We start from the raw sequence: 65011 nt of genomic DNA, 5'->3' as shown, positions 1-65011 counted from the left end.
GGCTATCAGAGTGAAATAATGAGAACCATACTCCATTTTTTCTTCAAGAGTCCATTTGGAGGCGAGTTTTATGAAGGTTGTTCAAGATATTAAGGAGGTATTTTACCAAGTTTTTGGACAAACAATAAACAGCAGTGTGCTTTTCCACTTATTGTCCTTCACCATTTATCCCTATCCATATCCTAAGTTAGTATCATCTTCCTAGACTTATCCACATCACTATATATGTCTACCATATCTATAAATCTCCATGTCTACCCTATTATCTCAAATTATAATGCATATATGAGTAATCTGTTAAGACTCCACAATAGCCCAACGATCTGACCAACCAAATAATAAACTCTCTCGATCGTAAAACAGATTGCTGAATAGAAGTCACCAAATTCGTAGAAAGAGAGACTGTGTAACAGTGATAATGTAGTTCGAACTCGAACAGAATGTAGATATAGCGATAGTGAGAAGGATAGATTTCATGAAGTACAATGGACAAACTCAGAAGAAATGATAACTCTGCTCAGGAGAACCCAGATCGACGTCTCCCCATTGTGAGGATCATTGAGAACTGAATCAGCCCCCTTCGTTGACGAGAGAATCTCCTTGTAACTGGGTCTACAAAAGGATGGCCCTCTGCTTCTACCTTCTCATTTCTCACCTTCATTCTGTTGGGCGTCCGCGGTCCAGGCTGGCACGTGACTCATCCCCTCCTCTTCTTCTTTTGATTTGATAAGTCCTTGGTAAGTCTTTTAACATAATCATCATTGTTAAGTCTGCAACGATTATAGTTGTCACTGTATTGATCCTCTCTTCTTCCCATTGAATATCTAGAAATATATATCTATAATATACTTATTATAGTATGCTCTCTCTCTCTCTCTCTCTCTCTCTCTCTCTCTCTCTCTCTCTCTCTCTCTCTCTCTCTCTCTCTCTCTCTCTCTCTCTCTCTCTCTCTCTCTCTCTCTCTCTCTCTCTCTCTCTCTCTCTCTCTCTCTCTCTCTCTCTCTCTCTCTCTCTCTCTCTCTCTCTCACTCTCTCTCTCTCTCTCTCTCTCTCTCTCTCTCTCTCTCTCTCTCCCTCTCTCTCTCTCTCTCTCTCTCTCTCTCTCTCTCTCTCTCTCTCTCTCTCTCTCTCTCTCTCTCTCTCTCTCTCTCTCTTTTCCATTTAGTTTCTAGATATTTATGCTACTTGATATATGCGTGTGTGCGTGTATAACTAAATGATATATGGTAAATAAATTTAAATATCTATCTAAATACACATTATTGAACTACAATAATTATCCCCTCTCTATTTGTTCTAAACGAATATCATCTCTCATACCAATCTTAGAAAGGACTGATAGTTATTTTACCAAGTGATGATAAATTATAGAAAAACTGTCTGAACTTAATGAACCATAAAATAAATTATTAACCCTACATTCAGGTCATTGGGTAGAGCCTATATGCTTCTCTTCATTTCCTTCCTTCAGTTAACTGAAAATTAACCCCTAAAATGTGAAACATTGATGACATGATAAATAATCAATAATTACATACATATTTGCAAGTTTAAGCATCTAAATAATGAAGGTATCATATTGTTTACTAGATAATCTAAATACTTATGAATTTAATATGAATATCATTTATCCATATTTTGGGGATTTTTAACTAACATTGCTTGGTATCTATGTCAATAAATTTTATTAGCCATCAATATTTTCGAGCCCAATGTGTCTATAAATTTCTGGTAATTAAATGAAACTATTATCAATGAGCTACAGCATTCCATGTGATTTTAAAGCTATTTATTCTCGATATTGGGCTGGATTAGAGCATTTTGAGTTTTGGGCTTCATAGGAGCAGTTAGAGGGTCGTGAACCAAGTCCTAATCCCTCTTGTTTCCCTTCTGAGGAGGACACAATTCAAGTGATGGAGCTCTCAACCAATCACATGGAGAAAAATAGGGGAAAATGATAGGTGATAACATGCATTTTTAGTAGCTTAAAATGACCATATGTGCATGTTTATTTGCATTTAATTAATTATATATGCATGTTATCAAGCATAAAATGATTAAATTCATTTTTAGAATGATTTTATGAATTTTCTGTATTTTATGTATTTTTGGAGATTTTTCTGACAACAGATTCTGAAATAATACATTTTTTGAGTCAGAATATGATTTTTCTGGAATTTTTGACATTAAATTTGGAAAGGTACGATTTTTCTAAGTCAAAATATGTTCTTATTTTTATTTCTTGGGCCTTTATTTTATTAAATATGAATTATAGACTATATATTTTCGGGTTTTCTTGACTTTTCCTAGCACAGGTGACATGGACCAATCATAAAAAGGAAGCTCTTTTTCACAATAAATGCACTGTGGATTGAGAAAGAGATGATTAAAATATTATTATTTATATTTTCCTTCTTTGGAGTGGACAACAATGGTGGCTGGCGACGTGGCAGAATCACATGGCGCTACATGCACACGTGGCCCGCACCTGTACGCATGGTGCACAAATGCCAATTTTCCATTGAATAAAAAGGGGCAAATGGCTGACATGGTGTGCGGTGACGCGCCACCACATCAGCTGCAAGATAAAATTTTATAAAATATTATTATTATTCATTTTTTTGTCTTTTTCCTAGGGTGATATGGCGCGACGCGAGCCGTCAATCGCGGATGATGAGAAAGAATCTCAGCCAATCATCGTATTTAATGCCCAAATGAGACATAATCCTAACCGAAAGATGTGACGGCGCAGATGAGGATGAGGAGAGAGAAGTATTTGAATTGAATTTATGGTTAGAAATCATCCAACTTCCACGTATGATATTTGATGATCCAAAACTCTGGTCGAGCTAAAATTTTAAGGGTAGATTGGTCTTTTGTCCTCTATCCATACATACAGTTGGATCTATAAATTGAATCCCCGACATTTGTAAAAATCATATTGAATCTCACTTCCTCTGAGTGAGGCTGATTGAAAGAAAGAGAAGTTTTGAAGGTCCATCAAGTGTTCTTTGGTGTCCCTAGTGCTTGGAGAGGTTCAACAGAGAAGTGGGGAGGTTTATCTGCAGCATGAAGATGCAGTGATCCTAGCAGAATATAGGGATCCAAGGTTACCATTTTGCCTTACATTGAATCATCTCCAACACACTTAGTGCATTCATCTTCATCAACCACCATCCTATCCTTCATCTATCATTCATCTACATTCATATGTACCCATCATCTTCCCTATCCATCCTCACCTTCATCTTCATTTAATGTGCACCAGACACCGTGACGATCTGGTCACACACCTCTTTCCTTCTTATTCAAACAAACACATATCACTACATCTTTCATTTCTACCATCATTCTACCTCATTCTCACTATCTCTATCACCGTATCCACTTGTGTGTATGCCAGCTACCACGCCATTGTTATGACTCCATCTCACTCTACATTCTCGTCCATCTAAACCCCTAATTAGTAAAACCATAATTAGCCATCTCTCATCTCATCATAAAGTCTCCTCTCTTTTCCCGCCATTCACTAGCTTGTGCACTATACATAATTATTCTCATCTTCGTGCTTCACCCAATTGAGATCGTGCTTTCCCTAATATATGTTCCCTGTGGAGAATACCCTTTCTTGTCACTAGCTAATTAAATTATTTACGATTATAGGTTTATAAATTTAATTGATGAAACTCATATTCTCAACGACGTAATATTTACCCTAATTTTGATTTTATCAGTAGGAGGGCATTCTAATAATCATTCCTCTCTCTCTCTTCACCTCATTCAGAAGGTTCTCCAGCATTTGCTAGCTATCATGATAAGGCTCTCTAGGATCCTGGCTGTTTGATTTGGTTGATGTAAGTTTTTATCCTTTTCTCATCCTTTTTTACAAATAAAAATACCTGATCTTGGTGAAATGTAGGAATCTAAGAACTGGAAGAGGCATTGTATGCTCAAGACATGAACATCAACACTTTATGAACCTAGATATATATTTTCACCTTCATCCTTATCAACTTACTCTAATTTTCCTTTATTTTTCATCACTTTCTATCTCTACTATCTTTTATACCAATTTATCTCTCTATAATCCATCCATTTTATCCCTTTAAATTATATTTTCTATCTCTATTTTTAAAATTAAATTTACATTAATAATTATCGGCACTTACCCTTGAAAAATACAACTTTTTCATCTCTCTTTTGTTCCTCGTGTGTGCTTAATGCTGGAGAGTATGTACCCTAGCACTCATAGTCATGTGCCCACAGTCATAATGTGTGCTCTCTATGCCCCTTAGGACTTATCCAAAGTCTCAGATTTTTTATCATTTTGGAATTAGTTAGAGCCATCCACAACACCTTGATCTGTGTGCCCATGAGCACACACCCATGTATAATTTTGCTGCTCTTTCATGAAAACTTCCAGTATCAACCCCCTATAATGTATTTTTTTATATTTTTAAGCATTTAAAAACTCATAAAATCACAAAATATCTAAAAATAGTATTAATCATGTTTCTAGAAACTAATTCTAGAAAAATCTGTACAAATCCATATATATATAAATATATTACAAATATTGCACAAATTATTTTACTTAATTTTTTCCACCTATTCTCAAATACAAATGCTAGAAAGTTATATAATGTAAATCCATAAATAGTTTTTAAGAATATATTTTTCACTTCTAAACTCATTTGTTTTATTTCAAGACCTACGAAAAATTCCAAAACTGAGTAATTTGTGCTCAAAAAATTTCTAAACCTCAAAAAAACAGAAATCAAAATTTTCCTTACCTTCGTGGAAACGGTGCCAGCTGATAAGTCCAAATTCAGGGGTTTTATGTCATTGATTTAGTTTTAAATTTGTGCTAAAAAAAAATATTTTTACACTTACATTCACCAAAAACAGTATAGGGATTGTAAGGAGACTATCCACAAGGAAATAATCTCAAAACAATGATTTATTTTGAGATTATTCAATAAAAATATAAACCTGTAGTCCTTTGTAATCTTAGCTAGTGATGAGTATGGATCATCTCAACAGGGATTGGTCCATACTCAACAACTTTTTAGATAACCATGAAAAGTAAGTACCAAATAGGTGATTTATTTCCTTATCTATCTCCAATATGTAAATATAAAAAATGTGCATATGAGGGGCTGATAATCTCAAAATTACGGTTTAAACTTGTGATTTGTATTTTTGATATTATTCAATAAAATTATAAACATGTAGTCCTTTGTAATCTTAGCTAGTGATGAGTATTGATCATCTCAACAGGGAATGGTGATTAAGTATTTAATATTCTTACTGTAGTGATTGAGTTAAGACATGTACTAAATACAAAATCAATTGACGAGAAAATGTGAGGCAAGATAGTGATGTTAAGTTGAGGAGAATGATTAGTGGATAGTGATAATTCGGGTTTGAGAGGGTCGATTGAATGCGCGAAGGAAATAACGATGATGTGGAGAGTGACGGGAATGGAGTAGAGAAAGAGTCAAATACGATAACTGAGGAGTAAGCTAAATATAAGACAATGACATGAAGGAGGTAAGACGTGATTTGGAAAACATATGGAGGTCATGTGATGGCGAGATGTAGCTGTGAAATTGATCTAACCTACCAGTGAAGTTGAGAAAAAAATAATGTAAGGTGAAGACGCTTACCGTGGATCCTTACGTTCCGTCAGAATCACAGTGATTTATGAGTGCAGATAATCTCCCCCTCTTCTTTGTTAGTTCTTCTCACGCACCAACCAGTCCACATGAGTAGGAAGCAAGTTTAAGGATGAATTTGACAGTGATCCACACTTCTATTTATAAATCAGAGTGTAAGGATGGAAAGAGGTAGTGAAGACAAAGCATCCCCAGAAATTTCAGCTGAATTGAACATGTGTATCATTAGATATCAAGCTTTGAAGTTGGAATATCCTAGTCATCCTTTTTTCTCTCTCCTCATCATCGGACTGGCGCTTCCTCTTTTCTTCTTTCGATCAAGTTTTCCAATCATCAGATATTAATCATTGGCCCAATCACCTCATCTTCTATGATCGTGTGCTCCAAGAATACCACATGTGCCTACGCATGGGAAAACACAAAAAACATTAGATTTATTATTTAATCGTTGTGTGGCGCGGCATAGTGTCACCGTGCACCACGTCATGAGGTTCCTCCTTTTCCCCTTTTCTACTGAGTGACACATTGATCCATGTCATTCACATCTGAAAGGGGGAATATTCCCTCATCATTACCTGATGTGGCATGCATTTCCGCATGCAGTGTCAGCTTCTTTTCTTCTTTTTAATCAATTATGGCGATAGACGTGTACAACAGCAATTGTTGACTTCTCTTTTTTCCTTTTATATTATTTACTCTATTGTCTATTGCATAGAATTTATTGTGATTTAAATCACGTCTTTTTTATATTGGTCCGCATCGCCCCTACGAATAAAAATAGAGTGTCAGATAATGATCGGCGCATTATGGCATCGTGATTTGCGATGCCATAATAGTGTCTTTTTGCAGGAGTTTACCACATCTAATTGACCAATGCAAAATCAGGGTTGTTTAAACATGAATTTGTGTGTCAGTAAAAATAAAACAAGACTCGGTCAAATTACCATTAAAAGGTAACATAGCGGCAAGCCGAGGTCGAATCCATGGAGAAATAGATATTTTAAGATAAAATCCGCACGTACGAGCGAAGTACTGTGGAAACACGAAGAGAGAAGTGATATCCATCCAACAGATCTGAAATTGTCCGAATTGGATCCGTATTGGATGAGAAATCATGAATATAGAAAATGAGGATTATAATTTTGAGGGTTTTGTTAAACTAAATTTCGAAACGAAAACTAAAATTAACCTAATTTAGTGACAATTTGACGAAACACATAGGAACTAACCTTGAATGTGTGATTCAGTCGATCCTAATGTGTCGGATCAAGTTTATCTTCACCACAAAGTCCCCAATTTACCTGCGGAGCGCGCAGCTCCGTTTGAGGCTGAGCTTCCGTCGTGGGCACTGCCTCTCTTGGCACCACCCGCAGTGGCTTTCCTCATGTGGTGCCATCTCAAACGAAGGCACACGAGTTGTAAAGTATGCACACGAGTTGTAAAGTATGCACAACTGCACCACACGGGAGCAGAATGTGTGCCCACATGAGCACAAAATTTCTGAAAGATATCATAACTAGTATGAAATGAAAGAATTCATCGGCCATATCCCCCTATTTGCTGCTCCAAATTAGTTGAAATCATCACCCAATTTTTCTTTTTCTCGAAGGGCTTTGAATTCATTCATCCTGCGTTTCAAATTTAAGAAATTCACACATTCATATGATGTACCAAACTTGGCACACTGGTCTCTCTGAATACATATTTCAACTTAGAAAATTCATATCTCTCTGAATAAGCTCAAACAGTTCATTAAAAATAATTATTCCAAATAATAAAATTAAGTTCTTTAAGAATATGATGTCAGAAAATCCCTAAAGATATGGTTAAATCCACGAAAATTAGAATATCACTCTAAAAATAGGATTAATCATTTAAAGGTTGATAATACACATTTATAATTACTATAATGTATAAAAGTGTAAATTTACATGTTATCAGGGGAATCATGCCTAATTATTATGGGAAAAATCAGTGGCACCATCCATACCATGAGGATCAGTTTTACCAAGATCATCACTCATCTTATTACATCAGTTCTCCTGATTATGACTTTCTACCTGAAACTAACATTCATGATCAGTCATCAATTCTAAATATGATTCCAATAATAATGGAAAAATATTTTTTGATTCATATTATTCAAATTTTCATAAAATTGAAAGCATTACTTAAAACATAAATTAAAAAATTAAAGGATTACTTTATGCAACCTAGATATTGTGCTTGTCATGATAATTTTATGCATAATGAGGACATCTTACACTTCTTAGATATCCTTGTGAACCTCATCATTTGGAGGAACAAAAAATTTAGTAAAGACAATATTCTATAGAAATTCAAACATATTTTACTTGCCCTTATTATGATCATCAAGATACTTATCCTTATTATGCTCCTTCTAACTTTGGTTTTGTATGGGGATTTAAGAGGACAAGAAGAGACTGAAAAATATGCACGAGGAAGGATATAAAAGAACTAAAAAGATAGCAATAAGTACAGGAGATCCAGACCAAGCCCAGAAGCAAGAGTACGAAAGGTCAAATCTCCTCTAAAATTTTACAAGATCCCCATAATTTATTTTCATGCTAATATTGAATCCTCTTCCATTAAACATGTGCATCAAAATTGTAAGGATATTCATGAAAATGAGTTTTATACCATTCCTGAGGATGAATTTAAAGTAGAAAATAAAGAAGTGTTTAAAGGTCTCATTGGAGAATACTATTAGAAGGATCTACATCCAAAATATTACATCACCCCTATTTGCTTTAAAAAAGATCTCCGTTCTATAATTAAAGTCGATCTAATGGATTCTATGAGTGAGGATGTTTGATTGTTAGAGATACGAATGCACATTCTCTTAAGATATTATAGCATGGAAAGATCATTTTGGATAATTATATTTTTCTATACAAAAATTGTATGACATAATTTTTGGCATACAAGCACTAAGTATGGTATGCAGGAGTTGTGGCATGCACATGACGTAGGAGTCGATTGAAAGCGGGTGAGCATGCAACATATCTCATGCTGGAGGGCAGATGATTGGTACGTGGAAAATGAGTGGCCATGCATCATATTTGTTCAAATGGGCATGGAGAGCATACAACATAGTGACATGATGGCGCACATAAAAAATGGATCTCCTGGGGGATGTACAACAGATGTGGTGGCAAAGGTAAAATTTCAATTTTTTTAATTAAAGGAAGAGAAGTAGGGAAATATTTTTAAAATATTATTAGATATTAAATCCTGGGAACAGATATGAATATGGGTATCTTGGGTTTTATATTTGGCCAAAGATTGAAATTTCGTTGCAAAAGAAAAAACTCTACGGATCAAGAAAATATTCATAAGAAAACACTTCAAAAAACTTAATCAATATGGAACCTTGGGAAAGCCTTGTCAAATGGCCAGTATATACTAGAGAAGTATCTAGAATGATGAACAAGAGAGAGAGGTAGCAGAAGAAAGCAATTGGACGTGATGATTACTTAATGAAGTGTCTTTTCTCTTAATTCCTTCCCATAGCATTTATTCATATTTTTACATTGGTTAAGAGATAAAATTTTTGAGGTTTAGTGTACTGAGTGCCCAAACCCATTTAATTGTCACATTCTAGAGGTTTATGGCCTAAAAGTTTATAATCATGGAATTCCAAACAGTCATTAGCCTCAAGCTAAGACTGGAGTACGGACAATAGCAGATCAATAACGGGGTTCATCAACACAAAGGAGGAGATTCAATATGTCAACGGTCACGTGGATATTTCTAGAGGTTGGGCACATGAACATCTCAACACATCTCACTTGAGGAAACAAGAAATTGTAGATCAAATTTGTGCCAAGGTGATCTGATCTTCAGGTTTTGAAAATTATTTTTGATTCCAATTTAAGTCTTGTGCTGATTGAATTGTTTAAGTTTCAATTTAATCACAGCTCTAGAACCAGCACTTTTTAGGACTATGATTCAGCTTAGTCCTAAATCCATTGAGATTATTTTTGAATTTATTTTTTGGGTCAAAATTATTTCAAAATCCACTTTGATTTATGTCACTTGATTCTATTTTATGAGCATTCACTTCTTGTAACATGATTAAGAGTCAAACTACTATAATAGGAGTAGGCGAAAAAACATTGAACTTAACGAATAGGTAAAGATTCAAAATTATCATAGAAACAGATATATAGATACAATCGTATCCTCCATTTAATTTTTTATATTCAAAAAATAATGAAAAGTTATTTCTGGTATAATCAGAAATAACATTATATTTTAGTAGTCCTTACAATATGGATACATGTATTTTAAAAAATTATTTTAATTTAAATTATCATAACTAAATGTTATTTAAGCTTGAAAAAATGTTATGACATTTTTAGATAGAAGTTCTGATTTCTCTCCATTTATGGTATTTTAAAAGAGTTTTATGATATTAAAATTATGAAGAAAATAATTTTATCATTGAGAATATCAATTATGGACTTAATTAAATATTTTATGGGATTTATTATATTTTTAGGATGATATAAAAATTTTCTGATTTTCTGGTATTTTATGGATTTTCATAATGTTAAATTCATAAACATATTTTTTTATAGGTATTAATATATATCTTATTAAGTTATTTTTAAGAAAAATTCCACTTTTTGATTGTCCAAAAATTTTGTGCCATGCTGAAAATCTGACACATGATCAAGTACAGAGAAAACCATATGCTGGAGAATGATTCAACTTCATGTAATATTTAATGATCATGTAATATTTAATGATCAGGAAGAATTATTGTGCTGAAATTTTGAGGGTAGCTTCGTCTCTCCCCCTCTATCCATCCATAACCTCTGATCCATAAATAGACCCCTTATTTGTAAAAAATCTATCATTGGATTGTGTTCCAAATTATTATTATTAGCAGATGGAGCCCATGGGGTCTTGAAAATTATCATTTAAAAATAAAGTAACAAATATTTCTATATTTATTAGGATAACAAACCTTCTGATTTGAGGATTGTAATCCCAGTCTAGATCCTTTTTTAACTTATTTTACTTTGTGGAAAAGATTAGATAAGATAACCAAATTAATTTCTGGTTCTAGATCCATTTAAAAACAATTAATTCTATACATATAATTTTATATGCTAGTGGTGACTAAATCTGCAGGTAAACATACCATCCTGTCCAGAGATTGAAGATGTATACTTTATTGTTATATATATAATCTAGTCCAAGTGTCTACACGATTTCATAATTTTTTAATTGCTATCATTTTTAGGTAGTCAATAAAAATCTGAGAAGACACCAAGGATATATCATAATTACCATGGCCAATATGAAAGTCTATGCACCTTCAATTAAATGTAACTATTATGTCATTACAATTAATATTACAGAATGTTATTTTCAATAATCAGGCTACATCCATTCATCTTAATTGAATTTATGAACTAATTCATAACAAGATGAAAATAAATTAAAATAAAATGCAAAGATATAGAAATAATTTTGGCTCTCATGTCTACTTACTAAGTTGTGAATATGTCCCCTAAAATTCTTTACAATTATTATCTAAAAGAGTTCAAACACACTAAATCACATCAAAATTTACATCCCATATTAATAAATGCAGTTTCTAGGGAAAATAAACTCTACATAGAAAATTACAAGACTTTTCATCAATATTAACCTAGGGGGTATGCTTGAATTTTACGAATATCAAGTGGATTAAGAGGTATTATCAAAAATATTCTAATATGATCCCTTGTCGCAAAAGGTGTTTTGTTTGGTGATTTACAATTGATAATGGATGTCCCTTTCTTGACACCCCTTTAAATTTAAACCTGGTATGCGATGTGTTTCTTTATCATGTGCCCTCTTCTGGGTTTCTTGGTATATAATTTGGCCCACTTATATGTCAGGTTCAGTGGCATTGAAGTGCGATAAGTTGACTTACCATGTATCTGATCAAGGAATAGACCAGGTATGACCTGTGTGGGGTGACGTAATGAGGTGATTTGAATGATATTTCATGTTTAATCAATTAATTTGTAACTTAATGATGGACGAATATGTGCCGGCAAGCCAATCACACATACCATATCTCGTTCTAGGTTCATTAATAGAACATATTCATTATAGTGCATGTGCGATACTTATAATGAAGTCCATGAATACATGATTATATTTGGTGGATTATGATGAGATCATAATACAAAGATCACTAGTCTTTAAGCATGTATTCTAAATATTCATATTCGAAGGATACTGAGTACCCAGATAAAATAACACTATCCAGCCTCACTCATATGATGAGTATGGCCGTTCCCGTTGCTATTAGTGTGGAGACACTAAGGATAGATAGAGGGTGCTCTTTAGTGGAAAGAGTTCAAAGAATTGATCCATACGGATCCCTGAATGTTATTATACCGAACTCTTACTCAGGTTGATTCACGTCATGGTTGTGTAAGTGGTCGTCAAACCTGAGACACCAAAGATGTCTTGTGAACGGACAGTGAAGAGAAGAGAGAGGTGAGAGAGAAATTGAGAAGAGAGAGGTGAGAGAGAAATTGAGAAGAGAGGGAAAGAAGAGAGAGAACGGAGAGTGAAGAGAAGAGAGAGGTGAGAGAGAAATTGAGAAGAGAGGGCGAGAAGAGAGAGAGAGAAGAGAGGAGATCCAGTAAGAACAGAGAGTGAAGAGGAGAGAGAGGTGAGAGATAAATTGAGAAGAGATGGCGAGAAGAGACATAACAGAAAGTGAAGTGAAGAGAGAGAGAGAAGAGAGGAGAGTGAGTAAGAACAAAGAGTGAAGATAAGAGAGAGGTGAGAGATAAATTGAGAAGAGAGGGCGGAAGAGACATAACAGAAAGTGAAGTGAAGAGAGAGAGAGAGAAGAGAGGAGAGCAAGTAAGAAGAGAGAGTGAAGAGAAGAGAGAGTTGAGAGACAAATTGAGAAGAGAGGACGAGAAGAGAGAGAACAGAGAGTGAAGAGAAGAGAGACATGAGATAGAGAGAGATTGAGAAGGTAGGGCAAGATGAGAGAGAAGAGAGAGAGAGAGAGGGTGAAGAGAGAGATGAGAGAGATTGAGAACAGAGGGTGAGAAGAGAAAGAGATAGTGAGATGAGAGAGAAGATAGAGAAGAGAGAAAGTGAGAAGAGAAAGAGATAATGAGAAAATTGAGAGATAGTGAGAAGAGAGAGAACAGAGAGTGAAGAGAAGAGAGACATGAGATAGAGAGAGATTGAGAAGGGAGGGCAAGATGAGAGAGAAGGGAGAGAGAGAAGAGAGGGTGAAGAGAGAGATGAGAGAGATTGAGAATAGAGGGTGAGAAGAGAAAGAGATAGTGAGATGAGAGAGAAGATAGAGAAGAGAGAAAGTGAGAAGAGAAAGAGATAATGCGAAGATTGAGAGATAGTGAGAAGAGAGAGAGAGAAAATAGAGTTAATGAGAAGACAGAGAGATAGTAAGAAGAGAGGGAGAGAAAGAAAAGAGAGTTAATGAGAAGATATGGACATAATGCGGGGAGAGAGAAAATAGAGATAATGAGAAGATAGAGAGAGAAAAGAGAGTTAATGAGAAGATATAGAGATAGTGAGAAAAGAGAGAGAAGAGGTATAGCGAAAAGACAGAGAGAATAGGTATAATGAGAGGAGAGGGAGAGAAGAGCGAGAGATAGTGAGAAAATAGAGATAATGAGAAGAGGTATAGTGAGAAGAGAGAGAGAAAATAGAGTTAATGAGAAGATATAGAGATAGTGAGAAGAGAGAGAGAAGAGGTATAGTGAGAGGAGAGGGAGAGAAGATATATATATATATATATATATATATATATATATATATATATTGAGAAGAGAGAGAAGAGGTATAGTGAAAAGAGAGAGTGAGAAGAGAGAGAAAATAGAGTTAATGAGAAGGTATAGAGATAGTGAGAAGAGAGAGAGAAGAGGTATAGTGAGAGGAGAGGGAGATAAGATATATATATATATATATATATATATTGAGAAGAGAGAGAAGAGTTTTAGTGATAAGAGAGATAGTGAGAAGAAAGAGAGAAGAGAGATAGTGACAAGAGGGGGAGAGAACAGCCAAAGAGAAGAGATATAATAAGAAGAGAGATAGTCAGAGGAGATGGAGAGAAGAGCGAGAGAAGAGAGATAGAAGAGAGATAGTGAGAAGAGAGGGAGAGAAGAGCGAGATAGAAGAGAGAGAGAGAGAAGAGAGGGAGAGAAGAGGGAGAGAGAAGAGTGATAGTGAGAAGAGAGGGAGAGAAGAGAGAGATCAGAGACATAGTAAGAAGAGAGAGCAAGAGAGAGAAAAGAGATAGTGATAAGAGAGAGAGAGAGAAGAGATAGCGATAAGAGAGAGATAAGAGAGAAAGTGAGAAGAGGGAGAGAGAGAGAGAAAAAAAGAGAGAAGGGAGAAAACGAGAGAAGAAGGATAGTCTGACGAGCACGAATTAGAATGCATTAAAATGCAATTTTTAGATGCTACTTCATACATGCACTTATGCATATCTCAACATAAAATACTGAATTTATGGGAATTAAGTGTTTAATCCCTACATGCGTCTTTTCATGCACAATTGTGTGCTTATTCTTATTAACTATCCCCATTTGACTTCTCTAAAGTCAAATGGTTCATTCTCACACTTTAATGAGTATTTGGATGCAAGAGAACAGTGAAAAGCATGTAATGTGAGCAGAACGAGAACGACAAAGATCAGATACGTCATTAACCCCCACACAAAACCATGTGACAAGGGAATCTCCAGTGGCGTGTGCAGTTGGAAGCGAAGGGACCGCTCGATGGCACTACATAATCAGATTCATATGATTTATTAAGTGGTCTCTCTCTCTCTCTTAAGGGAGAATTTAGTGCTTCTCTGGGCTCCCCAATCACGATCATCGTGATCAGGTGGCCTAGAGAGCTCCCGACTCAGTTGAAGCAAAACCTTTGTTAGCGGGAATAGGGCCCCCGTTGTTTTTTGCTTTTTTTTCTCCTCTTAGCAGAGAGCTAACAGGACCCAGAGAAGATCAAGGCCCGTTCCAGCATTGTTGGATGCTCAGGAGCATTGTGGAGGATTATTCAAGGACAGAATCAGCATTGTTGCTGGCATCACATCACCCGGTCCAGGATGGACATGACAAACGGGGTTTAAGTGTAGGATTGGACGTTCTTCTCTTCCTTGTAATCTCTTCCATTTGTACTCTAATTCCTTGCAATCCCTATGTGATTTTTAGTTTAGTTTGATTTCAACATTAGATCACAAACTCCTTAAGAATCATCTCATCTTATTTCTACCCGTCAGTTCTAGTTCTTTTCATCGATTTCCTTCCTAAAAACGTTAAATACTCCCCAACTTACACCTACTTATTTAGAAATTCGAGTTCCTCAATATCTGTTATCCTCTCGACATACGTAATTATCCACTTCTCATCTAAAATCACCTTCTTAGAATCCAAGATACCTCACTCTCATCACCATTGAAATCACCTAAACTCATTACCTAGGCTCCCTGTGGATAGACCCTTGCTCAACTGCTGTACTAAGTGAGGTTTATAAATTCATTGCTTGATACTCTAATCACAACGACAACTCAATTAAAATACATGAAATTCGGGTTCATCATAGTGAGAAGAGAGAGAGAAAAGAGAGAAGAGAGAAAGTACAAAGATAGAGAGAGAGAGAGAAGAGAGATGGTGCAACAGGAGTAAGAGAAGAGAGATGGTGCAAAGAGAGTAAGAGAAGAGAGATAGTGAGGGGAGAGAGAGAATAGAGAGATAGAGAGAGAGAGAGAATAGACAGAGAAGAGAACTAGTGAGAAGAGAGAGAAGATAGTAAGAGGAGAGAGAAGAGAGAGAAAAGAGAGAGAAGAGAGACCAAAATAGTGAGAAGAGAGATAGTGAGAAGAGAGAGAAGAGAGAGCAAAATAGTGAGAAGAGAGAGAAGAGAGAGCAAAATAGTGAGAAGAGAGAGAAGATAGTAAGAGGAGAGAGAAGAGAAAGAAAAGAGAGAGAAGAGAGAGCAAAATAGTGAGAAGAGAGAGAAGATAGTAAGAGGAGAGAGAAGAGAGAGAAAAGAGAGAGAAGAGAGAGCAAAATAGTGAGAAGAGAGAGAAGATAGTAAGAGGAGAGAGAAGAGAGAGCAAAATAGTGAGAAGAGAGAGAAGATAGTAAGAGGAGAGAGAAGAGAGAGCAAAATAGTGAGAAGAGAGAACAAAATAGTGAGAAGAGAGAACAAAATAGTGAGAAGAGAGAAAGAGTAGACAGAGAAGAAAGCTAGTGAGAAGAGAGAGAAGAGAAGTACTAAGAAGGGAGAGAACAGAAATAGTGAGAAGAGAGAAAGAAGAGAACAGAATAATGAGAAGAGAGAACAGAATAGTGAGAATAGAGAGAGAAGAAAGAACAGAATAGTGAGAATAGAGAGAGAAGAAAGAACAGAATAGTGAGAATAGAGAGAGAAGAAAGAACAGAATAGTGAGAAGAGAGAGAACAGAAATAGTGAGAGTGAAGAGAGAACAGAATAATGAGAAGATAGAAGAGAGAAGGGAAAAAAGAGAGTGAGAAAAGAGAGAGAAAGAGAGAAGACAAAAGGGACAGAGAGAGAAATGTTATAGAGAGAGGTGATGCAACACGGACGGACGAGATCGACGGCGCGCGTTGCAACACAGGGTGGGGAAAACGGAAAAAATGAGTATAATGCGATATCTAATGTAATGATGCAACGTTTATAGGAAATCAACGAGAAGTACAACGGAGCAGCCAGCCAAGATAAGACAAGCACCCTGGAAGAGTTCCAGTACATCCCACGTATGATCCGACTCCCAATGACCCATTAGATCAATCGACAGACGCCGGCGATGCGGGTATCCTCGATCCAACAAACTACTCCTGGTGACGTGGGTGAGTGGAATAATCAGGGCAAGTTCTCTACCCAAACCCCAGGATACAGATGACGTGCAGGTCGAGCCTTGGTGGTGGAGCACGCGAGGAGATATTGCAAGAAATAATAATACTCGATAGAGGATGGGTGTAGCGTCGTGACCTGCGGATGAGGTCCGGTAGTCGCGGTGGATCGCTGCCGAGACCTTACTGGCGTGGCGGCCTGAGGCAGCGAGGCAGAGGACGGGCCGACGAGCTGGGCAGGACGGGGGTGGAGTAGTCAGCGACGCCCGGACGACGAACAAACACGCCGGGCGACCGCCCCCGTGGTGGACTCGAGCGGGCCCGGGGGTGGCGGCGGTGGTGGCGAGCGACAGAGGTGGCGGCGGCGGCGGCGGGCGGCGTCGGCGGTGGCAATGCGCGACGGCGACGACGGCGGGTGGCGGCGAGCGGCGCGGGTGGTGGCGGCCAGCGGCGAGCGGCCGTGGCAGCAGTGGCGAGCGGCGGCTCCGTCGACGGCGGCGGATGGCAGCGAGTGGCGCAGGTGGCAGCGGCCAGCGGCGAGCGGCCGTGGTAGCAGAGGCGAGCGGCGGCCACGTCGATGGCAAGTGGAGGGCGACGAGGGATGAGGTGGGAGCGGCGAGCGGCGGCAACTGGCGGGGAGCAGCAAGCGATGACGGTTGCACTGGTGCTCGGCAGCGATCGGCGTCGGCGAGGGGCGTGCGGCGGCGGCAGCCGGGCGAACGACCGCGACAGCAACTGGCGGAGAGCGGCAGCGGCAATGGCGGCGGCGTCGGGGGTCGCGAGCAGCGGCGGCGGCAGAGGCAGCGGCGGCGGTTTGCGGGAGCCCTAAACTGTTCTCCTCTGCCTAGGACGAAAATACCCCTTCGGATCGTTCTTTTTACCTTCGGGTGCCCCTGCCCCTACTTAAATCCGAGTTACACTGAGTCGACTCAGTGATGACTCAGCGGTTATTTAAAACCGAGTCGAACTGAGTCGACTCAGTGCGGGATCAGTCTACCCTCCCACTGAGTCAACTCGGCTCGCGATCGGGACAGAAACCAAGCGGCCCGGCGGTGCCCTGGGCTCTACTGGACGTCCCGGAGGTACGGGCGGCCGAGCTCCTTCGCCGAGCAAGCCTGGGTCGGTCGGCGGCCCCTTGGCTGTCGAGCAGTTAGGCTGGGTGCCGGAGTCGGCTGGGCGGGCGTCGGTTTGCTGTCAGGCAACGGCGACGGCGGCGGAGGATAGGTGTCTCGGCGGCGGTGGGTGGCGGCTTCTTCTTCTTCTCGTTCAAGGGGATCCCATTCTAGTAGACTGCAAAACCAAAACAACTTCAAGAAAATTCTCCTCCTTCCTCTAGGGCTTCTCTTCTCCTTTTATATTGGGAGAGAGGGGACCCTAGGGGAGGCCCGTAATTAGGGACAACCCCCTAATCCGGCCGTAAACGACAGTTTGGCGTACGACGGAAGGGCCAAAACAGGGAGGCCCGCCCCAAACAAAACACAACGAAAAAGGTTCAGAAAAACGCAAGGAAAATAGGAATGGGGATGCCTTCTCGTCATGCCGTGTGCTTGAAATCGGGGTTCTTCTCGTCAGCTCGAGCTTCGCGATGTGGCTGCTGACGTGCTGGCACGGGTTGACTTGTCGCTTCCGGTTGCGGATGGTCCCCCATCAAGAGGTAGTGCGAAGAGAGAGAGATAAGTGATAGAGAGAGAGATAGGGCGAAGAGAGAGAAGACAGAAATAGAGAGAGAAGATAAAGCAGAGAGAAATAGACAAGAGAGAATTCGAGAGAGATGATAAGAGAAGAGAGAAAGAGAGAGAGAGAGAGAGAGAAGTGAGAGAAAGAAGAGTGAAAGAGAGAAGTGAGAGAAAGAAGAGTGAAAGAGAGAAGTGAGAGAAAGAGAAGAGAGAGAGAGAGAGAGAGAGAGAGAGAGAGAGAAGTGAGAACTAGTGAAAGAGAGAAAGAGAAAAGAGAGAGAGAGAGAGAGAGAGAGAGAGAGAGAGAAGTGAGAATTAGTGAAAGAGAGAAAGAGAAAAGAGAGAGAGAGAGAGAAGAGAGAGAAAGAGAAGAGAGAGAGAGAGAGAGAGAGAGAGAGAGAGTGAAAGTGAGGAGAGAGAGAGAGAAGTGAGAGAAAGAGAGAGAGAGAGTGAAAGAGAGAAGAGAGAGAGAGAAGGGAGAGGGAGAGGGAGAGAGAGGGAGAGAGGGGGAGAGAGAGAGAGAGAGAGAGGGGGAGAGAGGAGAGAGAGAGAAGAGAGCAAGAGAGCAAGAGAGACCGAGAGAGAGAGCGAGAAGGAGAGTGAGAGAGAGAGAGAGCGAGAGAGGGAGAGAGAGAGAGAGAGAGAGAGAGAAAAGAGAGAGAGAGAGAGAGAGAGAGAGAGAGAGAGAGAGAGAGAGAGAGAGAGAGTGAAAGAGAGAAGAGAGAGAGAAGTGAGAGAAAGAGAAGAGAGAGAGTGAAGAGAAAAGTGAGAGAAAGAGAAGAGAGAGAGAGTGAAAGAGCGAAGAGAGAGAGTGAAAGAGAGAAGAGAGAGAGAAGTGAGAGAAAGAGAAGAGAGAGAGTGAAAGAGAAAAGTGAGAGAAAGAGAAGAGAGAGAGAGTGAAAGAGAGAAGAGAGAGAGAAGTGAGAGAAAGAGAAGAGAGAAAGTGAAAGAGAAAAGTGAGAGAAAGAGAAGAGAGAGAGTGAAAGAGAGAAGAGAGAGAAGTGAGAGAAAGAGAAGAGAGAGAGTGAAAGAGAGAAGAGAGAGAAATAGAAGAGAGAGAGAGAGAGAGAGAGAGAGAGAGAGAGAGAGAGAGAAGAGAGAGAGAGGGAGAAAGAGAGAAGGGAGAGAGAGAGGAAAAGAGAGAAGGGAGAGAAATAGAAGAGAGAGAGAGAGAGTGAAAGAGAGAAGTGAGAGACAGTGAAAGAGAGAAGAGAGAGATAGTGAAAGAGAGAAGAGAGAGAGAGTGAAAGAGAGAAGATAGAGAAGTGAGAGAGAGAGAGAGAGAGAGAGAAGTGAGAGAAAGAGAAGAGAGAGAGAGAGTTAAAGAGAGAAGAGAGAGAAGTGAAAGAAAGAGAAGAAAGAGAAGAAAGAGAGAAAAGTGAGAGAAAGAGAAGTGAGTGAAAGAGAAGAGAGAGTGAAAAAGAGAAGAGAGAGAGAGAAGTGAGAGAAAGAGAAGAGAGAGTGAAAGAGAGAAGAGAGAGAGATAAGTGAGAGAAAGAGAAGAGAGAGAGAGAGTGAAAGAGAGAAGAGAGAGAAAGAGAAGAGAGAGTGGAAGAGATAAGAGAGAGAAAGAGAAGAGAGAGAAAGAGAAGAGAGAGAGTGGAAGAGAGAGAGAGAGAGAGAGAGAGAGAGAGAGAGAAGTGAGAGAAAGAGAGAGAGAGTGAAAGAGAGAAGAGAGAGAGAGAGAAGTGAGAGAAAGAGAAGAGAGAGTGAAAGAAAGAAGAGAGAGAAGAGAGAAAGAAGTGAGAGAAAGAGAAGAGAGAGAGTGAAAGAGAGAAGTGAGAGAAAGAGAAGAGAGAAGTGAGAGAAAGAGAAGAGAGAAGTGAGAGAAAGAGAAGAGAGAGATAGGGACAACCCCCTAATCCGGCCGTAAACGACAGTTTGGCGTACGACGGAAGGGCCAAAACAGGGAGGCCTGCCCCAAACAAAACACAACGAAAAAGGTTCAGAAAAACGGAAGGAAAATAGGAATGGGGATGCCTTCTCGTCATGCCGTGTGCTTGAAATCGGGGTTCTTCTCGTCAGCTCGAGCTTCGCGATGTGGCTGCTGACGTGCTGGCACGGGTTGACTTGTCGCTTCCGGTTGCGGATGGTCCCCCATCAAGAGGTAGTGCGAAGAGAGAGAGATAAGTGATAGAGAGAGAGATAGGGTGAAGAGAGAGAAGACAGAAATAGAGAGAGAAGATAGAGCAGAGAGAAATAGACAAGAGAGAATTCGAGAGAGATGATAAGAGAAGAGAGAAAGAGAGAGAGAGAGAAGTGAGAGAAAGAAGAGTGAAAGAGAGAAGTGAGAGAAAGAGTGAAAGAGAGAGAGAGAGAGAAGTGAGAATTAGTGAAAGAGAGAAAGAGAAAAGAGAGAGAGAGAGAGAGAAGTGAGAATTAGTGAAAGAGAGAAAGAGAAAAGAGAGAGAGAGAGAGAGAGAGAGAGAGAGAGAGAAGTGAGAGAAAGAGAGAGAGAGAGAGAGAGAGAGAGAGAGAGAAAGTGAGGAGAGAGAGAGAAGTGAGAGAAAGAGAGAGAGAGAGTGAAAGAGAGAAGTGAGAGAAAGAGAGAGAGAGAGAGAGAGAGAGAGAGAGAGAGAGAGTGAACGAGAGAGTGAGAGAGAGAGAGTGAGAGAAAGAGAAGAGAGAAGAGAGGGAAAGAGAGAAGAGAGAGAAAGATAAGAGAGAGAGTGGAAGAGATAAGAGAGAGAAAGAGAAGAGAGAGAGAGAGTGGAAAGAGAAGAGAGAGAGAGAACTGAGAGAAAGAGAGAGAGAGAGAGAGAGAGAGAGAGAGAGTGAAGAGAAAGAGAAGAGAGAGAGAGAGAGAGAGAGAGAGAGAGAGAGAGAGAGAGAGAGAAGAGAGAGAGAAGTGAGAGAGAGAGAAGAGAGAGAGAGAGAGAGATAAGTGAGAGAAAGAGAAGAGAGAGAGAGTGAAAGAGAGGAGGGAGAGAAAGAAGAGAGAGAGAGTGGAAGAGAGGAGAGAGAGAAAGAGAAGAGAGAGAGAGAGAGAGAGAGAGAGAGAGAAAGAGAGAAGAGAGAGAGAAGAGAGGGAAAGAGAAGAGAGGGAGGGGAAGGGAAAAGTGAGGGAAAGAGAAGAGAGAGAGAGAGAAAGAGGGAAGAGAGAGAGGGAAAGAGAGAAGAGAGAGAGTGAAAGAGAGAAGAGAGAGAAAGAGAGAGAGAGAGTGAAAGAGAGAAGTGAGAGAAAGAGAAGAGAGAAAGAGAAGAGAAGTGAGAGAAAGTGAAAGAGAGAAGAGAGAGTGAAAGAGAAGAGAGAAGTGAGAGAAAGAGAGAGAGAGAGAAAAGAGAGAGAGAGAGAAGAAAGAGAGAGAGAAAGAGAGAGAGGAGAGAGAGAGAGAGAGAGAGAGAGAGAGAGTGAAAGAGAGAAGTGAGAGAAATAGAAGAGAGAGAGAGAGAGAGTGAAAGAGAGAAGTGAGAGAAATAGAAGAGAGAGAGAGAGAGGGAAAGAGAGAAGTGAGAGAGAGAGAAAGAGAGAAGAGAGAGAGAGAAAGAGAGGAGAGAGAGAGAAAAGAGAGAGAGAGAGAGAGAGAGAGAAGGGAGAGAGAGGAGAGAGAGAGAGAGAGAAGAGAGAAAGAAAGAGAGAAGAGAGAGAAGAGAGAGAGAGCGAGAGAAAGAGAGAAAAGAGAGAGAGAGAGAGAGAAGAGAGAGGAGTGAGTGAGCGTGAGAGAGAGAAAGAGAGGAAAGAGAGAGAAAGAGAAGAGAGAGAGAAAGAGAGAAGAGAGAGAGATAAGTGAGAGAAAGAGAAGAGAGAGAGAGAGAGTGAAAGAGAGAAGAGAGAGAAAGAGAAGAGAGAGAGAGAGAGAAAGAGAGAAGAGAGAGAGATAAGTGAGAGAAAGAGAGAGAGAGAGAGAGAGAGAGAGAGAGAGAGAGAGAGAAAGAGAGAAGAGAGAGAAAGAGAAGAGAGAGAGTGGAAGAGATAAGAGAGAGAAAGAGAAGAGAGAGAAAGAGAAGAGAGAGAGTGGAAGAGAGAGAGAGAGAAGTGAGAGAAAGAGAGAGAGAGAGAGTGAAAGAGAGAAGAGAGAGAGAGAAGTGAGAGAAAGAGAAGAGAGAGTGAAAGAAAGAAGAGAGAGAAGAGAGAGAGAAGTGAGAGAAAGAGAAGAGAGAGAGTGAAAGAGAGAAGTGAGAGAAAGAGAAGAGAGAAGTGAGAGAAAGAGAAGAGAGAGAGAGAGTGAAAGAGAGAAGAGAGAGATAGTGAAAGAGAGAAGTGAGAGAAAGAGAAGAGAGAAGTGAGAGAAAGAGAAGAGAGAGAGTGAAAGAGAGAAGAGAGAGAAGTGAGAGAAAGAGAAGAGAGAGAGAGTGAAAGAGAGAAGAGAGAGATAGTGAAAGAGAGAAGTGAGAGAAAGAGAAGAGAGAAGTGAGAGAAAGAGAAGAGAGAGAGAGAGAGAGAGAAAGAGAGAAGAGAGAGATAGTGAAAGAGAGAAGAGAGAGAAGTGAGAGAAAGAGAAGAGAGAGAGTGAAAGAGAGAAGAGAGAGAGAGAAGTGAGATAAAGAGAAGAGAGAGAGTTAAAGAGAGAAGAGAGAGAAGTGAGATAAAGAGAAGAGAGAGAGTTAAAGAGAGAAGAGAGAGAAGTGAGATAAAGAGAAGAGAGAGAGTTAAAGAGAGAAGAGAGAGAAGTGAAAGAAAGAGAAGAAAGAGAGAAAAGTGAGAGAAAGAGAAGAGAGAGAAGTGAGTGAAAGAGGAGAGAGAGAGAGAAAGAGAAGAGAGAGAGAGTTAAAGAGAGAGGAGAGAGAAGTGAAAGAAAGAGAAGAAAGAGAGAGAAGTGAGAGAAAGAGAAGAGAGAGAGAGAGTGAAGAGAGAAGTGAGAGAAAAAGAAGAGAGATAGAGTGAAAGAGAGAAGTGAGAGAAAAAGAAGAGAGAGAGAGAGGGAGTGAAAGAGAGAAGAGAGAGAAGTGAAAGAAAGAGAATAGAGAGAGAGAATTGAGAGAAAGAGAAGAGAGTAGTCATCGGGGATCGGATCGTTCAAATCTTGATCAACACATTCGAACGAACACAAGCTGATTCAAACGATTTGTTCGAATCTTTAGATTGAACAGACCCTTTGTTCGTGTTAGATTGAAAGTTTCGAACGAATAATTTGGTTTGTTCTTGTTCGATTACCATTTGTTCGACCTTATTAGAACAAGTTCGAACAAATGGCCAGTGGCGCCAGCGACCGCCAGTGACTCTCTCTGGTGGCCGCTGGCCGGCGCTGGCGGCCGCTGCCCTGCGTTGGCAGCGGCTGGATCGTTGCTGGCTGGTGCTGGGCGGCGCTGGCGGCTGTTGGCAGACGCGGGCGGCTGCTTGCCGGTGCTGGCGGCCGCTGGCCGGCGCTGGTGGCCGTTGGATGGTCGCCGGCTGGTGTTGGGCGGGCGCTGGCCGGCGCTTGGCGCAGCTGGGCGGCGCTGGCCACCGCTGGGAGTCGCTGGCGGCGCGGGCGGCTGCTAGATTCGAACATTCAATTCGATCCGATTCTAACAACGTGTTGGAATCGGATCTTATTCAAACATTCGATCCAAACGGGCACCTTGTTCGAACAATCCGATCCGAACAGATGCTCAAATCAGGTTCGGATTGGATTTGAACGGGGCAGATCGGTGTTCGGATTCTTTCGTTCGAATGCCCGATCCGATCGAACATTTGAACGATCTGTCCGAATCCCCGAAGCCTAGAGAGAGAGCGAGAGAGAAGTGAGAGAAAGAGAAGAGAGAGAGAGTGAAAGAGAGAAGAGAGAGAGAGAAGTGAGAGAAAGAGAAGAGAGAGAGAGAAGTGAGAGAAAGAGAAGAGAGAGAGAGAAGTGAGAGAAAGAGAAGAGAGAGAGAGAAGTGAGAGAAAGAGAAGAGAGAGAGAGTGAAAGAGAGAAGAGAGAGAAGTGAAAGAAAGAGAAGAGAGAGAGAGAATTGAGAGAAAGAGAAGAGAGAGAGAGTGAAAGAGAGAAGAGAGAGAAGTGAAAGAAAGAGAAGAGAGAGAGAGAGTGAAAGAGAGAAGTGAGAGAGAGAGAGAGAGAGAGTTTTCAGTGTCAGAGAACTTATCTGAGGCATTATAAATGCCGACCCATTCGGAAGCAGGCGGCGGTATCCAAACCCTGTTCTTGGATCTCATCCGACGGAGCTTCAAAGAGAAATATCCCGTTTCGAGGAAAATCCATCGCCCCTTCTCCTCGTGATTCGCTACCACTCGATCGGTTGAAGATCGAGTAAACCCCGTCGCTTCTGCCATGTACCATACACCAGAGCGATGTGCGCGAAAATTACTGTCTTGCTTTGCGCAACTCGTCTGGCGATGACTCTGTGAGCTTTTCGTTTGCTATGTTGCGCCACTTTGATTCATAATATCTTCATCTTCTCGATGTTTTTATTTCAAGACCGTCAGACCTTTCCCCTGTGATGTTGCCGGTAGAAGGCATCATAATCATTGTTTTTTCCCCTTTTTCCCCCATCTCAGAGAGTCTCCTCCAAAATCCTTTGAAATTCACATACTTTGATCTTCTTGCGGCTTGCGGAATATTCTGTTCCCTTTTTGCAATGCAATATTGCGCGGATTTTTATGTTTTATTGCTGAAAGGGTTTTTCTTTTTCTTCTCCTCTGTCTGCTAGGCGGTTTTTTTCCTTAATTATTGGTTCTGACTCCTGATTCTTCCGCTGCATTTCTAACTGCAACCCATGTGCTTGAGAATCATAGAGAGCCAATAAATGAGACCTTACTTTGAAATAACTCTATTCTTTATTCCGGAATACTAACTCTTTCCTTTTATTCTTTTCACGACATCAGACGGCAGGACACAGGCTTGAAACCCCCAGCGTAAGCAGCATTACCGGCGGTGATCCTCTTGATGTCTTCTGTTAGCGATCAAGTTACGACGTTCAAGCAAGAAATTGGAAAAAAATATCATCTAATAAAATGTGGATGCCTCTACTTGTCTAACCAGTATGGTCCTAAGTTTCCAGGATCTTCACAAAATTTGCTCTTCTCACATGTAATTTTTTTCTCCAAAATCCCTTGCGTTTATCATTTCCTCTGAATTGTTTTGGATCTTGACATTCTCTTAACTTTGGCGGTTAAGGGATCATCAAGATTCTCTCGCTGGCTGTGAAAAGGAGGAAAAGTTTGCATCTCAAATGGCAGTGGAAGGAGAGGATCAATCATCGGAGAATTTCTTGCAAAGCAAGTATTTTTGTGGATATCCTCTAAATATTTCCATCAGCGGGTGGAGTTATTTAAATGAAAATGGCCTTATGTGTGGACCTTACCTGGAGGAGCAACTGCGTGATGGCCTTTCTACGGGGTTCCTGCCCGAGGATTTGCCTGTTTATCCCATCGTAAATGGAAGCCTCATGAATCCAGTAGCTTTAAAATGTATGGGGGACTTTAATGGTTACTGGACTTCTAATGGTTCTGCGGCAGGAACGCAGACTTTGAATGCCAAAAATGATATCTCTGATGATTCCCATCTGTTGATTAATTCGGCTCAATCAGGAAGTAAGGCTTCTCCGGATTCTGTGGAGTTTCCAATGGTATTATTCTTTTGCACTCTTAAAATAATTACTAAATTTTTTTACTGCATATATGTTGGAAGACTGATATGTTACTTCGTTGGTGTTTAAAGTTTCTTTATTTTTCCCATTATGTTTTACGTCTCTGATACCTCGATTCCAGCTACGTCCAGGTGAAGAATCATGCTGGGTTTTTTATGATGGGAGTGGAGCAAAATGTGGCCCTTATTCTTTTACAGAGCTTAATAACTGGCGAGAGATCAGTTTGATTCATGAAGATTTGATGGTAAGGAAGGACCTTGGATCTGAGTGACAACAGAGTTTTTATCAACTAATTGAAATCTTTGTTGTCAGCTTCATTTTTTCCGTTACTTCTTGTGTATTAAAATTTCCCATTACATCGTGTTGAATGTCTCACTGTAGGTGTATCACTTTGAGAATAAGTTTGGGCCTTTTACGCTGATGTCAATGATCCAGAAATGGAGCAGGGAATCAGAAGATGCCATCAACAATACGAATAATGGAGAGAATCATGATTTTAACTGCTTCATAGATAGAATATCTGAAGATATTTCTCTCCAGTTGCATTCTATCGTCATGAAGACCACTCGCCGCATCGTAATAGATGATACCGTGAGCTCTATGCTACCCGAGTTTCTTGCCTCTAGGAAGATTCAGATGCAGACAACACCAAAGTCATCGACCCTTGATAAGGTGGGGTACTGCTTTGTCAAAGCTTGACCTTTTCTTTCTTCTCATAATACATGCGTTGATTGGTTTATCTACACGATTATGCAGCATGCGGTTTTCAAGGACGCACAGCAGAGGGCCTCCCCGATGCCAGATTCTCCCTCTTCTGTTCCGTTCTTTTCTGAAAACAGGCAGACCAACTTTTTCCTTAAAAATTCTTCTGAAAACATCGACGTTCTCCACGATTTAGTGGCGATTTTCTGCAAATTATTTTATGATGATTGTATGAGGATTGCATGGAATGCAGTCTGCTACGATCCTATCACAGAATACTGTGGCTACTGGCGCAAAAGAAGACGATGGTCATACGGCCCCCGCTGCGCAAATGTTAGTGTTAAGCTCTCATTTAAAGCTGAGCAATTCTTTGGAGTTATATTTTTGTTTCTTTTCATGATGGAAATGTTTTTTTCTGCAGGTGAGGTCGGAAACAGGATCTGTATCCAATTTAGATTTCCCTCCCGGTTTTGGTCCTGGCTCTGTGGGATCGAGTAATAGTATGACCGATGATTTCCCAGAAATTTTGTTGAAAGTGGAAGGTTCTATCTTTTCATCTGCAAAATCATCGCTTGTTGAGCACCTCGGAGGTATCATAGAAAGGGAAATATTGAAGAACATTTCTGGATTTGAAACTGACCCCATGGTTGACAACGTGAGTGTTGAACTTGGCCTCGGGATTCTTTACCAAATAACCAATTTGTTTCCTTGGTCTAAATGCATATCGTTTATTTTAAATGTAGAGTATTACCGATCCTGGGGCTGATGGAGGTCCAACTCGACAACCATGCCTGCAAATGGAACCTTCTCGTCGTTCACAAACTGGTGTGATGATGTTTTATTGTTTAAAGGTTTTATAGATGGATTTTTTGTTGTATATTAATTATTTTTTCCTTGTATTAGGTAAGGGATTATTTTCCCCTTCCACTTTTTTCACCCAATTCTTTGAGGAGTTCCCTTTTCGGGAATCAGATACCACTGAGATGGAAATAACAAATGAGCCTTCGCTTCCTGGCCTTGATCAGCATATGATGTCTTATGAAGGATTGAATAAAATTAAGTTCAGGCCGCCAAAATTGGATAAAGATGTTCTTGTGGTTAGCTCATATATTAGCTTGGCCATCTGTCGACAGCGTCTCCATGCAGATGTTGTTAAAGATTTGAGTAAGCATCTCCTCCGGGAAAGCCTTAACCAGCACTGTGCATCTGGGAAACTGATACTGAGAAGTTTGACAGATGTAAGTTCTATTGCCATCATTTATTGTGTATGTCATTGGTATACATTTGCTTTGCTTCACTACTGTATGTTTTCGCCATACTTTTTCTGCGTGGGTGATGAGTGGACCATCCTCGTCATTCACTTATTCATGGCCAACGCTTGTGACGATGAAGGCTTTTGAATGATGATAGCGAGGTTCTCCTGTGACGATGAAATGTTTAATTTTGGTTTAAGTACGTACCACGTTCTTAAATACTTAACTGAGCTGGTAACCTGATACCGCTACATGGGTTTTTAATCTCCCGACAACAGTGTTCAGGGAAAAAATGCTGTTTAATGTTAGTTTCCCCTTCAAGGCTAATAATGGTTTTATTTAATTGTTGCAATTTCAGGAAGATTCAAATACTAAGAAGAAAGAAAAGAAAGTCCCCGGTTCATCTGGTTTGACAGAAAGGGTCAGGGAGAAATACACGTATGTGCGAAAGAAGCGATTGGCCAAGAAAAAACCTGAATCTCTTTCTGGTATGGCAGAAACAGGAGGTCAGTCTGTACCAGATCCATTTTCTATGTTGACAGATCTGCAACGTCTTGCTGAAAATCATAGTGTGCCACCAAAGAAAAAAACTGCGCAGTCATCCATGAGAAAAGCTCAGAATCGTCTTCATCAGAAAAATCAAACTTCAGAATCTTCTCCATCCATGATAAAATCTCGGAAGAGATCAGCGCCCAATGGGGTAATAAGAGACATAAACAAGCATTCATCGGCTACAAAGGACATATCAGAAGAGACATCTGTTTCCGGGAGGGGAGAACTCAGCAGAAATGGGAAAATGTCCAAACATGATTGTAAGAATCTCCATCATCATCTTTATTATTATCAAATTATTAACAAATTTTGTCAAGGATTGTGATAAATCATGAGTAATAAACAGTGACCCTTGTAGGTCTCTTGTGTCGAGATTAGGAGATAGATTGATAGATGGACTGATAGAGAGAGGAAACAGAAAAAGAGAAATAGAAGTAACCTGGTTACAGTCCTGGATTGGTATCTGAACCCTCTCTGGGAGGATTTCCCAGCCAAAGCTACCATAACTTCTCGTATGTCCTCCTTAGGGGAGGGCTAATGCATTCAAAGAGATCTACAGAAGGAAAAATGCTGGAAATACCCTGACCGGGACTGGGGAGTCCTGACATTTTCAAAGCCTAATCCTGTTTTTGTTCTCTCGTCTTCTCTCTTTCTTGAGTCTGAACTGTCCTGATGTTTTTTCATTACCTTCAAACTATACAGCAAAGCAGCTTGGCAAGATCAAGAAGATGTCAGATGGTCAAAGCCCCTCCGGTAAGGCCAATAAAGCAGTGGAGACTTCCTCATGTAAGAAAGAAAAAGGGAGACAAGTTAAATTGAAACCCCGAAAGTCGAAGCCATTAGATTTTGGGCTGTTGAATCCATCTCCGTTATCAGACGGCTGTGCCAGGTCATCAATAAATGGATGGGACTGGCGTCAATGGTCGCAGAAGGCGTCTCTTGGAGACAGGCCGTGGCTCAGTGGTCAACTTGGTCAAACTAGCACTTCTCAGTCCTTATCTTGGTCGTCTCAAAGTTCTGCAAGGACGAATAGGGCTAAACTCCGCAATCTTTTGGCGGCTGCAGAAGGCTCTGAGCTTCTTAAAGTCACCCAGCTTACGGTAATTCAAACAAGAATCACATGAAGAAATAGCCTGGTCGGGTTTTTGATTTTATGTTTTCTCGTTCAATTGCTTCTTCAGGCAAGAAAGAAACGGCTGCGGTTTCAGAGGAGCAAAATCCATGACTGGGGTTTGGTTGCCCTTGAGCCAATCGAGGCGGAAGACTTTGTGATTGAATATGTGGGCGAGCTGATCCGTCGACAGGTCTGTAATGATGTTTGTATTTTCTCCCTTTTCACACATAAAATCTAATCTGCTCTCTTTTGAGTAGATTTCAGATATTCGTGAACGTCGTTATGAGAAGATGGGCATTGGCAGCAGCTACCTTTTCAGATTAGATGATGGTTACGTGGTGAGCAACTGCAATTGCATATAATTAGTTGATAGCAAAATGACAATTCCTCTTTATGCTAATGAGTAGTTATTTTTCCTGGCGGTTTTTTTTAATGAGTGACAGGTTGATGCGACAAAGCGTGGTGGTGTGGCAAGGTTTATTAATCATTCCTGTGAGGTAAATTAATCAAAAAGTGGTGGCCGCTTACTGATGGATGAATGGAATTGTTTCAATGATTGTTGGTTTTGAGGTACTTCGTTCATCTTTCCAGCCAAACTGTTACACCAAAGTGATAACCGTGGATGGTGAAAAGAAGATCTTCATTTATGCAAAGAGGCTGATACTTTGTGGCGAGGAGATTACATACAATTATAAGTTTCCCTTGGAGGAGAAAAAGATACCCTGCAACTGCGGGTCTCAAAGGTGCTTTCTTCTTGATTTCTAAGTCATATCTATCTCTGCTTCTTATATTTCATTGATGGGGGTTTCAAAGTTATCTTTTTTAGATTGTGATTGAGATTTAATGATCGATTGTATTGACCTATGGGATCTGATCTTTGATCAAACTGATCCATATTTGATCAGATCATCAATTGACCATGGATCGATCGGATCATTGATCAGATCGTCAATCGACCATGGATCGGTCCAATCATTGATAAGGCCGGTCAGTCAGTCAATAAGGATAAAAAACTGCCTTTTTCTCTCTCTCCCTCTGTGTGTGTACCATGGTGGCTCATCACTGGCAACAAGGTTGGCCGTGTGTATTTTTCTGTTGTAAGCCTCCTTGATCAAACTGATCAATCTGATCTTCGCCCTCTTGATCGGATCAGTTAGCTCAGTTCGATCTCAATCTTGCAGAGTCAATCGATTTTCTTGGTTGATCCAATCATCCGTCGAGTCTGTTCGATCGTTAATCCATTGATTTGATCTTGGTCTGGCTGATCAGAGCAGATTGCTGAATCCTAGTTATATTTAACTTCTTGCAATCATACAATTGTCATTTAAATGCTTTTTTTAATTGTTTTTTCAGGTGTCGCGGGTCAATGAATTGAGACAACTTTCATCCCTGGCTGATGAAATTATTATTTTTTTCGGACTTCCACGGATGCCTTTGCCAGAATATCTGTGGAGACATGGCCAAGGCGCTGGCAACTCCAGTGACGGGAGAACTGACTTGTAAAGGTGTAATTATAGTAATTATTTTTTTTTGAATTATATAATTATAGTAATTATGCTTTTGGTAGTCTCTCTTCTCCCCTTCTTCAACGGAAATTGACGTTGAACCATCATTTGAACGGTTACTATCTTCAATGATGAGCTCAAGATTAATATTGACATACAAATTATATAGAAACTCTTGTATACTGTCGGCTTTTCTCTCTTTTCTCCATTTTTCTTGCTTGTTTTTCTCCTGAATTAATGCTCATTTTGTCTGGAGTAACACGTTTTTGTTTCTGACCAGGATCATAATGTCAGGTAGACGTGGAACTATGATTGAGGTGGTTCAAACTCCTGATCCTTTCCACCAGGGAGATCATCCGTTGGTATACGACTCTATGTAAAAAGAATATTGATCAATTTTTTTATTATTTTATACGCTGATCAGACAAAATGATTCATTGAGGAGGACTTTCTCTTTTTCCTGTTTTCATGTCTATTTTCGTCACAGCGTTATCATGAATAATACTAAATTTGATAGCTGACATTTTTTTCTTAGGAAGTAGACAACACACTTGGCATGCGACACCATGTACAAGTAAATATCAATGTATTTAATTTTTTATAGATCAAGCAAAATGATCATATTAGACGATTTAGTCCTTTTCTCCTTTCCGATTTGATTCGTCAGAATAATATACCATGAATAACACAAGATTTGATAGCGGACATCTTTTTTCTGCGGAGGACAAAAATACTTGCTTTATTTTTCCTATTTCTATTTTTTACCAAAGAAAAACTTCATCTATGAATCTTTCTTGCAGTTAATGAACCTCATAGTTTCAATCCTTAGGTTGGTACATGATAAGAGTACGTTGACCGTTTGTCTTGGGTCTCCGACCGAGCTTGCGATGAATTTAGTGAGTAAACAAATGTTATTTTAACATTTGCATTTTAAGGCCGATCTTTACAAATTTGTTAATGTTCTGTCTGAATCAGATGCAGTCAACTCTGTCAACGACCACCAAGGCCCAGACGTCTTCTAGCCCCTCTTTTACGAACATTCCTATAAGTCAGGCTCGTGAATGACTAATAGTCAAACCGTTGACCTTGAGGATCACTGAACAGCCATGGTCAGCTCATTTAAATTCACCATAAAAGTCCAAGACCTTTTAGTCAAGGTGAAGCAACAAATTGACCTGATGGACAACCTTGGCCAGTTCATGAAGAGCCATCAAATAAAGATAAAAAAATGTCGTTTAAAAAAAGAAATGAGGTGTATCTTCTCCTCAAAGTTTCATCTATGCATATATTTATGCATCCACATCTCTACTTAGAGTTTCATTTTCTAGGTCCACTTTTTCAATGCTCTTCCCAACCTTTTCTTAGAGTCTGGGTAAAGCAACAAGTTGGTCAGCTCATAGAGAACAAAGGGATCAAAATTAAAACAAGATGAGATGCCTATTATATCTCCTCTTTAATCTTATCTATGCATCCCATTTCTATATTCAAGTCCCTCTCTATGATTACTTGCTCTCTCTGGCCAAACCTTTCCTTGAGTCTTGGTGAAGGAGTAGTTTCCCTCATGGATAACCAATAAATTAAATATTACTGATTATTTTTTGTTTATAATTAGTGAGATATGTAGTAATTTCCCTTTCAATTGCTACTTTCTCACTCTGCTTTTCCTAACCTTTTATTTTGGTCTAGGTCAAGGGAAAAAATGAGCCATTTATAGAACCTTGTCTAGCTTATGGAGAACCAAGGAATAAACTATTTGTCTCTTTTATTTTATGTAATAATATCAGTACCATCTCTTCCATTAAAATTTATCAATATATCCCCAACTATTTATACCCTTTCAATGTCAACTTTGTCTATTTGCTCTTCCTAATCCTTTCTTTTTGGCCAGGTGAAGCAACAGGTTGACCACTGACAAAAAGAACCTGCCCAGCTCATTGAGAAACCAGGGATTAAAAAAAAAATTCTTTTATCTTTTCTATTTTAATTACATGTGTATCATCTCATATGCCCAGATCACTTAGCTTCTTATATGCCTCCCCATCTCAGTATTTATTTCCCGTTCAACTTTCTCTCTGCACTTTTCTAACACATTATTTTGATCTAGGTGAAGCAACAAGATGGCATCATGGGCCACTGCCACAACCTTGTCCATCTTATGGAGAACCAAGGAACAAAAAATGAGAATTTTCTTAATGATGTATTTTTTTAGGCATCATTGGACTTCATATATGCATTCCATGTTTGTATGTTCCTTTCTATGTTTACTTTCTCTCTCTACTTGTCCAAGTCCTCTCAGTTCTAGGTATAACAGACATATGACCTCACAAGCCACTGGTACAACAGTGGTTCACTCATGAAGTATCATGGTAAAAATAGATAAAGCAGTCCAAACCAAGGATTTTTATGTGATCAAACTCAACATAATGATGCTCTTTAGTAATCTAGTCATTTAATGTTCCATTTATTTTGGTATGGTTTGAAGTTTTGGAAACAAATAGGAGAAATTGAATCAAGGAAGAATAATGTAACCAAAATTTAAGTTTGAACAAAGGATTTAGTCTCCAGAAGCACTTTCTTATGCTGACAACCAATGTTGGAGCATGAGTTTGAAGTATAGCTTTTGGGATTTTCAATCTCCTTTAGTAGAGCCTCTCACATGCCTTGACAGATGAAAAAAAATCAAGTTCCCCTCAAAATTTGATTTGGATGTTATCTATGGATGTCATTTTTTACTACTTTCTTATATATGAAATCAAATATTTTTCAAATAGAAGAAACTAGTAAAAAAAAACAAAATTATTATAAATGTTTTCTAATTTTTTATAACTCTATATATTTCTTAGTTTTTTTAAAATGTCTAAAATTAATTAAAGCAAAAATAGAGTGAAATATCCATCTGCTGGCACTCTTGTAGCATTTAGTAGTGGTTCTTGTTCGGAATGGAGGGTTGGCAGACAGGACCTTTTTGGCATGTGTTGGCAGCCAGAATTTTTTTTGGTCTGCAGATGTTTCATTTGGTCAATTGGTTGGTTAGAACAACAGAGTGGACTCACAATTGGGCTCAGATGACCTTGTCAAATCCAGCGAGTGTGGAATCTGTGGGTGTTTGGATCAACTAAGGATGAAATTTTGATTGGGGGCACAATAGACACGTAGGGTAGTGGTGAAAATAGGGGTTACATGTGGAAACTGATGTTTGCCTAAACTTGCAAATTTTGTCTCCCATGTATCACATATCAAATTTGGTTATATCCATAAAACTTTACCCACCAGTTGACTTACTTTCTAACTGTTCTTGATTTAGGCTTTTACTCTTTTGTGTATTGGGCCTCGTCTTCTGGTCTAGGTTATGACTTGGGCTTCATGTTTAGTTTGTGGCTTGGGTTTTCTTTTTCACCCATTTTTTCTCCAAAATTATCATTTCATACACCAAAGTCCAAGTTCAGATAATAAATTTTTTTAACAAAATATTTTTAAAAATGCAAGATATTAACTTTTTGACTTCAAGGAAGTTAACTGGTGGTAGTATCAAAATATCAAAAAATATAAAAATGATTTAAGTTAAAAACTAAGGAGTCATTTTATTGAGTCTATATTTTTTCAATAAATAATATGTGTTTATTATATAATTTGATGGATATTGTGTGGACGTCAAGCCAAATCACACCACCATGTTTTATTTAAGTTCATTGAATAAGATATTAAATGAAAGTACTCTCAATGTTGAAGAATTTGTTTGCGTGGTTAGTCAAAGCCACAGAATAAAAGATTAACTTCAACCTTAGACTCTAAATATATAAGTTACATCATCATTAACCTTGGCAAAGTTTGAAAAATTATCTACACCTATGATATTAAATGATAGTACTCTCAATGTTGAAAAATTTGATTTCATAGTTAGTCAAAGCCATAGAAGATAGCACTACAGAGAGCGTGACCAATGGTCAGGAAAAAACTAAATGACTTCCCTCTAAACTGAAGCATAGGCATATCATCTTATTTCCTTTATGATTTGCCTTCCTCAAAATGCTACTGATTCTTAGAGGGCATTAAGGTCTTAGCTTAGGAGAGCCTTACATGAAAATCCTTGTGTATTCCCTTCTCCATTTATGAAGTGTGTTTCCGTTGACATTCCAATTGTCTCTTCCCACATTTTAACTTATTCATTTCATGAATATGCTAAAACGGGGCAAGAGATGATTGGGAACACATGAAGCAAGATGTATATATTTTCCTGTAAGGCTCTCCTAAGCTGATACCTTAATGCCCACATTATTCGTTAAATATATATTTGCCAGAAATCCCATCAAAAGTATATGTCGCCGATTGACTATTAGTGTGGGGACACTAAGGACAGATAGTAGGTGCTCTTTGGAGAAAGAGTTTGCTAAATTGATACGAAGAATCCCTGAATGGTATTAAATGTAAATGTCAATCAGGTTGACTAATGTCACTGTTGTATAAGTGATTCATTAACCTGAGACACCAATGAATGGACGACTACATTTTGACTACGACTTAAGAGCCTCTAATCATGGGATTCAAACAAGTCATAGCTCAGGCGTAGTAAGAAGCTCACGGAGAGGATTGAGTGGTCAAGACAATATCATCCAACCTTTGTATAAGCGGAGATTGACTCAAGGAAGACGATGCGGCAAATCCCTATTCAGCGTATTGAGGACATTGGAGAAGGCACTGCTCAGTATCTTCAATAGCACGAGATGTAGCTTGACACCCCACGGGCTGAAAACTTTGTTAAATTGATCCTTAGTTCATTAATCAATATGTTGATATAATTAATTAATAAGGTTGGTCAATAATTGTTATTGGGCCACTTAAGTTATTAATTAGAATGATACATGGGCCTAGAGGTTCATATGCATAAAGATCATAAGAACATTGGTGAATATATTCTACTTAATGGGTTTTTGAGGAAAAAATTAAGCGAAATATAAATAGGGGAAGGGGCACTCATTTCAAGCACCCAAGCTAGCCAGAATTGAGAGACCCCCCTTTCTCCACTCTGATCTCTTCTCCACTCAACTTAGGAGAGTGTCTTCATGGTGAGAAGATCTACAAGATTTTCAAGGAGAGTTAAAGAAGAAGAGGTGGAGATCAAAGAGCAACACTTCTGCGTAGATACTTATCAAGGCATTGCACGTGAACGGCTTCAGAACAATATGAGAGTGGGAAAGTTAAGGGTGGAACAAGTTTCCCATAAGGACATATGATGTATGATTTTAAAGATCAATTTAGAATCGAGAACACGCTTTCGCATCCATGGAAACCATGTTTTCATGATTGAACCAAGGCACGTAACCCAACATAATCTTCATCAATAATAAGTAAAAGTAGCACATTAATGCTAGTATAAATTTATGGTTATCAACTGGCCCTTTTTGCGTCATGCTCAGGCACCATTGTTGGCGCACCATGTTTTGCTACTAACATAGTTGGCCAAGCATCATTCTGATTTTGTGGACCTAGGTTGTGGTATCCAATCAGCTTCTTGTGAGCCGACATGTGCAATCACAAATCCAATTTTTCTGGGCTATTGTGTGTTGGTGTCAATCCACTTTTTAGAAGGTGACATGCATAGCTTATTTTTTACATATCCTCATCTGGCATATTCCAGAACGTCATTTACTTCCCAATCATTTATCATGTCGAAAAAAACCACAATATGTTTTCCTCAAAGATGATCCACAATTCTCAAATTTCTTGTTAATCTCATTTCAATCAATGAATTACAAGCATCCTTAATTCTCATGTCACATTTTTACCTTTTATGTATTTTAGAATCTGCTTATAAGGATGACAGATTGGTTTGGGCTATGAGAATAACACCATATTTATTAGTTACATTTATACTGCCCCTTTTTGGGTATTATTTCCTTTTCATCTTCCTTATCCTCTTCTTTGTTTTTTTCTTTGTCAATCCTGAAACATCGAAGAGATATCATTCCTATCTTATTTACCATAATTTCTATACTACCTTTGATAATATAAGATTCCTTGAGAATAGTATGTGCTTTGAAGTCTGCAACAGTGTGACCTTCACGTCTCTATTCAGTTTCTCTGCTCAAATAAAACTTTCCCCACCATCATATCTGCTTATTTCATCCTCGAATAGGCTTGTTTTTCCTCAATGCCATCATGATCTATGACACCACCACTATCCAACACAAGCCCCCCATACTCCTCCCCTTGAAAAATCCATCTACATGGGCCACTATCTATCCTCAAAAATAGATCTTACCATTTCCATATTGAGGGTAAGTGTTATTTAACTCTTAAGTCTATCTCTAACTTTGTTGTTAATGATTCTCTATATTTTAGTTTTTGTGTCTTTGGCTTGTCTATGTCATTAGGGTCATCCCATCATATGTGAAAGGAAATAAGGAAATGCTGTAATGCACAGATAGTATGAGACTTTATTTGATCGCTGTACCTAGGACATTGAACCTCGTCCATCTAAATCCGTCCTGTGACATGCAAATGGGTAAAACTGTGATCCATGCCTATGCATTATGATACCTGAACTGTTGTCTCTATTTCAAACAACCCTAAAATTTTAAGAAGTAAAAGGATACTGATAATCATTATGTTCGATAAAAGATGTTGAAAGGTGCCATATCTACTCCTCATGTGGCTTCGTCTATATAGGTGCAAACATTCTCGCTAAGACCGGATATGGAGTATCCAATGATTTCTTGTATGACAAACTAAGCATGTTCTATGTTTATACTCAACATTAAGGGGGGTGATAGAGTGGCCCATTAGGCTCATTCATTTCTTTCTCTTTGTATATAAAACCATATAATTCCTGATTTATAATTGAATGAGAAATGTTTTTTAATTGTGCTGTTAAACTATAGAGGTTATAAAGTTTGTGAATTTCCAATCTTCCTTATCATATCAATTATAATGCATGGATTAACATGCACATGATCAAGTTGTACAGATTTTTCATATCCCATATTGATGAACCAGAAATTAAGGATAGAAATGCCATTTAAGGCTTATAGCTTATGGAAAAATATTTAGGATTTTCCTTACAAGCACAGGGTGAGAAAGAGTCAAATCTCAAGGGATAAAGTATTAAACAACACAATCTTATCTTTAATTCTATTTTTTAGATCTTCATATTTATTTTAGGAATTAAACCTGATTTAATGAAAGAAAACTAGTAAAAATTTATTTAAAATTATTTTTGGAAGCAGAGAAATATTTTTTCTAATTAACCTAATTTATCCAAATTTATGGGAAATTTTTTGGATTTTGGGGATTTTTATAGTGAGAAATTCTAATTAATTATATTTAAATACGTTAACTGGTGATTTAGCAAAGCTAGGCGCTGTTGGCATGAGTGGAGTGGATCAGATAAATGAAATACTATTGCAGAATGCAACGGGTATGGTATTAGATGCAGGGCAGTGAGCAACGAAGCGGGGCCAAAAGATGCAGATTTATCATCACTGGTGCAAAAAAGATGAGGTGGATATGCCCTGATGAGGTAGATAGTATGGCGGAGGTGTGCAGGATGGTGACGACCTAGGCTATCATCGAAAATAACCTAGGAAAAAGTAGAAAGAGAATATTTACGTAGTCAATGTCCAAGAGAGTAAGAGATAAACTAAACCCATAATAGAAACATACCAATCAGGAAAGACTTAATGAGAATCTGATAAGTAACAAACACATACCCCACTGAAGTATGAGGACTTGTTTAATGACTTGTCAATTATGATGACATCAACTATGGTTATCACTTATCTTTAATATGTATTATAAATGTTCATATTAATAGGATATTTTAGATCCCTTTGACTATTTGTGTTGATGAGGATGTTTGATCCCTTAACCATTTGTGTTGAGGCACTAAGGAGCAATGGTAGCTGCTCTTTAGGGGAAGATTTCTATGAACTTTTTTGTATGAATAACGAGATGGTTTTATACCTAAATATGTACCAGGTTGATTCATTTCACAGTTCTGTAAATAGTCTTTAAACATGAGACACCAATGATATTAATGGCTATAGGGTGATCTTTTTTACAATTACAATATCCCAATCACATAATTGCAAATGATTTTATCCTGGATGTAGTCAAGATGTCCACAAACGCAATTTTGTGGTCAAGATGGGCTTGTCCTCCCTCAATCAAAGAGGAGACAGACTCAAGGAAAGATGATTCAATGAACCCCATGGGAAAGACAGTGGAAATCTTTTGATGATTTACAAATGGATCAGTCCTAAGCAGGATGACTGGTTAAGGGTTTACACTTGAAAATGGCCTGCTTCATTCTCAGAGTTCTTTAGAGATGAGAGAAAACACATAAATTTTAAAACAGATAGGAAAAATCAATGAAAGAGTTGATGAAATACTTTGTACCATTTGAAATACGCAATATGGCGTAGCACCTCATGTATTTTCAACTTAACATATCAACTGGGTTAAATCAGTCCATTTTACACACATACTCATATAGTACATAAGCGTGTTAGTAATGCAAGAATATGGACTTGAACATTAGATCATAAGGAAAAAAATAACACTGAATGACCCATAGAAAGACGACATTAAGCCTTGATTAATAACATAGGTTTGATTCTAATATCACAAGAAAAATGCATGATCTATTTTAGACTCTAAATCACCCAAAGGTCCGCCAAAAAACCAAATGTTGAGTATTGCATGAATATTGTTTTGAATTTGACATCACTGAAAGTCCGTCCATTTCCACATTTATTCAATCAAAAGACATGGCAGGTATATTGTTGCAAAACATAGTGTTGAATCGTACATAACAAAGTTTGTGATCTATTACATAAACAGATTGTGTGGTAAAATATGATTTGAACTCTGGATAACTCATTACAGATATTACATTATGAAAAAAATATCATTTTCCATTTTGAATTCTGAATAGCTCATTACAGATATTACATTGTGAGTGATGCAATACTATTTTTTGAATCATATATCATGACCAAAATCCATGTTCCGTATTCACCAATAATTCGCTCGTAAAAGGCACGAATAATTGAGAGATGCAAATACAATATTTGAATGTGATATTGTAATAAAATACATGATCTATTTTCAACATAAGTTCACAGATAAAAGCATGAAAGGTTGAGTGATGGAAAATATGGTTTCAGATCTTAACATCAAAACTAAACCCATGATACAGTTTCCATATTGGTTCATTCATAGAAGACATGACACGATGAGTGATACAAGAATACAATTTTCAGTTTCATGTCAAAAATAAAATTCATGGACTGTCTTCTACATTTATTGATTCAAAAAGATATGACATTAAGACTAATGCAAGAACATGATTTTGAATCTCATATTACAAATAAAATTTATGGTTCTTTTTCCTCATTGATTCACTCATCAGAGGCATCCCAGGTTGAGAAACTCTAGAATATTGTTTTCAGTATGATATCGTAAAAATACATGACCCATTTAAATATGATATGTTGAGTGATGTAGAAACACAGTTTTTAATCTTTACTGAATAAAACACGTGATCCATTTTCAATAGTTAAGGAGAAAATGACACAAAAAGTAAAAGAAATCCACGCTTACTTTTTCCACATCGTTTCACTTATAAACAAAGGGGTGGTTTGGTTTATGCAAGACAATGGTTGAAGCTTAACATAATATCCAAAAACCCATGATCCACCCTCACCACTGGCCCACTCATAAAAAGGGCATGGCATGGCATACAAATCATAAACAAAATCCATGTCACATTTCCCACATTTATTCATTTATACGAGGCACGGCAGGTTTAATGATGCAAGACTATGGTTTTGAATCTGAACATCATAACACAAACCCCATGCTCTTAATTTCCATAAACCAGCCGTTTCCTGCATTACACTGCTCTGAATCAGAAAAGAAGTATTTAATCATCAAACTGTGGTCTATACCATCATCACATAATCTCATTTGGTACCATTCCACTGGAGTGGGTCAAACTCAGGCTTCTAACCATGGTTAAACCCGGGTTGGGCAAGTTTCCGGTTTCCAGGAAGGCGCAAATGGAGAAAGAGGAGAGACTTCCCTCCATTCCCCAGTAGAGTCCTCCAGTCAAGGAGCATTCTTTCTCTCTCTAGTCCTCTCTATCTCTCCCTTTCTCTCTCTATAAGTCGCCTTCTCTTCTGGGCAAGGACGGCTATGGCGGAGCTGCCGGAGAGCAGCGCCGAGCAGAGTAACGGAGGAGATATGAAGCGACCCGGCTGGCCTCCCGGCTTCCGTTTCCATCCCACCGACGAGGAACTCGTCCTGTACTACCTCAAGAGGAAGATCGGCCGCCGTCGGATCCGCATGGACGCCATCGGCGAGGTCGACGTGTACAAGTGCGAGCCCTGGGATCTTCCCCGTATGATCGATCGCTCCTCCTCCGCATCGAATTCTCTATCATCGAATCGAACCCAGACCCATTTTTCTTCCAATTCAACTGAATTATGGGTCGTGTTTTGATTTTCTTCATCTGGAACAGGGCGATCGATCTTGCAGACGGGGGATAAGCAGTGGTATTTCTTCAGCCCGAGAGATAGAAAGTATTCAAATGGGTGGAGGTCGAACAGGGCGACAGAGGCCGGGTATTGGAAGACGACAGGCAAGGATCGGGCTGTTTATCACCGCTTGCGCCTTGTGGGTATGAAGAAGACGCTGGTGTTTTACTGCGGTCGCGCTCCGAAGGGGGAGCGCACTAACTGGGTCATGCACGAGTACACCATCGAGGAGAAGGAGCTTTCCTCCGTCAGAAATGCCCAGGTGACTAGACTGTTCTTCCAACTCCTATTCTTTCACTATTCTCTCTCTCTCTCTCTATATCTATCTCTCTCTCTCTATCGATATCTCTCTCTCCATCTATCTATCTATCTCTCTATGTCTCTCTCTATATATCTCTCTCTATCTCTCTCTCTCTATCTCTCTCTCTTTGTTTCTCTATTTAAATTACTATATCCCCTCATCCTAACCCCCTTAGTGCGTTGCCAATTGCAGGATATTTAGCTGTCCTAAGTGCTAATCATTCGTAATTCTCTCCCTCTCTCTCATAAAAACTCTATTGCCTCATCCTAAGCCCCCTCGATGGGTAGCCAATTGCAGGATATTTGGCAGCTTTAAATTCAAATCTCCCACCAAATTCGCTCTTTCTCTCTCTGATAAAAATTCCATCCTCTCATCCAAACCGCCTTCTGTGGTATTAATCACAAGTTTCTCTCTTTCTCTCTAAGAAACTATATAACCTTGTCCTAACCCTCCTTGCAGTTCAGCTCCTAATAACTCACAAAATTCTTGTTCTTTCTCTCTCTAAAAAGCTCCATACTCTCTTCCTAATCACTTTTCAGTCCAACTAGTTATCGTTCATAATTCTCTCTTTCTCTGCCCTCTTCCAAAACCCCTTGATGGGTTGCCAGTTGCAGGAATCTTTTGCAGGAGAACTCCTAATCACTCTCGTTCTCAGCTGTAATTAACTCTATTCCTTCATCCTAATCTCTCATGATGGATTTCCAAATGCAGGAATCTTTTGCAGTCTATAAGTTGTTTGAGAAGAGTGGCCTGGGTCCAAAGAATGGGGAGCAATACGGGGCGCCTTTCAGAGAAGAGGCATGGCTTGATGCTGATGACGACGATCAAGTGGATGTCTCAGTCACTGGAATTGAACATGCTGCAGAAATCATACCTCGGGCAGACAATCTCCCTCTCTGTCTAGAATTTCTTGGTAATGCCCAGAATCAGGAAGAATGTAGCGTTCCGCCCGTGTCCGAGCTCGAGCTGTTGCTCCTTCAGACCAACAGCGATCTCAGATTAGATTCCTCTCAGCTTCTGAGTCCCGACAGATTGGACATGTTGGATAAAGCATCCCAGGTCAACTTTGATTCCACTCAGCTATCATCTAATCTTATGTAAATTTCCTTTTTTGGCTTAATCTGCCATCTTTCAGGCCACTGTCAATGTGACAACAACTACAGATGGACTGGAGTCATGGAATGAAGCGCCGCCGCCTGTCTCACAAAATTTAGAAGATTCTGAGGCAGCAGAGTTCATTGACTGCGCGGACGATTTCCTGGAGATTGTTGACCTGGAAGGCATGGTGGGCCCATCCATGGCTGTCTTCTCTCCGCAATTGGAAGACACTTTATTCTTGGATGCCATCCTCCAATCAGAAGTTGCCGAGGACCATGGCGAGGCCCACATCTCCACCACCCAGCTTTGGGACCATGGCCCGTTGTGGGCCTTACCGTCTCCAGCGCAGACGACAACCCAAGAGGTCATCACTTCGTTTTATCTAAGCTTCTCTTTCTGCTCTCAAACTGACCCAGAAAACTCCACAGGTCGGCGACAGTGGTGGCGGTGGCATTGTTGATGATAGCACGTCCGTTCCTTGGGGACCAGCATTTGCTTACGGGTATGAGCTCGCTGCATGGTCAATGCCCCGACAGGTCGGTCACGAGTTTCGCTCTTTCAGAGCTTCTTCTCATGGTCTTGTCCCGGTCTCAAACTTTGTAGCCCATCACTCCACAGGAAGGTGGCGGTTGTGACGGCAACGGTGGTGATGATGCCGGGTCTGTGGCTACTGGGACTGCTCTTGCTTACGAGTACGAGCTCGCCGGCTGGTCAATGCCCCAACAGGTCATTGACAATTCTTGCTGTTTCAGAGGTTCTTCTCATGATCTTGGCCATGGCTAAACTGTATTCACATTATTGTCAAACAAACAGACTCATGAAGGCGGCAATGGTGGAGGCAATGATGATAATGAAGGCAACAGCTCCTGGTTGAGTTCCATATCTGCCATGGTAGTCAATGCTGTGCCTGCCAGGCCGGCGTTTGCCTTGGAGAGTGAGCTTGTCGGCCGGACCCTGCAGCGGGTCTCCAGCTTCAAGGTCAACCATGGCAGCAGGCGTAGCGAGGTTGGACGTAACGGTGGGAGGAGCGCTCTTTTCATCTCCTTGCTGGTAGCGATGGGAGCTGTTTTCTGGGCGTTGACTGCTGGGGTCATGGTCAAGACCCTTAGAGCGCTGGTTGGAAGAGTGTTTTCTTCCTAGCTTGGTCAACGCCCTGCTGCCAGAGATATGCTGGCTCTGTATTTTGAAGCCTAAAAATTGGCCTGATGAATATAAAATAATCCAAGGTGAAATTTTGCAGTCTATTTGTCTCCATCTCTCTCTGCCTCTCTACCACTTTCTCTGGCCCAGGCGAGAACTGTCTCTCCACCTGAAGCCAACCGGATAACTGTTAAGAGAGAGGCAACTCTCTCTTTCTCTCGCTCTAACCTGTCATCCCCTGTCACCGAGAGCTTGAGTCTCTCTCTCTCACAGTTTCTTTCCCTCTCCTTCTCTGTTTCTCTCCCCTCTCCCTCTCTCTTTCTCTCTGTTTCTCTCCCCCTCCCTCTCTCTCCCTCCGTCACTGTTTCTCTCCCTCTCTCTCTCTCTCCCTCTTTTTTTTTTTTCTCTCTCTCTCTCTCTCTCTCTATTTCTCTAACTCTGTCTATTTCTCTATCTCTCTCCCTCCCTCTTTCTGTCTCTCTCTCTGTTTCTTTCCCTCTCTGTCTCTCTCCCTCTCTATCTGTTTTTCTCTATCCACCTCCCTTCTCTGTCTCTCTCCCTTTCTCTCTCCCTCTCTCTCTCTCTCTGTCTCTGTCTCTCTGCCTCTCTACTGCTACCAGCAAGGAGAGGGAGAGAGAGGTTGGACGTAACAGTGGGAGGGTCAACCTGTCTCTCTCCCTCTCTTTCTCTGTTTCTCTTCCTCCCTCTCTCTCTACCTGTCTCTCTCCGCCTCTCTCTTTTTCTGTCTCTCTCCCTCCCTCTTTTTCTGTAAAATAAAAACATTTGGAAAAAGAAAAAGACAAAGAAAAGAAAAACTTAAATGGGCCACCAGATCATCTAGCTCGGCCCGTTCCCATCGGAGGAAGGGAAGGAATGGGGACGGAGGGAGGAAGAGGTAGAGGTAGAGAGAGAGAGACCAGTAGAGAGAGAGAGAGAGAGAGACCAGTGTAGAGAGAGAGACCAGTAGAGAGAGAGAGAGACCAGTGTAGAGAGAGAGAGACCAGTAGAGAGAGAGAGACCAGTGTAGAGAGAGAGACCAGTAGAGAGAGAGAGAGAGAGGGAGAGAGAGACCAGTAGAGAGAGAGACCAGTAGAGAGAGAGAGACCAGTAGAGAGAGTGACCAGTAGAGAGAGAGACCAGTAGACAGAGAGAGACCAGTAGAGAGAGTGACCAGTAGAGAGAGAAACCAGTAGAGAGAGTGACCAGTAGAGAGAGAGACCAGTAGAGAGAGAGAGACAAGTGGAGAGAGAGAGAGAGCAGACCAAAATGCATCGCAGAGGTCAGGGAGAAAGAAGGGACTCCTATTAGTCTTCGTCCGGTCGGGACAACTTAAAATCCCATATCGACCTGAGTTAAAAAAGTGACGACCATGGCATATATATTTATGCGGAATGCCTTTGGAATACTTACGCAGCCGCGTGGTGAGCACAGAGCGAACTATTCTTTCGCCTTTTACTAAAGAATACCGTGTGGGCGCCACACAAAGCGGCATACGCTTATTTTTGGAGGGTATCCGGTCTACGACTGGAAACCCAATCAAATCTAATTAAAATGTCATGAGTAGTTCTCTTAACGGGTACAGCGGCGAGCCAAGTACAACACTGCGGAGGTGGATAATGCTACGTGGGCAGGTAAGTTTCATAATTTGATTTGTTTCGACATGCTTCTTAGAACCAGTAGAATATCAAATATACTAAGGGTTTATATCCGCGGTTGTATTAGAATTCAATTTTACAGTGAGTAGATTAGTTTTTAGGCTCAAGTCATTCTTCCTTTCGTCGTGTTTCTCAAACTCTTTCTTCGTCAGTTTTTAGGTTTATTCAGTCGACGGATGAAGTAGGTTAAAAAAGAGATTGAGTACCTGTTTCCAACTTTATTCTTCTTTCTTGAATTAGCTAAGTTCATCCCCATTTTTCGTGAATTTTCTGCTCAATATTGAATCTGGAATCAGAATCGGAAGTTTTACACAAGTGTTATGTGGATTTTGAAGATAACTGCTTGAGGTGTAAAATCAGATTGAGCTTAAAATAAGTAAAATCAGATTTTGAAGATCCTTTCATTCGAAAACCGTCATCATACTTTCATTAATAGTTATCCGCAGATTTTACTCAATCTGATAACTCAATCTACGACGTGACATTAAATAACAGATATTAGAGAGCAAGTTTCGTCTCTAGGATTCCTGCGTTCGTCCTAGATTGAGTAAAATCTGCGATACCTGTTTAAGAAAGTTTCATGACCTTTTTTGATTGAATCAGTCTTCGTATGTATATCTGCTAATTATTCTGCTCAATCATCATCTTATGAACTTCATTATCGGCCACTTTTCTCCTAGCTTACTTGTTCATAGTCTGGTTATGGTATTGTAAAATCTGAGGATACTTGTTCATAATTTGGTTACTTGTTCTTATCCTTACTCTACCCAACGGATTTTTCTCAAGTTTTTCCGGATGACGCTTATTGCCGTTCATGTATACATTTTGTAATTTTTTCTGGCGCAATTAATATGGAGATAGAGATAGAGATAGAGTTATGAATATTGACTCAAGATCGAGATTCAGATGGTTGTTTGAGGTAGAGAATGAGATGGAGATAAATTTGGAGATAGAGGTATAGATATGAATATAGACTCAAGATGGAGATTCAGATGGGTTGTTTGAGATAGAGAATGAGATAGAGATAAATTCTAAATATAAAGGTAGAGAACCACCAGTTAGGGCTGGAGATGGTTATAGAGATAGAGAGCGATGGAGATGGAGATTGACATAAAGATGAAAGTATGATGAAGATACATATACTGATGAGCCTAGAGATTGATGCTCTGTTCTGTCTTGTTGGGAGATGGAGATATATAGAGAAAGATGCAGAGAGGGATAATGATAAAGGTGGAGAGGTAGATAGAGATAATATTGGTGCCATAGATTTAAAAAGAGATGAAGATAGAGGAAAGAACTGATAAAGATAGATAGAGATTTAGGGAAAAATTAAAATAAAAGATAGAGGTAGAGATAGAGATAGAGATTCATGGGTTTTTTGAAATCATGATTGTGGAAGTGATAGAAAGACTGACAAAAGCAGTGAGGCCCAGCTTGTGTCACTGGTTCGATCGATTGATGGATGGATGAATAAACAGGCCTTCTGAGCTTCTATTGATTCATACTTGCTTTTATTGTTAGACAATATGTCTATTTTAATTGATTGATAAAATTGATGGACATATCATTATATACACGAGTAGACAGATAGATCTATGATACATTCTTGAAATGTGCTGGTGGACCATGACCAATGTAGTCAGTACTTGAGAATGAATCTTGATAGTCGTTTATTGAAAGGTTCAATTACAATCCAATGAATGGATATAATGAGAGAGAGAGAGAGAGAGGAGAGGAGAAAGGAAGATGAAGAGAATGAGATGAAATTCCCTCTTCTTGGCTACCCTCCTAAGGGGAAAAACATGCAGGGTAAGAAAATTCCAAAATTACCCAAAATATATGATGGTGATCATATCAATTTATTGACTGGCAGAACCCACAATAAAACAAAGTCTATGATCCACTTCAAACAAAGGGGGAATCAGACTTTTAAACAAAGACTTTTAAACCTTTTTTGTTACTCGCAACCTTCTGATTCAATCCCTGGCCCTCCTGGGGGTAGTCTTGTCTTTCAACAATTATGGGCATAGATGCATCTCCCTTCCCCTCCCATGTTTCCTTTAAATATCACAGTCCTCCCTTTAGGATGCAGACTAAAGGTTATGTTACTGGTTGGTTGTGTCCCTTCTACTCTCTAGATCCAAGTCTCTCATTTTCCTCAATGATTCCCGTCCTCGTGATCGTCTCTTCCTTCCCTGACCATTCCGGTCTTCTCTTCATCCCAGGAACTCTCTCTCTCGTCTCCCTCTTGACCCGTCAATCTCTATCCACTTGAGGTTTTACATATTGGAATTACATTGAGATGATATTCCTCGTGAAGGACTTTTCAACTTCTCTTTGATTTTGTATCTCCACGAAAGAACTCCTTCTTCCCTTATTGAAAACTTCTCCTGGAGGATGATTTCTCTTATCCTCATCCCATTATTTCTTTCTCGCGTCATTGGTTTCTTCATCTCATCAGTTAATTCTGAGAATATCATGATAAGAACCCAAGAGTTTTTATTGGGGAAGACAGGGATAAAGGGAGGAGAACCAATGGTTAGAATCATAACCCTGAAGTCCAGGAAGATATCTAGGGAAGGGAGAAGAGAGACTGGCAGAATGGAAATCACACCAGATAGAGATACAAGAGCCAAAAACAACTTGATTTACTTCTTGGCTGGCCTCCAAATGGGAGGGATGTCCTACTTAAGGAGAAATATGTGCACAGTGGAGGACTAAACACCCCTGTCATAGCAAGTAAAATGACAGAAATGCCTTAGGTACGTTGGGGATGATATCATATAATTGTTTAATATGAAAAGATGTAATCAATATGTCTCTAATTTCACCAGTCATAATAGTTTCAAAAACTTCCAAGACACTCAAGGTTTTGTCACTCATTTACTTGTTTGAAGTAATTTCAGCATAATTATTGCTATTCAAATGATAATGTTGACTCTATAATTAAGAAATTTTTTTTATTTTGATTAAAGCTGATTTGGTGTTTTACCTATTTACATGTCACATGTTGTTGAAAATAGAAAACAAATATCCTATATCTAGTTGTTGCTAAATGTCAAGGTCCAAAAAAATTAAAGAAGATGAAAAGCTCATAGATGCGAAGGAACTAAGGAAATTAGTAGAAAAAAGAGGGGAAGTGTTGAGAAAGATGAATATTAGAGGAAACAGGTTCATAAAATCAAAGCCTTAGCTTTTAATATTCACTCAATTCAGTTTACATCTAATAGATGTGGATAATTAAAAATTTTAATACTTATGGTAAATCAGACTATAGTGGAGCTCTCTATCTGTTCAAAAGTTGAAATCTAATGCCTTCACTTTTCATGCAACAAACTCAAAGAGTCTTTGAATATATCAGGAATACCCATTCTAGAAGAGGGATCTGGGAAGAATAGTATAAATTGATGCATTATATTTTTTACAAGACAGTAATTCGAATTGATTACTAGGAATTGTGTCATCTAAATAATAGGAAAGAATCAGGTCATTAATAACTGCACAAATTTCAATAACTTGACATTACACCAACAAAAAATTTGCAATAATATCCAGAGTTATATAATTTTAATTCATATTGTTGTTATTTTGTATCTTCTCAGTTAAATTCTTAGTTGGAATTTTATTTTTTCTTTATTGTGATGCCACATTTTAATATGATGCGATTTTTAGGAATACTATGATTTAGCTGGTAGGTTTTCTTTCTCTATTATGCTTTTATATTTTTACCAAAATCAAAATGTTTTGCATATGAAAATTCTTATACTTCTATTAAATGTTTTGCATGACTTAAAGCATATTATCCATTATTGAGTAGGAATTACTGAGCTTAATCAATCACCTAAGGCACTGAAAATTATTTTGAAGCCATGATATTTTAGCACAATTAAATACACAATATTCTAAACTAGTATATTACGATGCGTTATAATATAAGACTGAGACCCTTAACTTTTGTAAAAACAGTAAATGCTTAAACATATAGTATATTAAACACATAGTTATTAAGTACATTGCCACTTATGGATATACAATCATATCAAAATTTCTAGCACATTATCTTCTTCTTGATTATTATAATGCTACCATCTAAAAATGTGTCAGGTTTCTTCCATTGCACAAAAAAGTACTTCATTTCCTTTTCCATCAAGAAATTTAAAAGAAATAAAATTTTAGTAAACTAGATTGGGACATTTTCAGGTACTTGCATGCAGTCGCGATTGAACTTGTATGAAAGTATGGCTTCTGGAATATCCTACCATTCCCATTCAGCAGAGAGAATAGTTGTTAGTGGTAAAATCATGTGATTTTCACCTAGGACCTTGCGGAGATGTGACACATGGCAGAGGGGATGAATTGCTGAAGTTGGAGGAACATCTAATTTATGCAACTGGTCCTATCTGTTTTATGATTTTTTACTGTCTAAATTATTTGGGAGAGAGTTTTTCAAAATGATTCCAAGCCAAAGTCTTCATTCTGTATGGTCTGAGCTTGACATAAACGAAATCACCCACTTGAAAATGAACATCCCAACGGTGATTATCATGGTACTTTTTCATATACTCCTGTGCCTTTGAAAGATGAGATTTGAGTAAATAGAGGGTTGCATCTGATTCTTCGAGCAATTGATCTAAAGATTCTATGGGAGATGTGGAAGAGCCATATCTGATCAAGGTTGGAGGGTATCTTCCATATACGACTTTGAATGGTATCATTTAAATAGAGGAGCGATACGATGTGTTGTAACTATATTATGCCAGTGTAACCATTTTGTCCATTGTCGGGGACATTCTGACGAGAAGCAGTGTAGATAACATTCTAGGCTCTGATTAGTGACCTCCGTTTGACCGTCTATCTCAGGATGGTATGATGAGCTCGTTTTCAAAGTCGTGCCTTGGTGTTTATGAATTTCCTTCCAGAAAGAACTAGTAAACACACTTCCTCTATCAGATACAACAGAACGAGGAATTCCGTGAAGACACAAGTTTTCCTTGATGAATGTATCAGCAATACTTGGTGCATTAAAATAATGTTTGATAGCAAGGAACGAAGAAATAAATTAAAACTTGTCTCTCAGTGCCAAGTATACCAACTCTTTGTTCCTTGCGATTAGAGTTGGTGAAAAATTCTCTTACAAGTTTTTGGAATCCTCCATGGCCCCCCACCTTAGCATTGCGAAACTCGTGGAGTATGAGTGGGATCAGATACGAGTGTTTAGGCAATACCAGTTTCTGCTTGTAAAATAAAAGATCATATTGTAGAGAGTAATATGGTACCGTTGCCTCTTGAGTGTTCAAAGTTTGTCTGATTGAGTTAAGTTTGGAATCTTCAGTGTATTCCTTGATAAGAATGGACTTATCTGACCAATGTGTAGTGGATATGGAGTTGCAACTCATCTGGTTGTCTTCCATAGATCATGACAAAGAGTCAGCTACTACATTATTCTTCCCAGCCATATATCTGATTTCCAAAATTGAAACCAAAGAGTTTAAACATCCATTTATGATAATGTTGCTGAATTTCATATTGTTAATTCAAAATTTTTAGGCTGAACTGATCAGTAAGTATATAAAATTTCTGTTTCCACTTCCTTACTGATACGACCACATCCATTAAATCTCTTTCATAAGCTGACCTCAATTTGGTGTGAGAAGACAAGGCCGTGCTGAAATATGCAATGGGATGACCATCTCAAAGGAGAACTGCCCGATGACTACGCCTGAAGCATTTGTTTCTACAACAAAAGGTTTGGTGAAATCTGGTAATTTGAAAATTGCTGGAGTTTATAAAGCATGTTTGAGATGGTTGAAAGCCATGGTGGCTTCTTTATTCTATATAAATGCACTCTTCCTAAGTAATGAAGTCATTGAATGAGCTTTCGAAGCATAGTTTGCAACAAACCTTTTATAGTAATTAGTAAGTCCCAGAAATCCCCATTATTGTTTTATTGAGGAGGGACGGGGCCTTTGATGATGGAATCAATCTTGTTGATATCGTTAGATACACCATTTTGAGATTTGCAGTGTCTCAGCTGACTTCAAATACATACTGATCAGTTTGGGAGATCGTATGAATACAGTTAAATGAAATTAAACAAAAATGAGATTAAAATTTGGAGGAAAAACTAATGAGCAGGTCAACTAATTCAAATCCTATATCCAGTCTACTCATGCATTTTGCGACAGAAATTTGCAATTTTTATTTAAGAAAGATCATAAAGTCAGGAATATAACAGTAATTCTGATAACGCTATTCATAAGAAGATAATTGCTGGAGAAACCAAGGCACTAACTTTGGCCTTCCCATTGACTTTAAAAGAAATGATTGCAAAAATTGTGTGACAATTTTTCATTAATTAGATTTTCAGAAACTAGACGGAGGCCTACGACCGTTGTCGCCATGGAAGAAAGACGAGGAAGACTCCTCGAGAGAGACTCCCCGAGGGAGACTAGGGGAGATAGGAAGTTTACTCGCACAAAGGCAGAGGGAGATATGAAAGACTATATTCCTCCTCATGGGGATCCAGCAATTGCCGACTGTTCCTTCGTTTTTTACAAAAGAGAAAAGCCAAAATCACAAGAGAAAAAAATCAACGGAAGAGGATGCCTGCTGTTTCGTAAGAGATTCTTCGAGGAGGAGAATCAGGGCACCCTTTCTAGACTCAAAAAAGTGGAGGCGACGTAAACTCGGCGACCCAATTTGTTGTTGTCGTATCCTGCTCGACCGGCAAACCGGGGCCATGACCAGCCCATCCTACACGCACAGATGAGATGAAGACAAGAGTTATTGAAAGAATATGGATAATACTGGGATGAAGCAGAGCATGACGAGACGAAGAGTTAGATGTTTACATGAGGATGAGTGCTTGAAATGACTAGGAAGAACCAATGATAAGAATATGACTAAGAAGAATATAAACAGGAGGGCTATCTAAGGAAAAAACATGAAGAGAAAGTGGAGGAATGAAGGAAAAAAGGGTGTAAAGTTTGTCCTAGAGCTGCCTGCAGTCGAGGAAGCTTCCGTATTCTTGCGGTGAAAATGACAAAGGGTCGCCTAATATTTCGGTTATCCCATGGCGACCTCCATGAAACTTGCTCCTCGTGTTGTCCGAGTCCCCAGAGCTTCTGCTTATGTTCTTGGCTATCTTCAAGTTCTTGGAGGTGGGGTTTCACTCAGTGTGGAGAGCAAGCAGCATGGCGGCCGAGCCGAGAAGGGACCCGGCAGCGCCCATAAAGAAGAGCCACAGAAAAGGAGGACGATGAGAAGAAGAAGCAAAAGGAAAAGGAGGAGGTGGAGGAGGAGAAGAAGAAGAAAGAAAGAAAAGGAGATGGAGGAGAAGAAGAAGAAGAACAATAAGGAGATAAAGAAAGAAGAGGAGGAGAAGAGGAAGAAGAAGAAGGAAAAGGAGGAGAAGAAGAGGAAGAAGGGTGAGAAGAAGAGGAAGAAGGAGAAGAATTGAAGAAGAAGAAGAATAGTAAGCGAAAGAAGAAGAAGAAGAAGTAGAAAAGAGGCTGGAGGAGCCGCATATCTGATATGGGGCCAACCCCTATGCGCTGCAGACCTGTCCAACATGGAGATGGCAACGACAGCCCTAAAAATCTTCTCCGCTTCTCCAAGCTCTTCTCACGCCGTTTTCACAACACCTTCATCTTTCTTCTCTTCTTGGTTCTTCTCCTGGAAGGAGAGAGCTTCAACGTCATGAGCCTCATTCTTCTGCTCTGTCTTCTCCACGCAGAGGGCTGGTTCGGCACGGAGGGACATGGTGGGAGCTGAGTAATTCCTGAGTAATTCTCGAGTACTATGGAGATGGGCAGGATGGGGTGTTGTGCACATGGACTCATCTAAGGTCCAGGATATTCGGGATTGGCTAGCACCGAAAGGGGTACCACAGTTGAGGTCCTTCCTTGGATTAGCCAACTACTATCGAAGGTTTATCAAGGCTTTCTCCCGGTTAGCTGCGCCATGGACAGACTTGTTGAAGAAAGGTGTGAAGTGGCTGTGGACAGAACGTTGCCAGAAAGCATCCGCGTTGACGGAGGCAATCTCAAGTGAATCAGTACTCCAACTGCCAAAGTTTGACAAGCCATATGAGGTACATACAGATGCTTCTGATTTGGCACTCAGCAGTGTCTTGATGCAGGATGGGCACCTAGTGGCGTACGAGAGCCGGAAGCTGAATGACATGGAAAAAAGGTATTCTGTGCACGAGAAGGAGATGATGACTGTGGTACATTGTTTAAGAGTATGGTGCCATCATCTCCTTGGGAGTAAATTTGTGGTCTACACAGATAATGTGGCCACTAGTTGTTTCGAGTCTTAGAAAAAGTTGACCCCGAAGCAAGCAAGATGGCAAGACTTCCTACCAGAGTTTGACTTTAACTTGTAATACAAGCCAGGGCATGCAAATCAAGTAGTCGATGCCTTGAGCCGCAAAGATCCAGAGATTATTGCGGCCACACTTTCAACATTCTGTGGTAGCATACTAGATGATATCAAGCAGGTACTGAAAGATGATCCAAAGCTATTCGCCTTATGAAGCTGATGGAGGATCATCGAGAAGTTCATATTCAAGCCCGCCATCAACCACAACATGACGCCCAAGCTGATGCGAAGAGTCACACCTTCAAGTACACGGCTTGACAATCAAACGGGTAAATTATGCAGTTTATTTTACACATTTCTTTATGTGTACGGACTTTTAAAGGGGCCACCTGTTTAGGCCTAGTTTACTCTATGGTGTATTTTGTGTAAATTGGCCCATTAGGGAAAGGTTTATCAATTGGACTGATAACATACAAATGGGATCTAAATAAGTGCTATTTTCATCATATTCTTAGGCTTTTAACGCTTAAAAACATTAATTTTTAATGCATGTTATCATGATTTTAGGTTACGAGAAGAATTTCCTTAAATTTCAAGTCAAATAATACATTTGATAAATAATTAGGTCAATATGTAAATTTAAAACATTTTTAAAATGAATTTTAAAATAAATTAAATGTTTAATTGACCATTTCTATAAATAAAAAGAAATTAAACAATAAAATGGAATTTATAAATTAATAAAACTCTTTTTTCTCATTAATAAAAATTTTCTATGATTTATTCCAACTGTTTTTTTAATGACAAATGTTTTTTTTTATTTTTTTTTTAAACTGGCCCTTATTGGGCCAGTTTTAGTGCTAACTATTGGTAAGTAGCGCAGAGCGCACGACCGACGCGCACCGCATGCAGCGCCGCATAGGCATTTCATAAAAGGAATTCACGCCTTCAGTGTGTGACACGCACATACGCGATTTTGTGCGTGTCGCACTGAATGGAGACACGCGAAGGCATCGCGAGCCAATCGCGTCGTGTTGTATGCTCAGCGTGCAACGCGAAAGAGATAAAAAAAAATTAACAGAATCGTAAGAAGCTGTTCTTCCGATCCAGTGACGATAAAAGGGGAAAAATGAGAAATTATAGATATGTTCTTGATCTGAAAAGAGAGAGGAGAAGTCCCGAGCTCCCTCTTTGACTCAAGAGCAGCCTGGAGTGCTTTTGGAGCAAAATTGGGACAGGAATTTTGACGATCCAGCGCCGCATTCTGCCACAAAATAAGAGTCAAATTGGTGGAAATTGGATTGTTCGTTGCACGAAATTTACCCCCAATCGACTGGAAATCATTCCTGGTACTTCTCGGTTTAATTTGAATTCATTCTGCAATTAATTTTGTGTTCAATTTTTCCCGATTCCATAGTTCATTCATGTTCGTGGTTCTTCTTTAAATTCCCAATTTTAATTCTCTTAATTCTAAAATTTAGCTCATTTTAGGATATATTAAGTGTCAATTGAGTTAGTTAGATAGATCTGAAGTTAATTAAAACTTTAATTCTACTAAATCTGATCCCAATAACATCAATTTTGCAAATCGTGTTTACGATTTGCCACTCACGGTACCGGTAAATTTCAAACAAAGGGCAGGATTATAAGATCTATCTGTGAAATTGGTAATTACATCATTGGGGAATTCTAAATTTGACACTCTCTAAAGAAATTAATGTGAGATTTCACTCAGTGCGAGCTCAGATCGTGCGAGTCAACGACTCGCCACCGTGAATGGTAAGAATGGGTATTTCAGCAAATATTAGATGAGTTGAGGTAGGATTGGAATTTCCTAGATAAAACTTTAGTAATCCTAATCCGAGGAAACACTAGTTAGATCTTACGATTTAATTTCAATAGAGAACTTAGAATTGATTAAATTACCTTGAATTTAAGGCCAAATTCACTAGGTAACCTTCAAATTCAATTCATTTGAGTTGTTTTGGGCAAAAATAATTGATAATATTGTCTAGCTAACACTAAAACTTAATTCAGATGAATTAAGTTTTGGGGAAAATAATTGGGTAAAAACTTTGAGAATCTAAGACCCAATCAAACATAGTCAATATACTTAGTAGATGACTTAGCAATTATTACCAAGAATTGCTAATTAATCATTAATCCGACTCTTACTGCTAACAAAAACATCCGAATTAAACCCTTGATTAATTGAGATAATTTGAATTGGAAGACTTAGAAGGGTGGTTGCAATTTACACGCCTCTTCCATCACTTGAGAAGAAAGATTTTATATCTATTACATTTAGAGTGCTAATCCCTAATTTGATAAAATTGAATTTCTCTGTCGCGTCCCTATGGTTCGACCCCTTACTTAAGCACTAAGGGATAAATAAATTTCATTGATTAATTTTTTAAAAAAACTCCTCAAATAACGACATATAAACCCCTAAAAAACCCCCTGTTTAGGCCTAATTTACTCTATGTTGTATTTTGTGTAGATTGGGCCATTAGGGGATGGTCTACCAATTGGACCATTCCCCTAATGGTCCATTAAGGCATCCACCTATATAAAGGGGGGTATGCCTTAATGGAGAACTAGACATGGCCGTTCTGTTCGCTTTGTGCGAATTGGTGCGAATTGTGCATTCTGTTCGGACAGAACAAAATCAAATTCGAACAGAACATCACACAGACCCGTGTGCGGTTTGCTTTGTGCAAATTGTGCAAATTGTGCGAATTTTGTGCGAATGTGTGCGAATTTTGAACACTGCGAATTTTGTTCGAATTTGTGCGAATTTTGTTCGAATTTGTGCGATTTTTTTCAACATCTGTTCTTATTTTCTCACAAAAAAGAACAGAACAGACCCCTGTGCGGTTCTTTTGTGAGATTTTTTTGTTCGTTTGAAAAGAACAGAACATAACGACCATGTCCACAGGAGAACCAAGTTTGGTATTTTGGAAGTTTGGAAATTTCGTTGCTTTGTTTTTTTTCCTTCCCTGTAGTGGGTCCGTCTCATAGATCTACTGGAAGAACGGTTACAGGCGAGGAAGAACATCGCCATCGCCATAGCTCCAACCGATTATGTTTTGTGAAGAAAAGAGTTCATGTTATTGGTTATTTCCTCTCTTTGTTGTGGATCCCACGATTCTCTTGTGGGATTATTGCTTCCTCTACGTGACAGATCAACGTGAAGAAAGAAAGATTGCCGTCGCCGTGATTCCTCTCCGAGAAGTTTGGGATCGTCGTTCTCTTGGTGATTTGGCCCGTCTGTAGTTTAACAAAACTGGCTGCCCACACTATCGGTCATTTCTGTTGCCATTTCCCGGTCGTATTACAGCCCGTCAAGCCTCTCTTCCGCGAATTGTTGGTTGATCGTTCAAAGCTGACGGTGGACGGTCATCTGGCGCCTTGATTTTCTTACTCTTGACATTCTCGACGGTGTTGCGGATTACTGCGTTTGGTTTTCGATCAATGTTTGCCGGTGATTCCAGGTCACTTAATAGAGAAAAGGAACATCCAAAGCCGGACGCTGCTGGATCATCTCAGTCGACTCTCGTCGCTGTAAGAGTACACTTACGTGCCAAGTCATGTGATTATTTGCGACTGAAAGTACACAGGTCGTGGATGTGTTTTGTTCTTCACTTGCATCGGCTATCTGTCCTGTGAGACGACGACGGCTCACATCTCCTTGATCAAAGAACGATCTCGACTACTTGGGAACCCCTGCACTGATCGAAGGACGATCTCGTGGATCCGCTGTTCAAGAGACTTCATCGCAGCCGTTGAACGCACCCTTCCGGATATTATTGAACATCCGATTTGCAGGTTCCACTGAACTCTCATCTTCGTCTTACTTTCAGCTTAATTACCTATTTCAGTGCCAATCTCCTCGCTTCTCTGCCGTATCGAGAGTATTACTTAGGCTTAGCTATCTCCAATGTTCCTATTGTCCTAGTCGGTGGTTTTTGAGTATCAACGTTGAAATTTTACTAATTAATCATACCATTTTCCTTGCATATCATTCATTGTTCTTGTGATGTAACCCGATCCAACGATTCTGTCGAACCGTTTTACATCAGAAGCGCATTGCTGCGGGCGAGATGAGGAGATTTTGTATCATACCCAAAATTGATGTACTCCAGAAATTCATTACCCAAAAATTATATGTTTATTTTCATCAATATAAATAATCTGTCAAAACTAAAAGGAAATTTTTAGGAGTTGCACCACCCAATAAATAGATCTTCTCCCTACTAATTATCCATGTATGTATTATATTGGGAGACAGAAATACCATAATGAACAGTAATATTTGATTTAAGACTCGGATAAATAATAAAAAGGAAACGATGCTCAACTGTTGAGGAAGATAAATCATACATTAAAATTTTATTAATATAGTTCTAATATATATCGGATAAATTCCATACAAGAAGTAATATGTCACAACAATTACAGATTAAAAACTTTATAAGTTTCAACAAAAAATACGAAATAAAATACACGCATGAGCTGGCTCAATAGGGGCATTTTTCTACCATGGAATTGTTTTCCAGAGAGCTGGTTAAAGATGCCATGTAAATAAAAATATAATATGCTAACAAGAAAGGATGTAGTTCATTGAGTCAATATATCCCGCTCTCATGCCAGGTAGGCGTAGTGTGTTTAAGCCACCTGTTTAATATGGTGTCATTAATGTTAGGTTTTGTTCTCAACATAAAAGCAATATCTAGAAATTTTGACACCGTTGTCGGCCGTAAATGTTGATTATCTAGTTTATGTACCCAAAACCATTCGATTAATATAGTAGGGAAGTTGGGGTAAGATTCAAGATTAACAAGACAATTTTATTTAAAACAAAGTTATGTGATTTAAGTGAAAAGGAAATAAGGGTAATAAAATCAAGTAATTTAGGTATATGAAAAATGATAATAATATTTATATAAAGATATAAAAGGAGATATTATATAGGTCAGATAGAGGTTATATGGGAGTCAATTGGGGATAAATAAGTAGAATGATAAAGAGTAATAGCATATTTATAAAAATATTATAATATATTATAAGCAGAAGAAATATGCACTGGGTCCAGAAGGACAAGCCGAAGGGAAGGAGAGGTTGGAAGAAAGGAAGCATTTACCTCTAGAAGTTTCGCCAGTCAGAGAGAGGGGAGAGAGTATCTCAAAGAGAGGAGAAAAATAGAGAGAGAGGAGAAAAATAGAGAGAGGAGAGAAAGAGAGACAGAGAGAGAGGGAGAGAGAGAGGAGAAAAATAGAGAAAGAGGAGAGAAAGAGAGACATAGAGAGAAAAAAAAGGAAAAAAAAGAGGGGAGAGAAAGAAAGAGGGGGAGAGAGGAGAAAGATAGAGAAAGAGGAGAGCAAGAGAGAGAGAGAGAGAGAAAGAAAGTGGGGGAGAGAGAGGAGAAAAAAGAGGGAAGAGAGGAGAAAAAGAGAGAGAGAGAGAGGAGAGAAAGGCAGAAATAGAAAGAGAAGAGAGAAAGAGAGAGACAGAGAGAGGAGAGAAAGGTAGAAATAGAAAGAGAGGAGAGAAAGGCAAAAATAGAAAGAGAAGAGAGAAAGAGAGAGACAGAGAGAGGAGAGAAAGGTAGAAATAGAAAGAGAAGAGAGAAAGAGAGAGACAGAGAGAGGAGAGAAAGGTAGAAATAGAAAGAGAAGAGAGAAAGAGAGAGGGGAGAAAGAGAGAGACAGAGAGAGGAGAGAAAGAGAGAGAAGAGAGAGAGAAGGAAGAAAGAGTAAGAGAGAGAGAGAGGAGAAGAGAGAGAGAGGGGAGAAAGTGAGAGAGACAGATGGGAGAGAGAGAGAGACCCGGAGAGAGAGAGAGAGAGAGAGAGAGCAAAGAGATGGAGTGCATAGAGAGAGAGAGAGAGAGAGAGAGAGAGAGAGAGAGAGATGGGAGAAAGTGAGAGAGAGAGATGGGAGAGAGAGGAGAGGAAGACTGGAAGAGCAAAGAGAGAGAGAGAGAGAGAGGAGAGGAAGACTGGAAGAGCAGAGAGAGAGAGAGAGAGAGAGAGAGAGAGAGAGAGAGAGAGAGAGAGAGAGAGAGAGAGAGAGAGAGAGAGAGAGAGAGAGAGAGAGAGAGAGAGAGAGAGAAAGAGAGAGAGAGAGAGAGAGAGAGAGAGAGAGAGAGAGAGAGAGAGAGAGAGAGGGTGGGTCAGCACTTGCTGTCTCCAGTCTGTCTTCTCACCCCTGCAACGATATTAAAGACTTGTTCATCTCCACATGCGTGGAGATGAACGGGCAGGATTGCCCATCATCTGTCGGTGACCCCAAGGTGGATCCCACGTCTCCTCTCTCTCCTGTCCTCTCTCCACCTACTGAGCGGTCGTCGGCCGAAAGATGCCTCCCAACTTCTTCAATCCCTCCTCCATCAGTCTCCCTCCTCTCCGCCCCGGCAGATCAAAATAACCTCCCTGAGGAGGAACAAGAACAAGAAGAACTCTCCCGACCCAGGTACCTCCCCCAAGGTCTCTCTCTCTCTCTCTCTCTCTCTCTATCTCTCTCTCTCGATTAATTCTCGAGTTTGTAATCTTCCTCTCGAGGTTTTCTGGGTCTGCATTTTTCTGGGGAGGTGAGAATCAAGGCGAAATCTTTCTGTGAAAATCGTTGCTGGGGTGATTTCAGGGGCAGCGAGAGAATGATGGGTACTCGCTGCGCGGTGGCGTTTGGGCTTCTGGGTCTGCTCGCCATGGCGGGTGGGGTGATGGGCAAAAAGAAGCAGACTATGTGCGACAAGGGGTGGGAGTGCAAGGGGCCGAGCATCTACTGCTGCAACGCGACGATCACGGATCTGTTCGAGGTTTACCAGTTTGAGAACCTCTTCTCCAAGCGCAACGCCCCCGTTGCCCACGCTCCCATGTTCTGGGACTACCATTCCTTCATCACCGCCGCCGCCGTCTACCAGCCTCTCGGCTTCTGCACCACCGGCGGCAAGCTGATGCAGATGAGGGAGATCGCCGCCTTCCTCGGCCATGTCGGCAGCCAGACCTCATGTGAGCAGCCTCCCCCTCTTATTCTCCCATCAGAATTATTCTTCAATTCTACCATCTCGTGCTTGATACATCGCTAATTCAGTCTCACAAACTCTAGATCTGAAGTTTTGATGTTCGGATTCATTGACTTCGTAACACGCATCTTCATCTTAGACTCGCGATAATTGTATCAATGTTTGTCCATGTTGCATGCAATTCATGAATATATCAATGTTTCTTGAATTATGGCGGATCCTTTCCTTGCCCACATTCTCTTCTGTCAAGTGTCTGATTGTGATTAGCTTGCTCCCAGGTGGTTATGGTGTTGCCACTGGCGGACCGCTGGCTTGGGGCCTCTGCTACAATAAAGAGATGAGCCCCAGCCAGAATTACTGCGCAGAGAACGTCGAGTACCCCTGCACCCCCGGGGTCAATTACTACGGCCGCGGCGCCCTCCCCGTCTACTGGTATCTGCCCTTCCATCTTCCTCCTGCCTCGTCTTCGGCTGCGGAGACGACGAAGCTAATTTATTTTTCTACACTACCAGGAACTACAACTATGGTGCAATTGGGAAGGGAATCAAGGCTGACCTCCTGAACCACCCAGAGTACTTGGAGCAGAATGCCACCATGGCATTCCAGGCGGCGATCTGGAGGTGGATGAACCCAATTAAAAGGGGGCAGCCCTCGTCGCACGACGCCTTCGTTGGGAACTGGAAGCCCACGAAGAACGACACCCTCTCGAAGAGGCTTCCTGGGTTCGGCACCACCATGAACGTCCTTTATGGCGACCAGACTTGCGGCCAGGGATTCGTCGATTCCATGAACAGCATCATCTCCCACTACCAGTACTATCTTGATCTCATGGGCGTCGGCCGCGAGTACTCCGGTGACAACCTCAATTGTGCTGAGCAGGTGGTCTTCAATCCTTCTGGTACTAGTGCATCCACCTAAGCTGGGTATTTCTCATAAAGATGGTCAAAGTAACTCCTGATCCTCCATGGGTTTTGGGGTGACTCTTCTATTGGGTGTTGTGATTATCCTCTGTGAGTTACAAAACTCTTGAGAAATTCATATTCTATGAATTCGTGTTTGTGTTTGTTCTTGGAATATGTTGTGCTTGTCCTTGCTGTCCTTCTTTGGGGGTTGAAGCGCAGACTGCCCATATGTGAATTGTGGCCCAGAACCGTTGATATTTGTTACAGTACTTTGTTGGTGAATATTGCTATTTTAATCATTTTCATGAATATTTGATTCATGTTTCATGAGAATCCCTTGGGTTAACAGATCCTGCTTATGGGATTTTTTGATTGTTTTTAAGGAACTTTGGGCATTGGAAGGTTTATTTTGAAGATTGCAGTAAGGTCATTATTTAAACACAAATCAAACACTTTTAAATCTGTTATATTTGCCTGCATTTCACGGTAAGGATTTACATCATTTCATTATTCACGGTAAGGATTTAATTCAGATGTAGTTATTCGAACTTTGTTGATATACGTGGTAACTTTGAAAAGCCTATGATCATTTCAAAAAAAAACTTTGAAAAGCCTTAGAATGTTTTCAGTAGGTAAATTATTTACATCATAATAAAACTTAGGAATGCTATTCAAACATCCCAAGTTAGTGTGGACGTCAAATCTACGTAAGAGACATCTGAAATGGCCTAATTGAGAAATTCATGTTTTCTACTTTTAATGTATTTTTCTTATCTATAAATTCACGCAGATCACTTACCGATGAATCTACATTTATTATGAATTCTTCACATGTCGCAGTAGGTTTAAAACATTAAAGCCCAGCATCAAGGATTCGAAAGCTCAAATTTACTCGACAGTCTCTAGCAACTTCAAATGTTGTTAAAATGAACTGCTGATCAGTTAATCCAAAATTCAGGCATTCTTGGTCTAATGTTTAAATAAAATCATATTTATTGTCAATAATAAAGGTTACACGAGATCCTTTGGAGTTGCATGAGAATTTTTTTCAACGGTTAATCAGATGAAGCTCCCGGATTTTTTACTTAGCTAGCTCAAAATTAACTGACTTTCCTGAAATTAGATCCTAAAGAGCGGCGACTTTAGCTGAGATTGATTTCTAAGAGTAAGGTTCTATGAGATCGTGGGAATCTGTTCCAAGATATTTCACTTTGAAGAATACATGGGAATCAAGAATTAGTTATGATTTCTAAAATAAGCATTGGTGGGTTAGTTGGGTTCTCTAAAATGAGGATTACTGGAGGAAAATAGGGTTAATCTCATTGGTTCTTGAATTATCCAATGCCATCTCCCATAAAAACATGGTTCAAAGGATATCCTCCTCTCTTCGTCACATCATGTTGCATCAACCTGAAATCTAAAAATTGGTTAGATGCTCTCAAAAGTCTTGCTTGCTTGATATTTTCTGGCTTCCTTGGCGTGTTCTAGCTTCCTGTAATAATAATAGGTTGTTAGATGCTCCCAAAATATTGCTTCCTTAACATGTTCTGGCTTATACCATGAACTAAAAATTTACATCCATGAAGACATTAAAAATGTTTTTTTACTGTAATAATTAGGTATAACGATGGTAAATAAACATAAAATAAGAAATATTTATAAATGATTTTAAATTAACTATATTTTCAAAGATGGAACCAAGTTATTCTCCACAGGGACTCACAACTAAGAGAAGAAATATTCTCAAATATTCTCAAGTTATTCTCAGATTTAATGGAGAGATGTCTATTGCAGTTGAGAAAACAATTTTGGATTAAAAAACTAAAGAATGACCTTGCATGAAGGTAACACCAAGTACTCTGGAATAACCAGTTATCTCATTATCAATATGATATTATAAATTTGTAGTCCTAATTAAATAAATGTGAATATCTTAGATAATATTTTGTCTTTGACACATCATTATGTCTTTTTCTATACATTCATAAACAATTATGGACATGTTATTGTTAAACCAATAAAAAATTAAGGCTTATGACATTATTTCTTACAATTCAAATTAATGAAATTTTATGTATCTTAAGTATTATAATTTTTTTACTTTTATTTAGTTCCATCACCTAAAAAAAATATAGCATTTTACTTTTATTTCATTTTATAATGTAATAACTAAAGCTAAAATCCTAATTATTGGGATTTTTAATTTTATTTACTTTCAAAAACTATTTCTATAAAATGTAAAATAGCATATTTATCATTTATTCAATTATATTGAAAATTTTCTTATATTTAAAATATTTTAAAAATAGGTAAAATATATAAATATTTTAATTATTATGTTTTTTCCTTTGCACAGGAATATAAGTCCCCAAAAACTACATAAAATGATAAATATATATATAAATCCTTAAAATAGTTATTCACTTAATATTTCATTTATTTCAGTTTTAAGCTTAAATGAACCAAATAATTTATGCCTTCCCTTTGGATGGAACCCTTCTTATCCTATTACTTAACAAGAATTTAACTAGAGAAATCATAATAAATAATTTTTCTTCAGTCTTCATAAAAATAAAAACATAAAACACACAAATTCTGAGTTATCAGAATTATTAATGCAGTTATAAATATTTGATGTAGGGACTTTCAAATTGTCCATTATATTTAAGAAGCTAAATGATGTCTGACTGAAATAAATATTTTACCAAACACATATAACAATCCCATATTCATGAGTCATACCGAGCTCTCTCCATTATGGAAATTTATGTGGTTGGCAAGCCAATTACATATTCCGCATTTTTTTCCATGTTCATTGATAAAATGTATTCATTTCAGTGCATTTGTAATGCCTATAATGAAGTCCATGAATACATGATCAAACTTAGTGAAGAATGATGAGATCTTAATACACGATCACTAGTCTTTAAACATGTATTCTAAATATATCTATTCTAAGTATACTTGAGAAGGACATTGAAGCATCTATAAATAATAAATAACACTAAATGATCTCACTCATATGATGAGTATGGCCAGTCCCGTAGCCATTAATGTGATAGTGGGTGCTCTTTAGTGGAAAGAGTGTAGTGAATTGACCCATATGAATCCTTGAATGGTATTATGCGATACTATCAATCAG

The 65011-nt window shown here is 39.3% G+C and overlaps 3 protein-coding genes and 1 non-coding gene across 22 annotated transcripts; all 4 read left to right on the top strand.

The window, feature by feature from the left end:
- Window positions 1-24301: 24301 nt before the first annotated feature.
- SDG25 (SET domain protein 25) lies at window positions 24302-33142 on the top strand. 19 transcript variants are annotated; one of them, XM_078586882.1, is made up of 21 exons: window positions 24302-24519; window positions 25001-25205; window positions 25293-25743; window positions 25886-26008; window positions 26146-26436; window positions 26521-26799; window positions 26888-27121; window positions 27210-27291; window positions 27370-27704; window positions 28078-28531; window positions 28974-29371; window positions 29453-29575; window positions 29643-29723; window positions 29829-29882; window positions 29977-30128; window positions 30739-30890; window positions 31171-31266; window positions 31720-31786; window positions 31866-32047; window positions 32577-32661; window positions 32779-33142. In XM_078586882.1, exons 2-16 carry the CDS (start codon window positions 25159-25161, stop codon window positions 30758-30760), a joined length of 3126 nt encoding a protein of 1041 aa, XP_078443008.1. In that variant the 5' UTR covers window positions 24302-24519; window positions 25001-25158; the 3' UTR covers window positions 30761-30890; window positions 31171-31266; window positions 31720-31786; window positions 31866-32047; window positions 32577-32661; window positions 32779-33142. The 19 variants fall into 19 exon arrangements, with proteins under 19 accessions (XP_078443008.1, XP_078443007.1, XP_078443005.1 ...); XM_078586881.1 differs by lacking the exon at window positions 32577-32661; XM_078586879.1 differs by having other exon boundaries at window positions 32577-33142.
- Window positions 33143-40978: 7836 nt separating this feature from the next.
- LOC144712739 (NAC domain-containing protein 17-like) lies at window positions 40979-44066 on the top strand. The gene is made up of 7 exons (XM_078587035.1): window positions 40979-41289; window positions 41410-41687; window positions 42438-42785; window positions 42862-43188; window positions 43253-43360; window positions 43443-43550; window positions 43638-44066. The coding sequence occupies exons 1-7, from the start codon at window positions 41085-41087 to the stop codon at window positions 43962-43964; spliced, it is 1701 nt and encodes a 566-aa protein (XP_078443161.1). The 5' UTR covers window positions 40979-41084; the 3' UTR covers window positions 43965-44066.
- Window positions 44067-45376: 1310 nt separating this feature from the next.
- Window positions 45377-45495, top strand: LOC144713380 (U5 spliceosomal RNA). The gene has a single exon (XR_013584041.1). It is a non-coding gene; the product is annotated as a U5 spliceosomal RNA (small nuclear RNA).
- Window positions 45496-60178: 14683 nt separating this feature from the next.
- Window positions 60179-62041, top strand: LOC144712777 (chitinase-like protein 1). Its single transcript, XM_078587083.1, has 4 exons — window positions 60179-60414; window positions 60586-60953; window positions 61246-61399; window positions 61480-62041. Exons 1-4 carry the CDS (start codon window positions 60194-60196, stop codon window positions 61883-61885), a joined length of 1149 nt encoding a protein of 382 aa, XP_078443209.1. The 5' UTR covers window positions 60179-60193; the 3' UTR covers window positions 61886-62041.
- The last annotated feature ends 2970 nt before the right edge of the window (window positions 62042-65011 follow it).

This window comes from Wolffia australiana, chromosome 15 (assembly GCF_029677425.1).
Source record: "Wolffia australiana isolate 7733 chromosome 15, ASM2967742v1".
Classification (NCBI taxonomy): domain Eukaryota; kingdom Viridiplantae; phylum Streptophyta; class Magnoliopsida; order Alismatales; family Araceae; genus Wolffia; species Wolffia australiana.
Note: the sequence above shows the minus strand (reverse complement) of the source record. Positions and strands in the feature narration are given on the sequence as shown.

Bases quoted from the DNA above. Each gene is read 5' to 3' on its own strand.
- LOC144712739 (XM_078587035.1), top strand. From the start codon at position 41,085: ATGGCGGAGCTGCCGGAGAGCAGCGCCGAGCAGAGTAACGGAGGAGAT. The intron at 43,189-43,252 runs GTCATCACTTCG...AAAACTCCACAG, and splicing joins CGCAGACGACAACCCAAGAG to GTCGGCGACAGTGGTGGCGG. The intron at 43,551-43,637 runs GTCATTGACAAT...TCAAACAAACAG, and splicing joins GCTGGTCAATGCCCCAACAG to ACTCATGAAGGCGGCAATGG.
- SDG25 (XM_078586889.1), top strand. From the start codon at position 25,159: ATGGTCCTAAGTTTCCAGGATCTTCACAAAATTTGCTCTTCTCACAT. The intron at 26,009-26,145 runs GTAAGGAAGGAC...GTCTCACTGTAG, and splicing joins TGATTCATGAAGATTTGATG to GTGTATCACTTTGAGAATAA. The intron at 29,372-29,452 runs GTAATTCAAACA...TTGCTTCTTCAG, and splicing joins TTAAAGTCACCCAGCTTACG to GCAAGAAAGAAACGGCTGCG.
- LOC144712777 (XM_078587083.1), top strand. From the start codon at position 60,194: ATGAACGGGCAGGATTGCCCATCATCTGTCGGTGACCCCAAGGTGGAT. The intron at 60,415-60,585 runs GTACCTCCCCCA...GGGTGATTTCAG, and splicing joins GAAGAACTCTCCCGACCCAG to GGGCAGCGAGAGAATGATGG. The intron at 60,954-61,245 runs GTGAGCAGCCTC...GCTTGCTCCCAG, and splicing joins TGTCGGCAGCCAGACCTCAT to GTGGTTATGGTGTTGCCACT.